At 38.7% G+C, this 72089-nt stretch overlaps 1 protein-coding gene across 1 annotated transcript; it reads right to left on the minus strand.

The window, feature by feature from the left end:
• Positions 1–18450: 18450 nt before the first annotated feature.
• LOC149144577 (F-box protein At1g60400-like) lies at positions 18451–49214 on the minus strand. Its single transcript, XM_089448971.1, has 2 exons — positions 47811–49214; positions 18451–19116 (listed from the first exon to the last, which is right to left on the minus strand). Exons 1-2 carry the CDS (start codon positions 48864–48866, stop codon positions 18811–18813), a joined length of 1362 nt encoding a protein of 453 aa, XP_089305097.1. The 5' UTR covers positions 48867–49214; the 3' UTR covers positions 18451–18810.
• Between the last annotated feature and the right edge of the window lie 22875 nt (positions 49215–72089).

The following is a 72089-nucleotide window of genomic DNA, read 5'->3' on the forward strand; positions in this document are numbered from 1 at the left end:
CTTGGTCTCGGGAGCAGACTTTAAAAAAGCAGCTCTTAGCAATATAAAGCTCAGGATACAGGATAATCTCAGAAATATGGGAGACACGATGTTCAAGCATGTTCTAAGAGATAACAACACCGAAGCGGACTTTTACGCCTCTAAGGCCACCAGCAGACAGAGTGGACAAATCAGAGAAAATGAGCACATCTACGTCAAAGCAATCCCATAGCAGACTAAGCTGTCCGCCAAATTCTTTGAACAGCAGCATCAGTACGCTTCTGAAACCAAGTCATTTCAGTCATCATTCTTATCTTGAATTTCTCTGCCTCAATCTTGACAAGCTGACCTCAATCCGCCCCCTCGAGAATTGCGTTCCACCTTTCTCCCCGTCTGCATTCTGGCTCGCCCTAGGGACCCGATCACACCAAGTTTCACGTGATTCTCCCTCTCGGAAATCAGGTATGTGTCCCTTCACAATCCTTATAGACTGCATCACTGATTCTATGTTTGATTTAGAGCCAGCCCAAATCCATGAGCATATCCCGTACCACCTGCTTGCTCAGCCTCCCTTGATGTCTTATATATCCCTCTCCCCCCTCGCTCATCCCAGATCTCCTCCCCCCTTCCAGAAGCAAAGCAGAGGAGCAGTGTTTGGCTTTCCGCTCCCGGAAGTCCGCAGCAATAGTGGTAGTCAGCAGCCCTGTTCCCCTAAGTTTCAAATCTTTTCCCTCCTTGCTCATCTCAGATCTTCTCCTCCTCTTCAGCAGCAAAGGAAAGGAACAGTCCTTGGCATCCAGCCTCAGGAGTTTGGCAGCATCAGTGGTCGATTCCAGCACATTTCTCCAGCGAGATCGTCATTTGCAATCTTCAGAGGTATATTCAGCATTTCGCAGTTTTGGTTGTTTTATCATAACCAGTCCTCCTTTAATTTGGTTCTCTTCAGAGATTGGCCGATCTCTCCTAGCGCTGACACCCGCCTTCAACCCCTCTGCTCTCCCATTTCTCGTTCTCCTCTCTCTCTCAGAGCTTCTTCTCTTCGTTCTTTCTCTCTTAACATCACCTCTGAGATGGCCTCAAATCCGGAAAATGATGAACATGCCGAGAATCCTTTGGACAGAGTAATCACGAACAACTCTTGTACGCTCTGTAAGGCTCATTGTTTTATGATAGCTCGGTTTGTGAAACATTTCAATGAGCTCAAAGAAGATTTTCAGGCAGACAGTAGATCTAAGAGAAAGAAGTTGGAAAAACAGAAAGTGGAAATTGAAGAATTAAAGGAAAAATGTAAACACATGGAGGAAGCAATCGCCCACATCAAAACGCTCACTCAAAGTATGCAAGCAGAGAACTCTACCAGAGCCAGCGCAAAGCATGAACTGCAGTATGATGATTCGGTCAACCAGCATGAGTAATTTATCTAATGTCTTGTAAATTTTGTCTCTTAGCAGGCTTATATGTAAGGCAATATAGCCGTTTTCTTTTCAATCTGTATTTCAATTCAAGCAACAAGGAGCCAGGGTCTGCGAACCCATTTTGGAATTCTCCTTCTCCTCTTTCTCTTCTCTTCCCAGATGTAATAGGACTTAGTCCCAGCAATTTTTATAATATATGAGTACCTGATCTTGTTAAAAAAAAAAAACAACTATATCACCTCAGTTAACTCATTCAAGTTGTCTGTTGATGTGGAATTTCAATTTTTTTTCTAATTTAATCGAGGAAAAAATAAATTAGGAATTTATTGTTGTATTTTCAACACTCTCTCTCAGCAAGAAAGAGATTATCAACCACCCCAATCCTATACCTGTGGAATGTACTCCATGCAACACTTCTCACTGTTGTTGTTGCTACTGCAACATCTGCAACTGAGAAGCATCCAAAAGAAACAAATTGAATCAACTGTGTCTACAATTGTCTACCGAGAAAATTGTGTTGTTGACTCTGCTACTGAGCCTCTTATTATGTTATCAACACTCCTCTACACTCGTCAATATCTTACCAACACTGGTCCACCTGCTACTGAATAATGTGGGCCCCTATAGCAATGTAATGATCCATGAGGAGAACACCCCAATGGACCCTGCCCAAATTTCTGCAACTCTTAGTCCAAGGATCTACATCGCCCCACCTCACTCCTGGAGGTATGTTTGCGTGCATGGCGAAATCTGATCTACTCATGTTGTTGTTGCTACCGCTCTATTGCTATTTTCGCACTACTATTGCAACTACTGCAATAATAAGTATGACCTCCCCAAATCCTGAAGTACTAGCTTCCATAGGGTTGCTCCCTCTGAAACTAGACTCCCTCTGAGTCTTGATCTCCCTGTGGGAAATCTCTCTGCCCCTCAATCTGCCAATATTAATGATCACAACTCCTTTTTGTGTCACTAAACATTGGCTCATTGATCTGACCACTAACAACCTTCTTGCTCCATTAAGAAGTATGCACATAGGGTCTTCTGGATCTGCCCTGAACTAGGGCTCCATCAACTCTACCTCCTAACAGCTCATTAGTTCTTCAATCACCACTGTACATGAGGACTTCAATGACTGGTTCTAATGTGAATCATGCTCTAATACCATGTAGAATTTTAATGTAGATTCAAAACTACTCATGTAATTTACTAAAACATAAGACTCAAATCTACTCTACTCATCTGCAAAAGCAAATTCACGATAGAGAACACATATCAAAAACATGCATCATGATTCAACACGCATACACAAAAATTTATCTAGGGGAAAGCAACTGCTCAAAACCCCTTCCTATTTGTATTGCATCAATCAAAGAATCTGGATGAATACAATATGTTTGCTCAAGCTTGAGCACAACCTGCACCTGTATCTTCTATCCTATGTCTAACTGACTGAACCTGACCAATACTTTAGCCAAATTCAAGCCTTTCCAATCTCTTAATTTTTTGCATTGTTCCTCAAGGAATTAGTCCCTATTATTTAGGAAATTCCTCAATCTAGATTGCGCAATTCTTTTAGGGCAATCTCTGACTACATGCACCACATGTAAAATTTGGAATAATTTACAATTGATAGTACATTGTCCTTGAGCTCCAACCTCAACTCAATAACTTGAATTCTTTGCATGCATGAGTTAATGTAAGCTTATTGATTAGGTAATTGGTTGATCATTGATGTTACACCACCTTCCACTAGTTCCTCCAACATTTGGAACGAGTTTAACTGACCATAGCTCAATTTAACTGAATTAAATTGTTACAACTGAAATTAACTCAACCTAGGCTCCTAAATTTTTGGAATCATTGTACACAACTTAAGTTCATGCCCCCAGCTCGAATTAACTAAGCTAACTGAGCATTAACAACTATATCACCTTAGTTAACTCATTCAAATTGTTTGTTGATGTGGAATTTCAAATTTCTCTTAATTCAAATTAGAAATTACTTGCTCCATTTTCAACATTTCCCATCTTAATCAGATTCCCCGCTACTTTTCCCTGTAATTATATCTAATTATATCTTATATGAAATTTAATTTGCTTAATCTTTTATGATGAATTGTGTACATGCTACTTGCTTAATCATTTATGAATTGTGTACATTCTACTGGATTATTTCTAGATTTGAATTATTTTCAATTCTACTTTCCATTTATTTGTATACATATAATTTGTCACTAATTAGCATAATTTGTATTTTAAGAAAACATAACTCTATTAACACATCATACATTGTAGTTATAAAAGTTATTACTTTTAACTTGTATCATTCAAACTTCATTACATTATTAACACATCATACATTGTAGTTATAAAATTTATTACTTTTAACTTGTATCATTCAAACTTCATTACATTATTAACACATCATACATTGTAGTTATAAAAGTTATTACTTTTAACTTGTATCATTCAAACTTCATTACATTTTCAATCTATAGTAACACAAATTAAGGAATTAATCAAAGATATAATAATTATTTAGTTTTATATATTTTAAGTTTAAAATAGCATTTACTTTTGATTTACATATACTCATTTTGTTTTTTAATTTTTATTTCCTTCATAGTTAACATCTTCGTCCGCTAATCAGGCCACTGAACAATCATATGTCTGGATGCATTTTGTCTACAAGGATCCCATCTTTGTACTCACTAGCGACGGCTGCCCTGCGTTCCAGAAGCAGGGCTCCCTTCGAGAGCAGGTCTGCCTCCATGTTCAACTCTCCTAGAACATGATGGAAAGAGAGGTGCTCAAAATGTCTCATCTCGAAAGCAATGTCTTGCAACATATGTTGAAGATAAGGAACTTGAATAGAATAAGACCCTTGGCATTTGATATTCAGGGAATGGGCAAAGAAGAGAAGGGCACAAAGAGAGGGAACGGGCAAAGAAGCGAAGGGCACAGGGAATGGGCAAAGAAGAGAAGGGCACATTTGAGTTTCGACGGCATGGGGCCGCTTTTATACTCCTGCGCCCAAGTCAAAATCATAGCCACGGATATCTCTATAGGAATAAGCTTTTCTTGGAAGATGGTCGCATTCCTTGCCCCCATATACCATAGTAAATGAAAAGACAAGGAATGGTTGCATATGGAAGGACTATTTGATCTGACCACCAAGCTTTCAAAGGACTTGTTTAAATTTCCTTTTGGGATATAAGATATCGAGGCCCCATTATACAGGAATACTCTTAATAATTGACTTCAAAAGGACTAGTCGGCCTCCCCTCGACATAAACTGATTTACCCATAAATCTACTCTCTAAAAGCCAATCCTTAAAGTCGTAATCATTTGGCTTGAACGAAAAACCCAGCTACTTCATGCCTTCTTCTATTGGCTGGCTTATGCAAGAAGATCATCGGAAAAATAATTATAGTAAATAACTGACCTTTTCTACATTTATTTGCATACTTGTGGTAGTGTTATAGAGGTACAAAATGTCCTTGTAGCCTTGAAAATTTTGCAATGTTCCTTCTCCGAGCAAGAGGACATCATCAACAAACATGGGACGAGAGATAGCCTCCTTTATCAGATACTTTTACTCCTTTAATCTTGCCCTCTTGGATAGCTTTGGCTACCAACCAACGCAGGGCCTCTGCAACCAACACGGAAAGAAAAGGTTAAAGAAAAGGTGACAGGGCAGCCTTGTCTTAGACCTCAGGGGAAGAAGGGAGACGGGGAACCATTTATAAGGACTAAAAAAGAAAAAGAGGTTGACTCGATGCAGCCCATTATCCAATTTACTGAATCTATTGAGTGAATGCCACGCAATATGAATTGGGAAAAGTCTGAGGAAAGTCCAATTTACTCTGTCATAGGCTTTGGATAGATAGGTCCAATTTCATAGGCTTTGGATAGGTCCAATTTCAGGGAAAAGGTTTTGGCCCTTGCCCTAACCATAGAGTGCAAGGCTTCTTGAGCTAGGGAGACCGCGTCATGGATTTGACGGTTAAACAGAAACCCAAGGTGTTCTTCTGAAATTATGGATTTGACGATGGGATTGAGTCTGTGGGCTAGAACCTTGGAGATCAACTTGTATATCACATTACAACAGGAAATGGGCCTGAAATCTTCAAAAACCTCAGGCTTCTGCTTCTTGGGAATAAGAGCCAGAAAGGTTGCATTTAAGGAACCCAAGACTTTACCTAGCCTTTTTGCCTCTGCTACCACCTTTAACAGGTCCTCCTTTAGTATGTCGTAGAAGCCCACGAAGAATTCTGCCGAAAAACCATCCAGGCCTACGCTTTTATCTTTTTGAAAGGAAAACAGAATCGGCCTTATTTCCTCCTCCATCAGTTCTGCCAAAAGGGAGTCATGCATTTCCTCTGTTACCAACCTCGAGAAAAGCCTCAGAACCTCCAACATCTCCGAGATTGGGGACCCTATCGGAGCCGCAAACAAAGAGCAGAAAAAGGAAGTGGTTGCCTGAGCTTTCTCTTTGAATGATTTGACAAAAACTCCCTCCTAGTTCTTAATCTGAGGATTGTAGTTTACGTTTTTGCGGTGAGAGGCAAAATGATGAAAAAAATTGTTGTTGTTGTCCCCTTCCTTCACCCAAATGGCCCTGCTTTTCATCCTCCAGATTTGTTCCTCATTTTCCATAATGTCCTAACGCTTTTTTTTCCAGGATTTCCCTGGTCTCTGCACTGAAAGTACCTTGAGAGTTTTCCTCGTACAACTTTTTTATGTCCTCTTCTACCTCCCTTAGAGAGATCCTTTCCTTAAATTGTCGGGCTTTCGACCAGCGCTTAGATACTTCCTTGATTTTGGCCAGCTTTGAGGCGAATTTTTGCATGCAGGAAACTAAAGAGGGATCCCTTAAGGGGCACCAAGTGGAGGTTATTAAGGCCCTGTACACCTCAGATTTTAGCCACGCGGGGTTGAACCTAAAGGGAGCAGTTGGCTTTTCTTCCTTATCCATCACTTCGAGCACTACAGAAACATGATCTGATCAGCCCCCTTTTTCCACCCAGGATCTGATTGTTCTTTGCCCTCTGACTAAAGCCTTAGTTGCCAGAAAATGGTGCAACCTTTTTGCCACTTCATCATCTCCCCCTTCTTATTACGCCATGTTGGCGTTAATTTCCTCGGCTGAACATCCACCAATCTATGGCGCTCAAACTTTAACGAGAATAACTCTGTGAGTTGATCTACCACAGCCTGTGATCCCCACACTTCTCTGACCGAAAGAGAAAGATTTAAGCCTCCACCTAGGATTATATTATCTGCTTCCATCCAACCAGAGTCAAAAAGGTTTTTCCAAAAGGTCTTTCTATTCTAAAAGGGACCGTAAACATTTATCACTATGTAGACGGCTCCATCCTTCTTGGACTCCAGGACCTTCTTGAACGCTAAAGGCCTGAACTCTGTGGCTAATGCTATGTAGAGAGGACTCCATGCTAATATTTCATAAGTTTTGATAGCTAAAGCCCTGAACTATGTGGCTAATATTTCCTAATCTAAACTTAGGGAATATGGTTAAATAATCATAATTATATAATCAGAATTAATTAATTCAATGTCAGAATTCTCTATAAATTCACATGGATCGATACAGAGATTATATGAGTCATCGATTAAGATTTAATCTTGCTTGTTGGAATGCCAACAGAAAGACATAAGAAGGAATCGATGTGGTGATGGAGAATGCGACAGAGACACTTGAGTAGTTTGATTTCCTTTGCAAATCGATTTCCAGAGTAGCAATAGTCAGTGGTTGGAGAGAGCCAGAGATCGAAGCGATGAGTGAGGGGCAGAGACAGTGAGGTTGGAGGAAGTTTTCTAGATCCAATGAGTGCATTTGAAAAGAGGCAGAAGCATCACAGAGAAGTTAACGCAAGCACTGTGCAGTGGCTTCTAGAGGCAGTGTGATTTGCAAATTCAGGAAGTCATTTCAGTGTTCCGATGGTAGAAGAATTTTGTAGAGGTCGGGGAAGTGTTTCCAGAGTCAGAGGCAAGCATAACGCACAGATCGATTTGAGATCCAAGTTGTACGTATTAGATCCTGTGTAGTGCCCACATAAAGGGTGATGCAATGCAATTCTTAGAGGGTTTTAGAGGAAAGTCTTCAGAGCTGGATTTGCTTGTGCAGTGAGGATAATTCCTCACTAGGTTTTTGCTAGTATTTTTCTCTGTAGGATTGCCAAATTTCGGCATCTAGTTGTACTGAGAATTTCTCACTGCTGCATAATAATAAAAACCCTCAGCATAAACAATTAGAAGAAATAATATCAATTTTTGCCATAGGATTCTACTGTAGGAATTTTCACATGGTATCATAGCGCAATTGATCAGCGGGAGATCTTAGAAACGAAGTAAAGGAATTCCACTACTTAGCAAGGGCAATAGGCTGAAATTCCCAGGAGCAGCCCAGTCTATTGCCAGGCAAGCCGAGTTGCTTGAGGAAGTTCGATTTTTCTTAGCAGAGCAACAAAAAAAATCGAGTGGTTCCAGATGCAGAGGGAATCGCTCAAGCTTTTCGTTGCGTAGATTTCTCGCTGGACCCAAAGGGTTTCTCAGCAAATTGCTAGAGTGAAGCCAACGTCGGGTGGAAGAGAGAAAAGAAAACGTAGAGGGAAAATTTCTCTCAAGGGATCTATAGTTTTAGAGATCTAACTTTTCTAGTTGTAGATTGGCAGTAGTTGTGAGCAGATCTTCTCACTCCATAAGGGAGTGTGAGTAGTAGATCCAACAACCAAGCAGCGGGAAAAAGGGTGATTTTTGTAGAAATTTTGAATAATATGACACTTATTCACAGAGATTATCTCGATTATACACTATTGCGAAATACACGCATAATACATAACTTCCTCTACGTTGATCATCAATTTAGCAGCATCAAAAATAATGAAACATCAATCGCATGCACACATTAACACAGTATGTAACCCGGGGAAAGCTTACAGTTGAAAACCCCACACTGTCTGTATATTAATGATTGAGAACATGTAACAATACATAGTACAATACTCCTCACAAGTACTCAGTACTATCTCGACTTGTTACACACAAATTAGCTCAGATCTGATGCCTCAAATCTCCTCCACTGTTTGCCTGCCTCCACTGCACAACCCTGCAAGAGAATGAATGATGAATGGCTGATCCAAACTCCTATTTACCTTGTGAAAATCACTCACACTGGAAATCGCGTGAGCACAGGCTATTCTACCGGGCATATGTTGTGCAATCCTCATGGGCATACTCAATACATTTCTTGTGCAAGATCTCATGCACAGCTATAGTCACAACTAATAGCAATCTCAACCTCTAACACCTGTCTCCACTGAACTGTACATGCACTGAGTTAACTGATGTATTCTTCAGTTTCATTATGAGTTAATAATTAGTGAATTAATTTAATCAATTAATTCACATCACTCATCACTAGTCTATTTGCAGTTAGAATAATTACAACTAGTTTAACAAAGTCAAACTGAACACAACTCCATCAACTCCACATCCAACTCCACAGAACTCAACCACATGAGTTCTAACTGATGTCCTGCATGCAATAGCTCAACTGACTCACAAGAAAAGCGTATTTCCTTCTGACAGCTGCGTATGCCACATCTGTAGCTCAAACTGAAGTGCTCCAAGAGAATAAGATAAAGTTTATAGTCTAAATATTATTATGAGCTAATAATATTTGACTTTTCTATTTTTTACTAGCAATCTAAAAATAGACTCTGATCACTCCTGCTGTGATCCAAAAATAGAAGTCCATCTATTTTTTCCAACATGACCAATCATCCATAAACAACACCCTGCAACTCATAGACCATGATCCATATGTCTAAAAATAGACATAGTCTAAAAATAGACTTTGCGTCATAATTTGCCTGCGGGCCCACTTAATGAAGGCGACTCCTTTCCAATAAGCTCCATCATCTTGTTGCATTTTCAACACTCCCTCTCAACAAGATATGAATTATCTGCAACTCGATCCTGTAACTCTGGAATGTTCTGCATGCAACACATTTGCCCGGTCCACTTTGCTCCAACAACACTTGGAACAAAAACACTCCCAACTGACCACTTTGTTGGGCTAGGAACATACTCTGATGTTGAAGCTCTACCTGCTGCTGACAAGTGCTCCCTCTCTGACATCTGCGCTACTGCAACATCTTCATGCATCTCACACCATTGCACACCTCTCTGTGCCACCTAGCACTGTGCAAAACACTTGTGCCTCTCGCATTGCTGCAGCCTGCATGCTATGCGCTGTCCTGGGATTCCCTACACTGTCGCTCTCTCTGCCGCTCCATCCGCATCTGTCTCTACCCAATCAGTCAGTCCCTGCTACTACACATTGGCGCTCCCGTAGCAAGGTCTCATCCAAGAGGTTGGGTACCTCAAGGATCCTGCCCTTCCTCCTTGGAACGATCACTCTATATCACCCCACCTCCTACCTGGAGGTATGGCTGCATGTGATCCCTCTGCCCACCTGGCTCGAAGTTTCCCCCTACTGGAGGTCTCTTCATGAGTAGATGTCTCTACTCGATCTCCACTCAGCTTCACTTGTTGTGGCTACTCCACAACCTCCTGAAGCTGATGCATCAATTGTGGCTCCTCCACAATCGTCTGAGACTTCTTCTGGCTCTGCATGTTGAGAGGTAATATACCCTCCCTCCCAACCACCAAGTCTCCATCAGTTGCCTCGCTGCTCAAGGCTTTGCATGCATCTTGAACCTCAAGAGCATACAGGTTCTTGACCCGTGAACCAATCTGCTTCACCTGTCTAGTGATGATGTCTCTAAGGAAAACCTTTCCCTTACTGAAGACTACATCATAGCCTCTGTCTTCCGGCATCGCGATCGACACCAAGTTTCTCTTTAGTCCTGGTAAATACTTGACATCGGTCAAGGTAAGGCGAGCTCCATGCTCCCTCTGAAAAATAACTGTGCCTACACTTGAGACACTATACTTCTCATCATTACCCATCGTTGTGAGTATCTGGAGATCTTTCTCCTCCAAAGCACTGAACAAACTTTTGTCACCGGTCATGGGGAAAGAAGCTCCACTGTCAAGAAACCAACCACTTCCCACCATGGATGAAACCATGCATGCGAAGAGTGTGAAGTCCAACTCAAACTGTGAAGCAAGTGAGGTTGCCTCACCTTCAGATCCTTCCCCGGATCCCTTCTTGGACTTCTTCTTTGGGCAATTAGTAGCATAATGGCCCAACTCATGACAACGAAAGCATTTCACCTTCGACTTTTCAACCCTCTTCCCATCATTGGAAGAACTAGATTCGGAAAGAGAACCCTTCACCTTCCCCTTCTTCACCTTACTCGCTAAGGCACGGTTCTCCTCATCATGCATGGATGAAGAACTGTCTCTGGTGCGCCATCTAATCTCCTCTTGCACAAGATCCGACCAAAGTCTCTCCCATTCTGGCAATTTCTCCCTTCCATTCACCGAGTCCTGGTAGCTATGCCAACTCTTAGGAAGACCAAGGAGAGCCAAGCTCACCAAGTCCTCATCATCAATAATTACCCCCACACTTCCCAGCTCATCCCAGCACTGGGTGAACTTCGTGAGATACCTAGGCATACTGTCTCCATTCTCACACTTAATGTTTCTGAGTTTATCTTTGAGGGCCAGCTTCCTCTGATCGCTCTTGCTTTGGAATAGATCTGTCAACGCTTTCCACATCAAATATGGAGAAGTCTTTCCATGCAGGCTGGACACAATGTGATCCTTCACGCCCTCCAATAGAATCCTTCGACACTTTCATGTCTTCTTTTGCCAAACCACAGCTTCAGCAGCATCAATAGGTTTTGGGACTTCAGCATCTATGAAATCCTTCAACCCATTGTCATCTAACACCACCTCCATCCTGTCCTTCCATGCAATATAGTTCAAGCTGCCCTCAAAAGAATACTCCAATCGCAATCTGTTGAAAGACATTTCTACGTTGACACCAAGAAAACACTGCTACAAATTCGAATTCCACCAGCTCAACAACTCAACCGCCTCTGATCTAGAATTCGTGAGAACAAAGTATTTCTTGTATAGAGATCGACTGTATGGGATTTTACCAGATATCTCACCTTCCAAGGGAAGGATGAATCCAGAAGCTACCTGGCCCAATTACAGACTTTCCCTGAAGAAATAAAATGTAAACACTTTTTGAATAATAGATCTGATGATCAACAACTCTGATACCATGTAGAAATTTTGAATAATATGACACTTATTCACAGAGATTATGCCGATTATACACTATTGCGGAATACATGCATAATACATAACTTCCTCTACATTGATCATCAATTTAGTAGCATCAAAAATAATGAAACATCAATCGCATGCACACATTAACACAGTATGTAACCCGGGGAAAGCCTAGAGCTGAAAACCCCACACTATATGTATATTAATGCTTGAGAACATGTAACAATACATAGTACAATACTCCTCACAAGTATTCAGTGCTATCTCCACCTGTTACACACAAACTAGCTCAGATCTGATGCCTCAAATCTCCTCCATTGTTTGCCTGCCTCCACTACACAACCTTGCAAGAGAATGAATGATGAATGGCTGATCCAAACTCCTATTTACCTTGTGAAAATCACTCACACTGGAAATCACGTGAGCACAGGCTATCCTATTGGGCATATGTTGTGCAATCCTCATGGGCATACTCAATACATTGCTTGTGCAAGATCTCATGCATAACTATAGTCACAACTGATAGCAATCTCAACCTCTAACACTTGTCTCCACTGAACTGCACATGCACTGAGTTAACTGATGTATTCTTCAGTTGCATTATGAGTTAATAATTAGTGAATTAATTTAATCAATTAATTCACATCACTCATCACTAGTCTATTTGCAGTTAGACTAATTACAACTAGTTTAACAAAGTCAAACTGAACACAACTCCATCAACTCCACATCCAACTCCACAGAACTCAACCACATGAGTTCTAACTGTTGTCCTGCATGCAATAGCTCAACTGACTCACAAGAAAAGCGTATTTCCTTCTGACAGCTGCGTATGCCACATCTGTAGCTCAAACTGAAGTGCTCCAAGAGAATAAGATAAAGTTTATAGTCTAAATATTATTATGAGCTAATAATATTTGGCTTTTCTATTTTTGACTAGCAGTCTAAAAATAGACTCTGATCACTCCTGCTGTGATCCAAAAATAGAAGTCCATCTATTTTTCCCAACATGACCAATCATCCATAAATAGCATCCTGCAACTCATAGACCATGATCCATATGTCTAAAAATAGACATAGTCTAAAAATAGACTTTGCGCCATAATTTGCCTATGGGCCCACTTAGTGAAGGCGACTCCTTTCCACTAAGCTCCATCATCTTGTTGCATTTTCAACAATTTTCGGGTTTATTTTTCTCCAGTTTTGAATTTCATAGATTTTGCAGCTTTACAGGGATGATCAGACGAGATTGCCAGAGGAGACTGTGTGAGTTAGTCATAATGCAGAGCTGGGTAGAAAATCGACTTCCAGTTGTCGGAGACATGTGTCGAAGGAAGTATGAGTTGTCTAGTGCGAGTTGTAAAGTGAAGAAAGGTCCTAGTAAGGGACAAGGATCGAAAGGAGGTAGTGGGGCACCAAATCCAGGCAGAGGAGGAGTATGAGGCTCCAAGTGTGCTAGATGAGTAGGGTCCTTGAGGAGTCCACCTCATGGATCAGTACTTGTCTACAGAGGCCCACAATATTCAATAACAAGATGGATCAGTGGCAGTAGATGCATTTAGATGCCATAGTGAGTTGCAAAGGCTAGTAACAGTCATATGCTAGAGAGCGCAATGCAGAATTAGTGACAACGCAGATTCTTTAGTGATAGTGCAGAGGCTAGTAGCAGTCAAAGACTTGGGAGACAGATGCATCATACTATTCACATATGATTCGGTATTTTGGATGTTTTTCAGTTGTAAATGTTGCAATTGCACCATCAATAGAGCTGTAGTGTTGGTAGCAGTACAACAGGGTCAGCTGCAACACAAATGCATTGTATATCAGAGTTGCATAGAAGTTGGTGGGAAACAACAACCAGACATCAATAGTGTGACAGGAGATAATGCAGAGACAGGGTGTTGTCGCAGGGTTTGCAGCACTAGAACACATTCCTCACTAAGAGGGAGTGTTAATTTTTGTAGCACCAGATGTGTTCTAGCCACAAAATTTGGTGGAGAGACTAGAATACATGGGATTTCCAAAACCCAAAAATGGTTTTTGGAAATTTCACCTAGAAATGACTTAATTAGATTATTAACCAATTTTTTTAATATTTCCTAAGTCTAAACTTAGGGAATATGGTTAATTAATCATAATTAATTAAATCAATGTGAGAATTCTCTAGAAACTCACACGGATCAATCGAGAGATGATCTGGGTCATTGATTAATATTTAATCTTGGTCGTTGGAGTCCCAACAGAAAGAAATAAGAAGGGATCGATGTGGTGATGGAGAATGCACCAGAGACACTTACGCAGTTCAATTTCCTTGGCAGATTGGTTTCCAGAGTAGCAATTGTTAGTGGTCGAAGAGAGCCAAAGATCGAAGCAGTGAGTGAGAGGCAGGGACAATGAGGCTGGAGGAAGTTTTCCAGATCCAGCGAGTGCATTTGTAGAGAGGCAGAGGAACCACAGAGAAGCTAACACATGTACTGCATAGTAGCTTCTAGAGGTAGTTCGATTTGCAGAAGAATTTTGCAAAGGCCAGGAGAAGCATTTCTAGAGTTAGAAGCAAGCAAAAGAGGCAGATCAATTTGAGATCCAGGTCGTACATATTAGACCTTGCGTAGTGCCCACATAGAGGGTGATGCAAGGCAATTTGTAGAAGGTTACAGAGGTCAGTCTTCAAAGCCAGATTCCCCTTTTGGGTGAGGAAATCTCCTCACTAGATTTTTGCCAGTGTTTTTCCTTGTACGATTGCCAGATTTCAGCATACAATTGTACTCATAATTTCTCACTGGTGCATAATAACAAAAACCCTCAACTACTGCACCAGTGTTCCTAAGTTGGGTTTTTTCGAGGACTTTTGTCCAAAAATAATTGTGTTACTTTTATGTGTGTGTGCTAACATTTCTCAGCTTCCAACATTTTATTTTTCCTCAAAATTTTATTTGTGAATGTTACATTGTGTTTATTTTGATATTTGTCGTAACAGATAAATTGATAATTAATTTATAATTAAAATAAATAATACCAATTGTTGCAATAGGATTCCGGTGTAAGAATTTTCACAACATCCACCCCAGAGGCTACAAAACCTTCGTAGTTGGTCGACTTCTTCAACGTGCTAATTGCATGTTGTTCTTCACCTCCTTTCGCCTCTGCATTACCTTCTTCCAAGTGTGAAGGTCCCTCTACAGGAGTCGCGCAAGTTTCCTTAGTTGCTTTCTCACCTAGACCTTCTTCGTCCTCCTTTTCTATGCGACTTCTTGATTGGCCAGTGAGCACTCCTGAGCTAGATGACCCACTTCTCTGCATGTGAAACAATGCAAGGGAAACTTCCAATAATTTAGCTTTTCGAACCATTTACTCTCATTCATCTCTATCATGACTTCTTCAAACAATCCTTCTCTTAAATATAACTCCACCAACATTTTTGCACATCATCTGTCCACTTTCTTATCCCAATTTTCCTCCAAGCCAATGAATCGGCCTAGCTTGTTTCCTTAGGCTTCGAAGAAAGAGTGGTTCCATAAAAATATTGGAAGGCTTGGTAAAAGAACCTGCACTCGATGCAGATTGAGCGACTCTCTCCTAGCATCAAAATCAATTCACCAACGCTTCAGGACTAAACCCGTTTTCCCCAGCGCCAATTAGAAGCCAACGGTTTGTCTCTATCCACATCCTGCCTCACTTCGAGGAACAACCAACCCCTCGATAAGATGTGAAAGCTAGGAATGTAGCCTAACACTCGTTCCTAGTTCTCCATGATCGACTTAAGCAACTCCGCTTCACTCACACGTCTATCGCTAAACCTTCCTATCAGACTAGTTTGGAGGAGCTTTGGTAACTCAAATAATTGAATATCTATCCCGACGACTAACTCTACTTTGTCCTTGCTGCGAATATCCTTCCTCGCCGAATCCTTAGAATTTCGAACCTCTTCCCTTGGGGGAGGGGGGTGTTCCTGTAATGATGGACAACCCTTTGCTTCTGCAGAATGGATGGCAGAGAGTTCTGCGTTGTTTGACTGGGCATCATTACTTGGAGGGGGAGGAAGATTGTGATCATTCCCCAAAAAAATCTACGTCATGCGAAAATGCTCTCCTTTTGTACTCCATCGAGTAATTTACAACATCGTCCTCCATTCTAGCCACGTCCAGAGAACAACATATATTTTGTTATGATTTCTTAAACAAATCATAACTTTTGTCCTTAATTATTTACAAAACAATGCCACGCCCAATAGTTGTGCGCACAAGTCAAAACAGTCCAACCGAGCCTAACCTTAATGTTGGCACACCACAAAGAAACCCCATGACAACCTCGCCCAAATAAAAGCCAAGTCTTGGCCCCTTGTTGCAAAAGTTCTGCCCTCGACCCTTCTCTCCAAGCGAACTCTCTCTCTCTCTCTCTCTCTCTCTCTCTCTCTCTCTCTATATATATATATATATATATATATATAATTTTCCAAATAAATTGTATATATTATATTTACTTTTTATTATGCCAAATATATACTTGTGTGAGAACTTAAATTTATATAAAAATATATGTTTTTCTTATCTAATCACCATAAAAATTTAAATCATAAATAAATAATATTTATCAATGATAGTTTCAACAGGTAAGATACTAGTTTTATTTCAAATTTGTTATACATTTATATGGTGAAATTGTTTTCCTCTCAACATTCCATAATCAAGTATTGATTAACTATATCTATATATATAAAAGAAATCAAAAGACATTAATCATTAATGGATGTTGGATATAATTAACAAGAAAATAAAATAAAAATAAATAAATAAATAAATAAGAACACATCAACCATTGATGATTTAGCAATGAATTAAAAGACATCAATCATTGATTATTTCAACGGCATATCGTGATAAGGTTTTTTTTACTAAAAAAAATTATATATATACCATCCATCCACACACACACACATATATATAACTTATTAAATTTTAAAAATAAATATACATACATATATATATATATATATATATATATATATATATATCTATATATATATATATATATATTATCTAAAGAACTATTAAACAACATTTAAATCATAAATAAATAATCTGGTGATAATTTAAATTGCAAGACAATACTCTCATCACTGATTTGTGAAACAAGAAATCAAAATATATACAAATATATAAAAGAAATCAAAACACATAAATCATTGATGGTTTAGTAATGAATTAAAAGATATTAGTCATTGACCATTCCACCACATGCTTTGCTAAGGTTTAAATACAAGTTAATCTTGTATGCAATAAACCTTTTTAGTGACAAATTTTTAATAAGAATGCAATAGAATTTTTGGTTATGCTAATATTTTGCCCAAATTTTAAACCAACCCATATTGAATTGTCAACTAAAGTTTTAGTCATTGATCATTCAATTACATGCTATGTTAATGTTTAAATACAAGTTAATCTCATAGGCAATAAATCCTTTTCTAGTGACAATTTTGTAATAAAAATGCAATAGAACTTTTAGTTATGTTAATATTTTGCCCAAATTCTAAACCAACATATTAGAGTTTTGGATCAATGGGAACTTCGACTTCTTATTTCACTGGATTAGGTCAATGGAAGATATGATTGCTACAAAATTAAATGTAAGTTACCCAAACTATAACCAAGTAGGTTGGAACCACGAACCATGAATGGTTTCATCTTGTCCAGTGAATGTTAGGTAAGGTGGATGGTGGTTTAGTTAAATCTTATTATGTAATGATTTGGTTTAGTTGAAGAACTGTACCCTCAAAAAAAAAAATGACAACCACTTATCCAAAGCATTGAGTGGTCAAGATTTGTTAAACACTATTTATTTATTTTGTAATAGCTTTGATCCAAAGAGTGAATTAAAAGAATTTTGTTCTCAAGAAGAAAGATAAAGTATAATTATCCACTTTTTTAGTTGTAACTTTTATTAATATAAATTATTTGATAAAATGTTTATTTCTTTATTTTTTTTTAGTTCAATTTAACTATATTTAAACTAAGCCTCAAAATTAATTACTACAAGATCAGAGGAAGGTTTCATTGCTTGTTCAGAGACTCTCAGACCCTCGCAGACTTTTTCAGGTATCCCGATCAGAGATGTTTGGCCCTATATATGCAGGAGGCTCTTAGGTTCCGAGCACATATTCTTCAACCTTCCATCAGACTAGACCCCACACAAAGGATCACGACATTTTTCAGAGTACTACCTTCAGACAAGGGCACAAAGAGAACAATTGATACCGTTTCATATCCACACTGTAGACCAATGAGGATTCGTGGGACCTCACCCCGCCACACGAGACCCCATCAGCTAAATCGTCTCAAACTCCCCCAGACAACGAGTTAGTGGACAGTCCGTACCTCCCATTGACCATTCATCAGGCCAGCAAACTTTGTGGAAATTTTTTCAGTGCTCTTGAGTCAGTCTCGGATGTTAGGAGAGATGGGTATGACCCTCTTCATCAGGGCATTCCATACATTGTATCTCTTATGTTCATGGATTGTACCTTCTATATTCATGCATTGTGTTTTTTATAAGAGACCATTTAGTTCTCCCGCATTTTATAGACATCATCATATTCAACATTGCCTTTGACCTACTTTGTAGTCATCAATTAGACATAAATACAATTATCTTATCTTATTTTATATAACACTTATGTAATAACAACATTTCCTTTGTAATCATACTATTCCACTAAATAATAAATTAAAACAATATAAAAAAATAATGTTTACAAAACATGAAATGCTTTGAAAAAAAAATTTACTAACAAAATTCTTTATGAAATGAACAGCTTTAATTGAAAAGACAAGCTTTAATGGCCATAATGTATTCCCGAAGAGGTTACATTGCTTTTTTAAATCGGCTTTTCGTCCAGGAGAAACCAACAACCCATGAAAACAATATTGTCAGCCAAAGAATTAGGTGAAATGCAACCCATATAGTTGATAACACCATGCTATCTGATTTGTAATGGACAAAATTTTTCCGAAAGTCCAGACATTCATACTGTAATGCATCCAATGTAAGAAATATTTTATCGTCAGACATAACTAAATAGAGATGTAGATTACCTAAAAATGTTTTACCGCTCCTTAGCCATGGCAACAAGGAGGTCAACACTTAAAACATAGAGCCTTTTGGAGTTTCTGTATGCTGCATATTTTCATTCAAAATTCTGAAAGCTCACACATATTCTTGCTCGAGTTGAAGCACTTCCATTCAGATACAATAGCTTTTTCAGAAAGGTATTTGCTTTCTTCTTTACAGAAGAAGTTGTCCCAACAGCCGATTGCCTTTTGGATAAGCATGGTAATTCCACTTCCATTATTTCAAGAGCAGAAGCGCTCTTAAGCAACTTATCCAATATGGTTATTTCCCCTTTATCAAATTGGTATATACGTACCTTCACTTTCCGAAGGTTACCCAGTAGAGAGATCTCACAGGGCAGTATTGGATCTCTTACTAACACCTGCATTTACATACCATGTACAAGTTAAATTTGGTCTTCCCGTTAATAACTATCACATTATCAATATACAGGATTATGGTCAGGATATTATATATATTATACAACAGCAACACATTAATCCATCACAATACAATAACTCATGGATACATATATTATACGATGGCAACATCGCAATACAATAATTTATGGACATAGGTTATAGGATGGAAATTCAGTCATCCAATCCAACACAATAATTTACTTTTGTTTATTCCTGTTTTTCTTTTGTTTAGATTTGAGTTCTAGCTATTTTTGTGAAAGAATTTGTTAAATCTAGTGAAATTGGTAAAAAAAAAAAAGAAAATTTGGCAGAATTATGAGTAAATTTTGATGAGGGATCTCAAGAAAGATGAGGCCTATGCTGGAATGTTGTGTGGATTTGGTTTCTCGTTGTACTCACAAGAATCAAGATCATTTTGTGCTCTGTTACAATGGTAAAGATTATTTTGTGCTCTGTTACAATGGTAAATAGTAATTAGGCAAGTTGTTTTTGATACTTTTCAGATTCTTTGTTGTGATGAGATAAACGCTGCTCCTGGGATAAATGCTATACTCTTTTTTCCAATTTATCCTCCTGATTTGAAAGGCAATGCCCAACTCTTGAATCTGCTTACCCTAATTTTACAATTAGACAAGGCTCTTACCCTAATGAGTAATTAGAGAATAATATTTGTTCCTACCGAATGGGGAATAATGGTTGAAATAGGAGGGCCGAATCTGAGTCCAGCCTTACTAATTTGTCTGGCCACTCAAATAGCTAAATTGAAGTAGTTGAAATAAGAGGGCCCAATCTGAGGCCAGCCTTACTAATCTGTCTGGCCATTCAAATAGCTAGATACGAAGTAGTGATAACATAGATCGGGAAGAACTTTACCTTGAGCTATGTTAAATGCCCTCTTCTCCTTTCTCTGTTCTGGTAAGGAATAGAGTGATGTCCTAATCGAAATTTTCTTCTTTACTGTTTCATTTTCCCACTCAGTTTTGGTTCTTCCTCACCCTCATTTTTTGGGAAGCAATCTTTCCAGGATAAAAATTTTCTGATATCAATGGAAATTTCTGTTAAGTTCCAGAATAATGATGGAAGGTAGTTATCAATAGATATTAGTTTCTAGATTAAACAATTTTCAAATTTGTCAAAATGATGATCAATATGGAACATGAAAGTTTAGTTTAAAAGAATTTATATTTCAAAAAATTTTAACAGGGATGAAAAAAGATTTTGAATCTAATTGTTGCATCAGTTCTATGTAACTGTGACTTTGTGTCAAGACTGTTTCTCGTATAAATTAAACAAGCTATTTTATATTTTGAAGGTTTTGTCTAGTGTTTTATTTTGTACTAAAGTTTAAAGGGTTTGGTGACTGTTATTTTGTACACACCACAAGGGTTCCAGTCCTGTATAAATAGGGTTGGCTTCATGTAATTGGGGCCAATTACAAGTCATCCGGTATATTTGGCCTGAACATCATGCAACATGCAGAATTTTGCCTAGAATCATAAATTGGAATGTATTTGGCCAGAACATTATGCAACATGCAGAATTTTGCCTAGAATTATAAATTGGAGTGTTTTAAACTGGAATGTTTCGGCCATGATTGTGTGAACCGGCCTGAACATTATGCAACATGCAGAATCTTGCCTAGAATCATAAATTGGAATGTTTCACGATCCAGAATTCCATTTATGTTTAAACCATGCAAGAGAACTCACGAGAATATTTGAGAGAACAGTACGTGAAAATGGCGAGAAGGATCAGTTCAAATTAGGTTTCTGTGCTCTACATTTATTAGTTACTATTGCTGTTTTCGTAATCAGTCCATGCAATCTTTTTCGGAGAGTTCTTGTAAATTAACTATATTTGGACAGTGAAAGGATCGTAAATTTAACGATAGCCTAACTAATACACAATAGCCTTTTTCCCTGGTCAATTTATATATACAGAGCTACCCGGAGCCTGCCTTTCCTCCTTGAAATTTCTACCTCAACACCTTGGCTAACCAAAAAGATATCGACAATATTCAGCCGGCATTATTTTTAATTATTATTTTTTAATTTGATGATAACGTGCCAGCATCTCTCATGCTTAGCTACTGGGCGTCTCACTGAGTTCATGAGCTTTATGCCAAACACTGAGCCTTCCATGTTATGTATGGATTTAGGAGAGGCCTGTTATAGCCATAACCATAGTTTACATACATAAATGCATGACTTGTTTGAGAGAGAGAGACAGACCATGATAATGGTGTACAACACAGAATTAAGCTATACTATGTAAATTGAATGTGCTTATGCCATGATCAGATCATGAACTCTTATGGAATTATGTATATGCTATGTCAATTGAATGTGCTTATGCCATGATCAGATCATGGACTCTTATGGAATTATTACATATAGCTCTTGCTCCCAGACAAATAAAAGATATTCATGTCTATTCCTCTCAACAGCTGAAATCAAGTACACAGAATAAAGCAAATTATTAAGGAATGGTAAGCAGCATAATCCTTTGAAACTGTTAATCAATGTTGCTTGAATAATTCCAAGATATCAAAGCTAGAGCCAAATTAAATAGCTCCTGTATACATTCAATCAATGGCATTATGGCATTAGAGATGATAAACCGTTTGTACATAAATACGTATAGATATTCTCCTTAAGCTGTAGCTGAAGGGACGAAATGCAGTATTTCTATCACAAGTAAATCAGGGTATTATTTACAAACAAAAAAAAGAGAGGAAGCTACTAACAGTAACGATTTCATGTGCTTGGAGACCTAATGCTACCACAAAATGCATTTCCAGGCAACTTGGCTTGCAGATTTCTCTACAAGTCCTCTTTGTTGTTAATACCCACTAGCTATTAGGCCTGAGAAACTTTAACATTCCAAACCAGGCCTAATGTATTAGCCCTAAAGACAGACCTTAAATTAAATTATAATGCAAATATATATATATTATAATTATAACCTGCTCACAGAACTTTAGCCCTTTGAATCGCCAAAAACTGAGAAAATTGGACCATGAGCTACTTTGAGATTAGACCTTGCTTCCATCCCATTGTTATATGCCATATTATCACAGGCAGCTTTGGCAAGACCTGGAGATTGCTACTGCTGTTGCTGCTGGGATAAGTAGTGTAAGTTAATCCTTGCAAACTACTCTGGAGGCATTAGCATGTTTTCCATAAGTCAAGGATTTTGGAGCAGTGGATCCTTCAGAATTTTCACCGAAGATGACTGCACTATAATCAGATCGATTGGCCCCCATTAGACCATTGATGGCTAGAGCATTGGAGATATTGGTGTAAATCCCTGGAGTGGAGCTGCTAGCATTATTACTATTATTATTGACAGCAGATCCCAAGCTGATGAGGTTGTGTAGCTCATGAGTACTACCTCTGCAGATTAACATTGTGCAATTGCATTTGGAGATCCTGATTGTATGAAGGCATTTTTTGCAGCTGATGATGTACCTGCGATGGGTTTCATTTCTGCTGGAGCTATATAAGAGGCAGCCACTCAGTTCTAGCTGCATTGCCAATATAATTAGTTGTCTCTGTCTGTGAACTCAATGTACACTCCTCATCAGCACTGAGACCATTATTCACTGGTCCATCCACAGCTGACTCAGCTTCAGATTTGAGACGCTTTGCAGCTCCTATGGGCAATGTGCAGCTTTCAATAGTTTTCAAATCATATTTACTCATGTCAAAGTTTGTCACAGCCAGAAGATTTTGATCTTGGGCCTCGCCCAGAGTACTCCAATGTGTCACTGATTCACCAGGGCTCAGATTACTCCAATGTAGTGTTGCGAACATCGCGATTTAATCGCGATGTTTTCATAAAATCACGATTTTTTTGGCTTGCCAATAAAATCGGGCAATTTTTAAGGCTTTTCTTTTTCCCCGAAAAAATCGTGAAAACATCACGATTTTTTCCAAAAAATCTAGATTCGATGGGAAAAATCACCTTGGTCGGAAACAGTGTGTTTTAAATGTGATTTCTTGGTTTTTATTTCTCATTTTTTGCAGACAGCGGCCTTGTTTGAGAGTTGAGGAGGAGAGAAAGGTGACTACTAGGGTAGAGGAGGAGAAAAACGGAAGATTTTGGCATTCCAAATAAGACAAAATCGTGTTTGGACCAAATTTCTTCGGCAAACTATGGTTTCCAGGTATGGGCACCAAATTTGGCCATTTTTTTTTTGTTTTTTTTGGGTTTCTATAACCCATTGATTATCAATGATTTTTAGTGGATTTGATTGTGTTTGCTTTTTCATTTTTGTTGCATAGAGTGGAGAGGGTTCATTTGATAAAAAATGCAAAAACTTGATTGTTAGATTTATTAGTTTAATTTCTTCTTGTGCTTTATTTTTTTGCATCATTTTTGTTTGGGTTTGAATGTGCATTTTTTTTATTATTGTTGGATTGAGTTGAAGTTTTTTTTTTCAAAAATTCAATGTGTTGTGTGATGTATGTAATTTTTTTTTTTTAACTTGCAATTCTTCTTGTGCCATAGGTTCAAGTTTCAACTTCAAACTTCATCTTACATTAAAAACTCAAGAGTTCAACCAAGTTACAAACATGCCAAGGAAATTGGACACTCTGTGGGAATTTGGTGAACATGATGGAGGGTTTGATAGATCAAACTTGTCTTGCAAGTTGTGTGGGCATCATATGATAGGGGGGTTTATAGATTGAAGTATCACTTTGCAAAAATCCCTGGACATGAGGTAGGGCCTTGCAAAAATACAACTCTAGAAATCATCCAAAGAGCTCTCAGATTTAAGAAAGCAACTAGCAGGGAGAGTGTTAAGAGGTGAATATGAAAGTGGCACTGGTTCTACTTCAGCAACAATATCTACAACCAAACCTATAGCTACCTCATCATATTTTGTTCCTAGAACCACCGTTGGTTCACAACCATCTATTTCTTCAATGCTTAAAAAAAAGGAAAAAAAGAAGTTGACAAGTTGTTGGGCAAGTTTCTCCTTTGGAGTGATATTCCTTTCAGCATTGCAAGAAATAATCCATTTTTCCAGCCTGTTGTTGATGCTATTGCAATTGTTGGTCCAGGGTACAAAGTCCCTTCTTATGATGACTTTAGAGGCCGCATTCTTCAAGATGAAAAGGTTTACTGCACCAAAATATTGGAGGAGTTTAGGGCATCATGGGCACACACAGGATGCACTGTGACGTCAGATGGTTGGACCGATCAAAAAGGGAGAAGCCTTATAAATTTCTTGGTTAATTGTCCCAAGGGGACAATGTTTATGAAATCCGTTGATGCGTCTGCACATATCAAAGATGCAAAATTATTATGTGATTTGTTGGATGTGTTTATTTTGAAGGTGGGTGCAGAACATGTTGTCCAAGTCATAATGGACAATGCTGCAAATTATATTGTTGCTAGAAAGATGCTTATGGAGAGGCATTCTACTTTATTTTGGACACCTTGTGCTACACATTGCATTGATTTGATATTGGAGGACATAGGAAAGATTTCTTTTGTCAAAGATATTGTTGATTCATCTAAAAGCATTACAAAATTTATATATAATCATGTATATGTACTTTATTTGATGAAAAAATTCACCAACAACAAGGAGTTGTTGCGCCCCGCCATTACACGGTTTGCCACCAATTTCATATCTCTTCAATCCCTCTTGAATTCTATGTGGGATGTGAAGAGAATGTTTCTTTCAGATGAGTGGACTGCTTTGACATTTAGCTACAAACCAGAGGGAGAGGCCATATGCAGATTAGTTTCATACCAGGAAAACTTCTAGGCGGGAGTGCAGGAGGTATGCAACATCACTGAACCTTTGGTAAAGGTTCTTCAATTAGTTGCCGCAAACCAGAGGGAGAGGCCATATGCAAAGTAGTTTCATACCAGGAAAAGTTTTGGGCGGGAGTGCAGGAGGTGTGAAACTTTAAAGAACCTTTGGTAAAGGTTCTTCGATTAGTTGATGGTGACAAGCCCACAATGGGCTACTTGTATGAGGCCATGGACAGGGCCAAAGAATCCATTCGTGCCTACTATGATGATAAGGGTTATGAGGGGTTTTAGAAACAACTCCTCCTATGGGAAGTGATTGATGAATGATGGAACAACACACTCCATCATCCCATTCATGCTGCAGGGATCTACCTGCACCCCACATTTTCTTACCCCTGTGGGTTTTTATTTGATGTTGAGATCATGGATGGATTCTTCACCTGTGTTCAGAGGATGGTGCCATCTCCAACAGAACGTGCAGAAATCTCCAAAGAAACGGAGATATACAAGATGGCAGGTGACACATTTAGATTTGAGATCATTGTGGTTGATAGGAATACTAAAATGCCTGGTATTTTTTAGTTTGTTTCAGATTTCATTGTTTCTTCAAGTTCATAACTTCATACTTTGCTTCAACTTTCAAATTTCATTTTTTTTCTTATGTTTATCTTATTTGTAATTTTGTTGTAGATGCATAGTGGAGAAGCTATGGTGCCAAAGTACCTCATCTGCAAAACCTTGCCATTCAAATCCTCAGCCAAACATGTAACTCCTCAGGATGCGAGCGCAACTAGAGTGTATTTGAAAAAATACACAACAAGAAGCGCAACAGGTTAAACTTAAAAGTAAAATATTCCAAATTTCCAATTAATTTTTTGAATTCATTAAATAATATTTTTTTTTTTTATAATTATTATTTTATGATCTTTGTACAAGTTGGAGTCCCAACGACTTAATGACATGGTCTACGTCTACTACAATCTTCGATTGTGGGTGAGGCAACTTGAGAGGACACCTGATATGGAGGCCATCTCATTGGATGGGATTGACACCACTGCTACATGGAGGGTTGAGGCTGAGAGGCCTCTCATGGAGTCTGCCGATGATTGGTTAGGGCAAGAGGTAGTGGAAGGCGTAGAGGGGGCGAAGGAGGAGGAGGAGGTGACACCACCTACGCAAGCTACCCTTGACACCAGTAGAGGACGTGGTCTACCTCTTGTAGCTCCTAGTTCTTCAGCTTCTAAAGCACAGTAGAGTCCACTGCCAACTCCACTGACATCTACATGTAGAGGGAAAGGGAAAGCTATTGCATTTTCTCACAAGAGGGGCAGAGGAAATCAGTAATATTAGTTATTTGGTTCATTTCATTGTATATGACATCATGACTCATGATATGAGATACATTATTATATTTTTTGTTGATATTTTGAGGCTGAGTTGGGACTCAAGAGACAGGGCTTACTATTCAAGACATTATTCACTATTACGTGTGATGTAGCACTAGAAATGATATTACACATCTTATATATTAGTTCTTTTATCATATTTATGTGTCAATGTATTTATTTTATGTTGTAGATGCTTTAGATATTAAAAAAAATATTTTTTTTTTGTATTTTCCGATTTTTTCCCGATTTTTACGATTTTTTTCCAATTTTTCCCCTCGCCGATTTAATCCCGATCGCGATGTTCACAACACTGCTCCAGTGTCACTGATTCACCACGACTAAAAAAAAATAAAATATTGGTGCATTCCACTGACTTGGTCAGGATAGTGGGTTTCCAATTGCAATTGATCTATTAGAATTTTCTTGTGCCTTTCCAGCAGCTCACAGACATCCTTCCTCAAAGCTTGTGGAATCAGACTGGTCTGTTGGCTGCTTGTTAAGCTTTTTCATTCATGTCACCAAGCTTCTGCTCAATCCCATATTAATCCCATATAAATCCTGAATTTTGTGGCGGTAGATGTGGGGTAAATCTTGGTGTATAAATAAAGAGTGCAGGAAACAGCTGATGGAATGTTGGGGCCATGTTTTCATTCTCCTATTCTGCTTCTAGTCCAAGTTGGCACAGTCAATGATACAGGTTGGCATAGTCAGTGATACAGGTGGTCTAGTTAATGCTCAATATCCTCATATTTGGGCCAACCCTTGTGCCACCTTGATTATTGCACTTGTGTTTCATTTAAAAGGTGGTACTCTTTCAAGGGGGACAAGATAATATTTCATATTGCCAAGGTGATGCTAAGGTTATCAAAGCTAGTCAAACCAAAGGAAATTCCTTCTTATTTGATATGGGTTTTATCCTCATATGATTTGATTTAGATTCTCTCCTAAGATCTACAAAATTCCCTCCCAGCTCTGTTCTTTGTTCATCTCTGAATTTTTAAATACTCTCAGATCTCTATCTTCTAGCTTGAGTGCCTGATTTGCCACCCAATCTGTTAGTCATATGGTAGTGCTTCTATTAGTTGTTTTAAAAGCTTCCAACTTTGGGGATAGCCTTGCCTTTCTGGTGTTTATGATTATCTTAGAGTCCCCTTCTACTCCAATATCTTGGAAACCAAGCTTTTGCAAACTCTTACCTCTACAATCAAGGAATTAACTTTGGCTTGCTTGTTTGTATAACCCCTAATCCTTTCATTGAGATTGTTTTGCGCTGACCCTCGTGATCCAGTAAGAGATCTCTTCCACAGCATGCTTTCTGGGGTTCTCTTTTGCTATCCGATTCAAATTGATCTTTATCTTCCCCTCCCTTGGAGGTTTCCAAGACTCCTTGGGAGTAGGCAGCTCTCCTTCATCAAGAATGTACAAGCATAACATGCCTTTTTTGAGCATCCAGGTTTGAAGTTTGAACCTTGTCATTGGCTAAGGCAAAGTGTATTTGTTAGTAAGTTGTTTTTTTCTTTTTCTTTTTTAATTTTGGGTGGGTTCCCTCTTCCTTTCACTCTAATTCATCAACAGGGAAGTGCATTTGTATTGCACCTCTGCATTGCATGAAACTGATTGGGTTCTGTTTGTAGTTGCTTGCCATTGTTAAGCAAAGCTCCTCAAAAGGTATGGCAGATGCAAAGGGCAAGTCTCATGTGGATAGGGGAGATGTGAAGATGAAGGGAAAGTCTATTGTAGGGGAACTTCCTGCAAGTTCCTGCAGGAGACAAAATGGACAGTTCTCATCAGAACTGCCTTGTGACACTAGACATCTTTGCTGGATGTGGAGGTTTGTCACATGGATTGGAACAATCAGGTACCTATGGTTTACCCGTTATTTATGCAGGCTTTGAGCATGCATAATATGCAACAATAAATTCAAATCAGTCTACATAACGACAATAAAGACTGTAGATGATTGTTGTTGCCAATGGTTTAAGATGCTTAGGCATGTTTGGCTGTAAAAATCACTGTTGATAATATCGGCGATATTCGGAAATATCGCGATATTTTCGGCAAAACGATATATCGCCGAGAAAATATCGTGATATTTTCAAAATATCGGCAAATATCGGCAAAATATCGCGATATTTTGAAAATATCGGCAAAATATCGGCTATATTTAAAAATTTGAAAAAAATATTTTTTATGCTTGCCGATATTTGCCAGATTTTTTGCCGATATTTTCGCCGATATTGCCGATAAGATATTTTCTGGACCCTCGCCGATATTTTTCCGATACCGATATTTTCAACACTGGTAAAAATTATACAAGTGAAAAGGACATGGTGATATAAGTTATCCTTTGATGTCAAAAAGCATAGTCATGTGTGGCAGTATGTTATGAACTATTTGAATAATTTTACTATATTTCATGATCTGTCTTTTCATCACTATTTTACAATTCTCAAAAACTGTTCTGGACTTAATAAAATGTATATTGTAGATGGGGTCAGTAGATATCATCCTTTGAAAAAGTCATTCATAAACAGTTCTAGACGTAGTATTGACTTGCTTTTGCTTCAATACTACACAACTGAATTTTTTTATGGGATTCTGTATGGGTGAGCTTCACTAAGTGGACCATTGAGTATGAAGAGCCTACTGCGGAGGCTTTCAAGCTAAACCATCCAGAAGCAGAGGTTTTCTGTGATAATTTCAATGTTATCACAATGTTATACTGAGGTAAATTATTATTGGAAGTGTTAGTCTCATGCATAACAGTTGACTTTAGACTTGCAAACTATAGTTCCATATAAATATAGTTTATAACTTGATTATTCAAACTAAAGAGCATGTTCATGATTCTTTTTTCCTACATTCATCTAACAAGAACTTAAACATGGTCATCGTGTCTCTTTCATATTAAATTCTTTACCTTGTTTGTTCTCATGTCCCAAGCTCTTTTAGTGTTTAATAGTTTGTGGATGATGCATTGGTAGGTCCATCATGGAAAAGAGAGGGAATGAAGAGGATTGCATTTCTACAATAGAGGCCGCTAAACTAGCTGCAAAGCTAACTAATGAGCAAAGGAGAAACCTGCCTATGCCAGCAGCCAAAGAAAATGGATTTTATCAATGGTGGACGATTTTATCAATTGTGGACCGCCTTATCAGGTAATCAGTTTGCCACTTCACTTTTGATTGAATTTTAGTGTGAATTTGAGTGCAGTAATGTTGATGTTTAAATTTCCCATAAGCTTCTTCAATGTCAGAATGGTCCCTCAAATACAATGTTGCACCAGAGCAGTGACCTGCTCTATAGCCTAGTATGGAGGAGAAGTTGTCACAAGTAAACGAATGAATGAACATAATGTTATATTAAAAAATTAAATCAAGTTGGTCCCCCTAATGACAGTGTATGCACTGGATGAAAGAGGCTTTGGATACTGATGACTGGTAAAACAATCTCTTAGCAAAGAAAACCTGATCTTATCACCAATTTTGGACTGGTAAGGGACATGATGTGCATCATTTGGTTGTTTATGTCTGGTAAAGATGTGTTTGATGTTGATTTGGGGTAGCATCGGATGTGCTCTAAGCCTCAAATTTTGCAAGGAGGCTTGGGCACATGTATTCCAAAGAACCCAGAAAGCATTTTTGGAAATTCCACCCATAAGTGATTTTATTAAAATAACTAATATTTTTAATAGGGTTCCTAAGTCTAAACTTAAGAAAATTAAAATATTAATGGGTATTAATCTAATCATGGGTGAAACTTCTAGAAAAAAAGACACGGATCAAGCCAAAACGATTTGAGCCTTTGATTAAAATTTAATCTAGGTTGTTGGTTGTCCAACAGAAAGATATAAGAAGGGGCTTGAGATCATTTGGAAAACACACTGAGAGATCAAGGAAATCGATTTTCTAAAGTGAGAAGTTCTCAAGAGGAAAAGTCGATTGAGGAGATTTCTTGCAGCAGAGGGGCAGTGAGAATCTAGAAAAAGGAATTTTCAGAGAGTACGAGGCGTAAGGAGGACATAAAGACGTCCAGAAGAAGGCTGACGTTGGGCCACGCAGTGTTGATGCAGAGGCAACATAGTCCTTGAGGGGAAGTCGAGTATCAGTTGTCGGGAGTCGGGGTGTGAGTTTGGGAGGCAGAAGATCGATTTTCTCAACCAACAGAGGATCCAGAAGAGAGGCAGCATAATACCCAGCATGGGTGAAATGGAAGTTGTCGAGAGTGACACAATTCTGAGCATAGGGCACGCAGAAGGTGACCCAAAGCCTCCAGTTCAGCAGGATCAGTCACTGATTCTCCCGGTGACTGGGTGAGATCATTTCACCATTCTTTTTGTCCAGTATTCTCTCTGTATCAGATTGCTAGTTGAGCATCCTAGAATTGTACTCGGATTTTCTCCTGCATAATAATAAAACCCTCAAAGTTGATGCACTGGTTTTCCTGCATTGGGCATTTTCGGGGACTATTGTCCAATAATAAAAGTGTCCTATGTGTTTCTATTTTCCTTGCTCAGTTTCTATGTTTTAGAATCATATTTAATTTGGTGTAGGTTGCTTCAATAATTTACTTCAAAGTTTCAAGAAGAAATCTGAAATAAGTTTGTAATGTAATTTACGATCTAGGTGAAGTAGATTTAGCTGGTTGCAATAGGATTCCAGAGATTGTTAGATCTAGGAATTTTCACATTTGACACTATGGTGTTGTTAATTTGAGTCATTATTGTAGATGGAAAATTTTTGAGTATTACTACTCCAGATACATCTTGTTTAGGCATTAACAGGTCGGATTGGAATTGGCCTGATTCTAATCAACCGTGACACTTAAATATTAATATTAATGAATTGATGCACAACAAATATATAATACACGGCATAGTCCAACCATTTGATAACTACAATGAGCCTTGTTTGGCTAATGGACCGTAGATCTCAGGATCCTAGTGCCATAAAAGTCAACAACACTAACCTAACTTGTAGTCATGCTCCAAAATTATGACTTAAGATTTAGTTGAGAGTTCAACATGTAACTATCAAGGTAATGCACTCTGGTTTGGTTCCAAGTTGAGTTGGATCTAGACTATCTAGATCCAAAGATGGATTCGAAAGAGTGTTAGCATGGAGCTGCTTATGTTCTGTTGTTTAATTCAGGTTGCAGAGATTCTCGCACATCTTAGCTTCGGGATTGCCGAAGTGTGGATGTTATTACTACTTTCTCAAATGGAAATGGAGGAACAATTGATCTTTTATATATGCAGGTGAAATGAATTGTAAGCTGAGAGTTTTTTAGCCATATAAAATTTGTCAAGTGTTCATGACTATCTAATTTGAATGCTACTATTAATTGCAGATGTATGCACCAACTAAACTACTTTAGCTTCTGCTCGAGATTTTTGGATGGGACAACCCCATGGATCCATATTGGTAAGAGACAAGTCCATATACATCTCAGTTCTTTACCAGAATAGAAAAATGGTTGGTAGACGTGTTCTTAGCATAGTGCACTTACTCTACTTATGGAATCATTAAAGGATGATAACATAGGTTTGAATTTCTAGGCACTTCAACTTTCATGAAATTAACAATGAAGATTGACTCCAAATATTAAGAGGCCCTCCGTGATGTTTAGAATTACCCTGGGCTATAATCTCCCATTCAAAATGACCACAAATGAACAAGCCTTGCATGATGCTTAGAAGCACCTAGAATCTCCCTTTAAAATGTATTATATTGGGCATCCCAGTTCTTTTCTAGAATAGAAATTTGACTGGTAGACATGTTCTTAGCGTAGTGCATTTACTCTACTTATGGAATCATTGAATGATGATAACATAGGTTTGAATTTGTAGGCACGTCAACTTTCATGAAATAAACAATGGAGATTGACTGCAAACATTAAGAGGCCCTCCGTGCAATGTTGCATTAATCGTTATCGGGTTAATATCGACGCAAGGAAAAAATCGGAAAAAATCATAATTATCAGGGAAAAATCATTTGGTACAAAAATATTCAATTTTTTTCATGATTTTTCAATTTTTTTAATATCTAAACCATCTACAACATAAAATAAAAACATTGACACATAAATATGATAAAAGAACTAATATATAAGATGTTTAATATCATTTCTAGTGCTAAAATCACACATAACATTGAATCATGCCCTGAATAGTAAGTCCCGACTCTTGAGTCCCAACTCAGCCTCAAAATATCAACAAAAAATATAATAATGTATCTCATCATGTCATAATGTCATATACAATAAAATGAAGAAAATAACTAAAGTCTAATCCTATTGATTTCCTCTTTCCCTCTTGCGAGAAAATGCCACAGCTTTCCCTTTCCCTCTAGATGTAGATGCTAGTGCTGGTGGAGTTGGCAGTGGAGTCTGCTATGCTCTAGAAGCTGAAGAACTAGAAGTAGGAGCTATAGGAGGTAGACCACATCCTCTACTGGTGGCAGGGGTAGCCCGGGTAGGTGGTGCCACCTGGAAACATCACAATCTCCCAATCCTGAAATCCTGAAAAACTGATAAGTCTGCTGGATTTTAAATGAAATCTAAAATTCTACTTTCTCCATATGAAATCCAATGAGGCCGGAACCACTCTCAAACATCCTGAGTCATTTCATGGTAATGTTAAAAATTTAAGTAAAAGGATGATGAAAATGAAGATTAAGGAGAATGTTACTTTTACTTTAAGAATTTAACATTACCATGAATAGCATATCAATACTAGGGCCTAGACTTGATCATTAAGTTGCCCCACTCAAAAATTATTTGTTTCTTTCAAAAAAAATTGCATTTCAAACATTTAGCATCCCTTAAAAAACCAAAAAAAACATTATAAAACCTCACTGCCGGAGACCCCCACGATAATTTCGATTGTTATCTTTCATAAAAATCGGCTAAAAAAGATTTCCGGCGATAATTTCCTATAATAATCGCGATAAAATCGACATATCGAAAAAATCACGATTTTCACAACACTGCCTCTGTGATGTTTAGAAGTACCCTGGGCTTGAATCTCCCATTCAAAATGACCACAAATGAGCAAGCCTTGCATGATGCTTAGAAACACCTTGAATCTCCCTTTCAAAATGTATTATATTGGGCAGTTACAAAATAGATATGTGCAGCCCATGTTTCCTTTTCCATACAAAGCCAAATCCTAGGAACGCTTTCCCTAAAAAAAATTGAAGAGTCAATGACTGCTACAAGTTTGGAATGTTTTTCTAAATGAAAAATTGTAGCCTATGTCATTTCTCCAATCAAATTATGAATAGTTTCTTCATTTTTTTTCTTTTTGGGAAAAGAAATGTACAATAACTTACAGCTATTCCTTTGGCTCAAGGTACAATGTTATGATGGGGAGTTTCTTGTAACCTTTTTTGCAAAAAAATGTTTACTTTTACAATAGTCTACTGCTTCCTGTGCCTCAATCTTAAACCATTGATGGATTTGCTAAGAGGATTAATGAAAGCTCTCCCCCGTTTCCTTTAGCTGGCCTCTGGCCTTTTATTAAGAGACCTGAAGCGTATTCTGTTTCTTGAAAGAGCTTTACGATGGAGCTCTAACTTACGGAGTTGTCTCCATCACTTATAACCTTCAAACTCTTCTTTACTGATGAGTTTTTTATTCTTCTGACATAAACAACCTGTGACCTCCAGGAAACGTTTCAACTTTCTCTTGTTGGAAAAGTAACTACAAAGAAGGGTATTCCATTTCTTGAAGAAACCCCCGCAAAGTCTGTGAGCTTGAAAATTTTCATGTTAGTGAACATATTGGCTTTAAACCTAGCTGTTCTTTTGGCTTGATAAGTCATGTACATGATTTATCCAATTAATGCATGGAATAGTGTCAAATGTTCTTTGTATTTCCACAATCATTGTTGTTGAAAGCTTAATGGTTCATCTGCGTGTGTGATATGAATTGTGTGCTCTACTACATCATGGGAATGATGACTATGTTGTAAAATGTTAAAACTTCCAAAAATAGAGAAAGGATAACAAGAGAGACACATTGGGAGAAATAGTAATAAGATTATTATAGAACAATGCCAAATCAATAAAAGAAGATATGATAAAATGACAAGTATAGGACGCACTTGCATTCCTAAATCATGAAGACATCCCCTGAAGATCCCTTTTGTTGGAGAAACCAAATAATAAAAGCCCAAATCACAAGTATACTGAATAAATTAGCCTCACATGTCGTCCCTCGAAACCTTCCGACAATTAGAGAAAGCCCTACTATCTATAAGGCATAGCAATAGTAAGCCCTAGAGGATACCCCTGCCTACCAACTTGCCCCTTATAATAGGTAAATAATAAGGGAAGTGAGAATCAAAAGTGCCAGGCCCTTGCTTTTTGAATGTCACCTCTTCCCTTCCCATCCCATTGGTCCCATTCAAGGCATGCCTAGAGCAGGGAGGTCACACCTAGGAATAGAATTCGTCCTGCCAAGCAAGCAGGAACACTCCAAACAAAGTAATGCTAGCATTAATTTGTTAACATTAAATATTTACTATTTACCAGTTTATCCAGTTCATGTATATTACATTTGTTAAAATTGGCAACTAGGGCTAAACTCCATGTGGGTCATCTTATTTATGGCAGCTGATATTTTTCTTGGATTCCTCTCATCGAGAGGCGTAGGATTGATCTAAAGATCATCCGATTCCAACATGTATTCATGGAGATATGAATTTATTTGTGTTATGTGACAATTCGTCAAGGTCGGCCAGCAACCAAATTACCCCAACTTATCCTCAACGTTTTATTATAAATAGAGGTGACTTGCAAGTCATTTTACACACACATCTCTTGTGGTCCCTCTCTCTCCACTTGTTTGGGTTTTGGTGGAAGGAGAAGTCTCTAAGAGAGTACACTGTCCTAGAGGAGATCTATCCCTAGTAGCAGTCTGGCCGCAGTCAAGAGAGGATCATCTAAACGCAGTTGAAGGGGATCTGCCATGCCCTAATCCGCAGTCATAATCTACCCTAATCCACAATTCTGAAAGAGACTAGGACGCAGTCAAAGGAGGACTTATATGCTGCCTACAGAAGCCCTAAATGCTTCATAAAGAAGCCCTACTTACAGTTAAGAAAGCACAATATTCGCAGCATTTCAAGGTGTCCTAGCCACAGTTTAAGGAGGGTTTTATATGTAGCAAGAAGAGGTTCAATTCACTGTCTTAATGTGCCCTAACCACAGTCAGTGGAAGCCATAGCCGGAGTCATAGGGTTGGCTCCCATACGTAGTCTAGAAGAGAATCAATTCCACAGAGAAAGGAGGTTTCAAATGCAGCTATTACATAGTCCTTGAAGGCCCTTAATACGTTGTTCAATGGGAGCCATAATATGCTATTAAGAGAAGCTCCCATACACTGTAAAGTATGGCCCTTGTCCGCAGCAAAAGCAAGGTCACCTAGCTGCAGACAAGAGGATTTTAGACGTTGTCCAAAAGTGGTCTATCCACAACAAAGGAGGGTCTGATCCGTAGCTTGAAGGAGGCATGAATTGCTGTAGGTGACAAAGGTTATGATTAGGCATGAGTTAAGGATTCATTTAGAATCTGAAGCTACAGCTAGCTGCTTTGCTAGGCTGCAAGCCATAACAAGCAGCTAAGGTTGTCCCAAGGCAGCATTGCAGTATACATTGATCACAAGAAGTAGCGCGGATTAGGAGAGAATCTCCTAGGTGGACTGTAGCCCTTGAAGGGCTTAGTTGACAGACAACTTGAAAAGTTAAAGGGGTTTCTTCTTTTGCCCTAACCAGACTTGCAAAAGCAACAAGAAAACAATGGTGGATAGCAGCACTTTGTGAAGGAGTGTTGGGTCAATGTGTTGACCAGATTGAATAATAATGCAGCAGTCTGTTGCTACCATCTTCCAAACAGAAAGGAAAATACATTAAGCTTTTTGTTGAAGGTCTTATCTACTGCTGTCATTAATTTTCAGTCTTGTATATTTGTACTATCTCTCTCTTTGCTGAACTATTGAAAAATATAAGAAGAATTAATCAAGGGTTTCCCCACATTAGGGTTTGTCCCTCGCTGGTGCCACATCTTGTGTCCTCTTGTCTTGGCTTGTCTTTTGTTGTTTATGTTTATGTTCTATATGCACTTTACTATCATGCTGATGTGATTGTTAATTTGAATATTGTTATTGAGCTAATATGAAAAATTGAAGTAAATTTCTCTAAGCATGGAACATACCAAAAATTAACATGGTATCAGAGCTGAGGTGAAGACAAAGCCCAAGAAAGAGTGAAAGAGCAATCACCGAAGACAGTTGGACAAGGTCAAAGGCTCAATGGGTTCCTCATCCCACTTCTCGGCTGAAGATAAGCTCTGTGAAAAGTTTTACTATCACGGATGGAAGATGTCTTTGGATCTGACATTGGAAGAGCAAGAAGTGTTGGATTATGTGAAGGGTAAAATACCTAAGCCTCCATCAAATGCACCAGCTGCTACAAAGAACAAGTACACTAAGGGTGAGGTCAAAGCTAAGAAGATTATCAGAGATTGCATTGACAAGCATCTGGTGGCCTACATCTTTGATCTAAACACCTCCAAGGAGATCTACGACAGATTGGTAAGCATGTTCAAAGTTAGTGATGCAAATCAAATTTTATTTCTCAAAAATAAGCTGAAAGGATATTAAGAAGGGCAAGGCCGAGGATATTCAATCCTACTTTTTAAGGATCACTGAGATCAAGAATGATCTCCTATCGATTGGAGAAATCATATCTAATAAGGAACTTACTATCACTATTCTTGGAGAACTCCCAACCCAAGTGGTATATATTTAGAACCACTATTCTCAATAATGATCGAATTCCAGGGTTTGAAGAATTGATGTCAAGATGCATTCAAGAAGAAACCAGGATGGTGGAGCGAGAAATGCCTTCTAATAGAGGCAACCCTACTGCTTTCTCCACTCACGCCAAAAGGAGAAATAATGCAGGGCCTAAAGGTCATTTCAATGGAAAGCCTGAATCTAAGGGTGGAAGGAAAGGCAGATGCTTTGCTTGCAATAAGTTTGGCCACAATGCGAGGGAGTGTCCAAATAGAAAGGACACGTCACATGATGATGATCACAATCATTCCAGGGGCAACATCAATGATCGAAGGAATGACAGATACAATGGCAAAGGAAAAAGGAATGCGGGACATCAAGGAAATGGTCGACCCTCCAAGAAAGCAAGGAACTCCAGGTATGAAGAATCAAATGTTGTTTCTGATAAGCAAAAGGAGTATTATCTTATATCGACTCTCTCCACTACCTCTCCTCTAGACACTTTAGGAAATTGGCTTATTGATAGTGGTGCTTCAAGGCACTTCACCGGATACAAGGAAGCTCTCTCTAATTTGATAGAGAAGGAGAAAAACTTGGAGATTATTCTTGGAGACGATGCCACCTATCCCGTAAAAGGTGTAGGGAATGTTACTCTTCAATTAGATCAAGGTAACTCGATTCATTTTCAAGAAGTTCTATATGTACCTAATATCAAGAAGAACCTGGTGTCCATTTCGGCAATGGAAGTCAAAGGTTACAAGGTGGCATTCATTGATGGAAAGGTAAGTGTTTGGAAAAAGAATTTTAAAGATGATTTTACTCTTGGGTTCAAGATTGGCAATTTGTATCAAGTTGCAGGAAGTCCATTGGGGACCATGTCGTGTGACACATCTCTTCTATGGCACCGAAGGTTTGCCCATCCTCAATATAAGGCCCTACCCAATGTAAGACAAATGGTGATCGGGATGCCTAAATTCAAAGAAGAGCATGAAGGTACATGTCCGAGATGTACCGAAGGAAACTTACAAGGGGACCATTCCCCTCATGTAATAGCAAGACCACGGAGGTGGAACAACCCTAGGGGTTTGAGATTCATGATCAGCAATCTCATGTATGCAGGTGGAAGAAAGCCCTCTATGGCTTGAAGCAAGCACCTTGGGCTTGGTATGAGAGGATTGATAGCTATCTAATGAAGCTGAGATTCACTAGAAGTGAAGCTGATCCATTTGAAGGTTGTGGATGATAGACCTCTCATATACTTTATATGGATGACCTCTTTCTGACAGGTATAGGCCCTCTCATTTGCAAAAGTAAGAGGGAGTTGGATTCCAAATTTGGAATGGTGGACTGCAAGCCCGTGACTACCCCGATGGAGCTTAACTTTAAGAAGTTATGCGGTAGTGTTGTCGGACCTGATTTGGGAAATGCCTCTGAGTTTCATAAACTCATAATAGCATTGATGTTCTTGGTGAACTCCCGTTCGGATATATGCTTTGCAATTAGCATGTTGAGCCAACATATGGTTGAGCCTCATCACTCGCATTGGATTGGTGCCAAGAATCTTTTGAGATATCTTTGGGGCACAATCACTCCTGGATTGAGATACATTGTCGGAGCTGTGAGGCTGCAATGTTATTCTGATATTGATTGGGTAGGCAGAGTGATGGATCACAAGAGCACTTCTGAGTGCTACTTCTCTTTGGGTTCTGCTTCAATGAGCAGGAAGCAAAATTCGGTTGCTTTGAGCACCGCTGAGGTCGGATTCATAGCTGCCAGTATGGTCTCTTGCGAAGTTGTCTAGTTGAGGAAGCTCTTCAGTGAGTTGTTTGGACATGTTATCCTCTGTGACAACCAGAGTGGGATTCAATTGTCGGAGAATCCTGTATTTTATGATCACTCCAAGCACATAGACATCAGGTGCCACTTTATCTGGGATATGGTACATCGAGGAGCAATAAGACTCCTTCGCATTGGGACTGATGTGCAGGTCACCGATATTCAAATGAAATCCCTGGGAGAGATCAAATTCTTGACTTTTTGAGAACGACTAGGAGTCGTGGAGAGACCCTCTCCTGAGGGTCAAGTATGATATATCAAACTCTAGTAGCTCCAGGGGGCATGGGTACTTCTTGGAGCGATGAGCACCCATAGGGTGAGTGGTTCAGCCTTCCCCTAGTGGTTTGCTATGTAGGCAGGATGAGTGGTTCATCCTTCTCCTGCTGAGACACAATCATAGGGTGAGTTGTTTAGCCTTCCCCTAGTGATTTGTTGTGTACATGGTGATTGGTTCAGCCTTCCCTTGGGATACCCCATGGTGACATGTAGGCAAGATGAGTGGTCCATCCTTCTCCTGCTGAGACATCCTACCCATGTAGTTTGGGATTCATGGGAAGTACCTTACATCTGGCCAATGAGCAGGGAAATGAGGATAGGAACCATAGCACTACCAATGGACGCATCGTGTACTATGATAATCCCTATGGTAGGATGATATTGATCTGGGATCAATTGGAATTGATTTCAGATCAATAAGAGTGGTATGAGATACTCTCTTTATTTGGAATTGATTTCAGATTAGTAAGAGTGGTATGATACACTCTCTTTATATGGGATTGACTTCGGGTCAGTAGAGAATGGTATGATACATTCTCGATCACTTCTTCTTCTTCATAGTTCAGTAGAGTAGAGCAAAGCAGGGCAGTGCAGGTCACTGCATTGATGATAGAGATAGTACAAACTGGCAAATGGATTAGCAAATGGAGTTCTCCCTAGTTGAGAAGGAGTGTTAAAATTGGCACCTAGGGCCAAACTCCATGTGGGTCATCTTATTTATGGCAGCTGATATTTTTCTTGGATTCCTCTCATCGAGAGGTGTAGGATTGATCTAAAGATCATCTGATTCCGACATGTATTCATAGAGATATGAATTTATTTGTGTTATGTGACAATTAGTCAAGGTCGGCCAGCAACCAAATTACCCCAAATTATCCTCAACGTTTTATTATAAATAAAGGTGGCTCGCAAGTCATTTTACACACACATCTCTTGTAGTCTCTCTCTCTCCACTTGTTTGGGTTTTGGTGGAAGGAGAAGTCTCTAAGAGAGTACGCTGTCCTAGAGGAGATCTATCCCTAGCCGCAGATCTAAAAGGTAGAAGCCCTAGCAGCAGTCTGGCTGCAGTCAAGGGAGGATCATCTAGACGCAGTTGAAGGGGATCTGCCATGCCCTAATCCGCAGTCACAATCTGCCCTAATCTGTAATTCTGAAAGAGACTAGGATGCAGTCAAAGGAGGACTTATATGCTGCCTACAGAAGCCCTAAACGTTGTCATAAAGAAGCCCTACTTACAGTTAAGAAAGCACCATATCCGCAGCATTTAAGGGTGTCCTAGCCGCAGTTTAAGGAGGGTTTTATATGCAGCAAGAAGAGGTTCAATTCGCTGTCTTAATGTGCCCTAACCGCAGCCAGTGGAAGCCCTAGCTGCAGTCATAGGGTTGGCTCCCATGCGCAGTCTAGAAGAGACCCAATTCCGCAGAGAAAGGAGGTTTCAAACGCAGCTATTACACAGTCCTTGAAGACCCTTAATACGCTGTTCAAAGGGAGCCATAATATGTTGTTAAGAGAAGCTCCCATACACTGTAAAGTATAGCCCTTATCCGCAGCAAAAGCAAGGTCACCTAGCTGCAGACAAGAGGATTTTAGACGCTGTCCAAAAGTGGTCTATCCGCAGCCAAGGAGGGTCTGATCCGTAGCTTGAAGGAGACATGAATTGATGTAGGTGACAAAGGTTATGACTAAGCATGAGTTAAGGATTCATTTAGAATCTGAAGCTACAGCTAGCTGCTTTGCTAGGCTGCAAGCCATAGCAAGCAGCTAAGGCTGTCCCAAGGCAACATTGCAGTATACATTGATCACAGGAAGCAGCGTGGATTAGGAGAGACTCTCCTAGGTGGACTGCAGCCCTTGAAGAGCTTAGTTGACAGACAGCGTGAAAAGTTAAAGGGGTTTCTTCTTCTGCCCTAACCAGACTTGCAGAAGCAGCAAGCAAACAATGGTGGACAGCAGCACTTTGTGAAGGAGTGTTGGGTCAATGTGTTGACTAGATTGAATCATGATTGCAGCAGTCTGTTGCTGCCATCTTGCAAACAGCAAGGAAAATACATTGAGCTTTCTGTTGAAGGTCTTATCTGCTGCTGGCATTAATTATCAGTCTTGTATATTTGTACTATCTCTCTCTTTGCTGAATTATTGAAGAATATAAGAAGAATTGATCAAGGGTTTCCCCACATTGGGGTTTGTCCCTGGCTGGTGCCACATCTTGTGTTCTCTTGTCTTGGCTTGTCTTCTGCTGTTTATGTTTATGTTCTATCTGCACTTTACTATCATGCTGATGTGATTGCTAATCTGAATATTGTTATTGAGCTAATATGAAAAATTGAAGTTAATTGCTCTAAGCATAGAACATACCAAAAATTAACAACATTGCATAGCATACTTGCTCCTACTTGCTCTAGAACCTACACTATTCTTTTGCACACCTCACCCTGTCAGAGGTTAGTTTGTCATAGGTTACTTTCTCTCTAGGCAAAATAATGTGCAGCCTGCAGGTTAGTTACTCTCCAGGCAAAATACTGTGCAGGACTATATAGAGTTTAATGCATGTGGAGATCATATCAAGGCTAGAGCTAATCCTAGTTTAGATGATAAAACAGGGATAATATAATGATATACAACAACTTTCAGCAAAGGGTAAGCATATATGTAGTGATTCTCGAGCTTTGTGTTTTCCATGCACACTGGCTGGTTACAGATTAAAATGAAAAGAATGAGAGATATTCCTAGGAGGATGCCACTAGAAACAGGGTAAATAAACTAAAATCGGGACAAGTCATGGACTCCAATGAGAATATGGTGCAAGAACAAGTCAAATCGACAAAGTATGTCACATTTAGACTAATTGATGGCAGGACTACAGTTTCATGCTTTCCTTCACCAGCATACCATTGAAATCAAAATCTCATCTATTAAGAATGAGAATTTGGAACAGATTCAACCTGCACCTTATGAAAGATCTTCATCTCCCAACGTGCCAATCAACCCATCCTTTATGGATTGGGGGCCTCAGTCTTACTTTTCCCCTTCAGTTTCATTCTTGACAGTGATGAATAACTGCATGATACTGTTTTTCATGTCTTCAAGCCATTTAGTGCAAATTCACAATTTTAAGCCTACAGTTTTGAAGAGATGGTAGTAGCCCTCACAAGATGGTTTCAATTACTTTTGTTTCCTTACCAAGGATGTCGGATTTGGCTACAGGGCATCTCGTTTTGCAAACCAGCATGTGTGGATTTTTGTTTAAAGTCCAAGGTGAAGGTGTAGAGTCTCCTTACAGAGTTCATCCTTTTACAGGTACAAATGCCTTCTCTGGGACTAGACTACGTAAAAATATGACATTGTAAAATCCTTTTGATGGATTACTCTTTGTTGAGGAAATATCTCTGTGGATAGCAAATTCAGAAGATACTTCAACATAATCAATAGGTGATGTCTGTAAGACAGGTTGCATAGCTGAACTCTGGAATATTTCACTATTTGAGTACATTAAGGCTAAATATCTCAAGTATTTTAATATTTGATATGTTTTCATGTAATCTCCAAACACACTTTGTATAACTATGTAAGCTGGAGGAGATTCATCTTATACCTGGGTTTTGCCAGTGCCCATTATGCAGAATGTACTGTTTAGATTCAACATACAATTCTGTAAACAGACATGTAAACACTAAAAATTGACGAACCATTCTAGTGCCTACCCTTTCTAAGGTGCAATTGATCTTTCTTTTTTGTGATCATTAGCTGAGATAACATGAAAAATGCTGCAGCATTGATAGTGATGATGATATCAGGAGTGTCCCTGAAATGGGAGGAATGCAAGCAGGTCCATCTACTTGTGTGTCTATGATGTCAGACAATCCCCAACCCACCACAGGCGTTGTTGCCCAAAGGCATAGAGGGAGAGCCCCTGCACACAAGGAACACAGGTGTCTCGAAAGTTACTACCTCAAGACCTCGGTCTGGTTTATTGACTAAGGATCTATATCTAGGTAAAAGAGGTCTCAAGTTCCATAACCCCTAGGGTGTTCTTATGCCACTGAATAAGGTATCAAAGTCACAGAATTAGTAATAGTGGATTCTTTGTTGGATATCCCAGTTTGGTCTTTGGTTAACATGCCTTTAGCCTTGTATACACTAGTAAGACCACATGTTAATCATGGCTCTTCTTCTAGTCATCCACGTCTCTCTTCTTCTTCTGTTCAGCCTACTCAGCCTTCAGGTACATAAACTTTACTACCATCATTCCACCTTACTTGCACAGAAACGCTTTCTCTCATTTTCATTTTAGGTAGAGACTACAGGATCCTTCTGTTCATGAAGGACAGGAATCTGAATATATGTTAGTTGCAGAGCCTTTTACAATATCTGTTTCAAAGTGGGTAGTGAGCCCAGAGTTCCTTCTCGTGTGGAACCATAGATTGTATTTCTTATTTGCATAAACCACATATGCTGGCCCGGCACAAGATTGGATATGGACTAAATTCCCAAGTCTAACAAATTCAGGTGGAATGCAGGAAATTCTTCCACTGTTATGCCTGATCATTTTCTCTTTGTGTGTAGACTGTTTATCAATAGCTTGCCATCTTTCTCGATTCAATTTCGTACATCAGTGCCAATTCTTCAAGTCTAAGAATTGAAGACCATCACAAATTATCTCTTCATCTAAACAACTTGATGGGCTATCCTTACACACCCTAAATGTAATTCTACATGGGGATTTTCAACAGTTTCAGCTAAAATCTTCTTAACAAAACAAAAAAAAACATCACTAGTGTCATTTTCCATCTCTAAAAAGCTTATCCCACCACTTTTTGGCATTGTAAGTAGAAACTCAAGAGTGTGGGACCCAAAATTCTTATTGGTATGACAGACCACTAATGTACTGTCAATATATCCCATTGAATGCCAGTTAGAGAGTTGTGAGAGAGTGAATAGACTACTAAATCTACCATCCATTCCCTCATCAAAGGATGCCATCAGGCCTCATCAAAGGATGTCATCAGATGGCTACTAGCTTCTCTACTTGCATCTTGGATGCAAAACTCTCTCTCCCGCAGGGTAGTAATCAGTGAAATGTTACTATTAGTTGTTACTATTAGTTTTTGCACAGCACTCTTTCTGTGAATTTGAAAAAGACTCATATAGGACACCAACATTCATATGTGGCTTTGACTGCATTTGTGATGTGCCAGAGCAGGAAAAAGAATTGCTTTGAGATGCATTACTTGATCAATGCCCCAATGGTAACATTTGGCTAGATAAAGAAGATAGATTTTTGACATAATGAGCCTAAATCAAAGTTGTGTTCTGCCCACTTGCACTTGGCAGTTCTGTGTTTGCACAATAGAATAGGGATTTCCATTATATAGGTTCACCAAGTCCTCCATTGCGAACTATGTAAACAGGAAGTTTTTTTTGGAAGGAAACAATTTCTAAGGACTTCAAAGAGCTCTTCCTGAGTATAAAGCCCGCACATTAGTCCACGATCATTAATATACATCCATCCTCTTGAAAGTGTTGGTTGTTCATATTTCTAGAAGTGTTCTTTTGGTTTTGATTATTAGTAGTTGCGCAAATTTTTGAAACCATGCTAGCAGCCCTAGAATGGATATTCTATGTATCCCGCAAAAGGTTTGAACTTATCTGAGCCATCATAAATTTCGGGAATAATACTTGCTGAGTACCTCTTGCGAAACTTTTTATCATCATAATTTGTTGCAGGTACATACATCCTTCCTTTTGAAGCCATTGACTGGTTATATTTTCTAGAACCGTTTTCTTGGTATTCATTATATCTGGTTCCATGAATTTCTGACACCATACTACCAGCATTAGCATTTTTTTGTTTGTATCCTGATAAAAACCTTAATTTTCTGTGTTAGGCATCATATATTCACACAAGTAACTACTAATAGTTGCTGACTACTGCTTGGGAATCTTGCTTTCAGTATAATTTGTTGCACATATAACAGCACCTCCCATGTTATATGTGTTAGTAAATGCTTCGATGGAAGACCGGGCCTAACCATTTGACATTTTATGCTTCTTTCTTGGCTTTCAAAAAACCCCACAATGTTTCATACCAAAAACTTTGTTGTTTCTTGAAGCATTTGGCTGAACACTACCACGAGGACAAGTTGATTCAATTATTTTTGGTATGCATCTGCTCATATGTTCTTTTGGTTTTATTTTTTGGTAGTTGCCCAAATTTTTGAAACCAGGCTAGCAGCCGTAGAATGGATATTCTCTGTATCCTGCAAAAGGTTTGAACTTTCTATCTTAGCCATCATAAATTTAGGGAATAATACTTGTTGAGTACTTCTTGTGAAACTTGTCCTCATCATAATTTGTTGCAGGTACATACATTCTTCCTTTTGAAGCCATTGACTGGTTATATTTTCTAGAACCCTTTTCTTGGTATTCATTATTTCTGGTTCCAAGAATTTCTGACACCATACTACCAGCATTAGCATGTTCTTTTGTTTGAGTCCTGAAAAAAACCTCGATTTTCTACAGTAGGCATCATCTATTCACACAAGCAACTACTAGTAATTGCTGAGTACTGCTTGGGAATCTTGCTTTCATTATAATTTGTTCCACATACAACAGCATCTCCCATGTTAGATGTGTTAGTAAACGCTTGGATGGAAGACCGGGCCTAGCCATTTGACATTTTATGCTTCTTTCTTGTCCTTTAAAAAAACCCACAATGTTTCATACCAAAAACTTTGTTGTTTCCTGGAGCATTTGGCTAAATAGTAAATACTACTGCGAGGATAAGTTGATTCAATTCTTTTTGGTATGCATCTGCTCATATGTTCTTTTGGTTTTGATTTTTGGTAGTTGCGCAAATTTTTGAAGCCATGCTAGCAGCCCTAGAATGGTTATTTTCTGTATCCTGCAAAAAGTTTGAACTTTCTATCTTACCATCATAAATTTAGAGAATAAACTTGTTGAGCACTTCTTGTGAAACTTGTTCTCATCATAATTTGTTGTAGGTACATACATCCTTCCTTTTAAAGCCATTGACTGGTTATATTTTCTAGAACCATTTTCTTGGTATTCATTATTTGCGGTTCCATGGATTTCTGACACCATACTACCAGCATTAGCATGTTATTTATTGTATCCTGAAAAAAGCCTTGATTTTCTACAGTAGGCATCATATATTCACACAAGTAACTACTAGTAGTTGCTGAGTACTGCCGGGGAATCTTGCTTTCATCATAATTTGTTGCACATACAACAACACCTCCCATGTTAGATGTGTTAGTAAATGCTTGGATGGTAGACCAGGCCTAACCATTTGACATTTTATGCTTTTTTCTCGGCTTTAAAAAAATCCCACAATGTTTCATACCAAAAACTTTGTTGTTTTGTTTGGAGCATTTGGCTGAATACTACCACGAGGACAAGTTGATTCAATTCTTTTTGGTATGCGTCTGCTCATAGTGTGATAGGTGCGGCTCATAGTCTAATAGATGCGCACGAGGACAAGTTGATTCAATTCTTTAGTCTGATAATAGGTGCGGCTCATAGTCTAAAAGATGCGCACTCTCTATAGGCTACTTGTTTAGCCCCTTGATATGGTTAACCATAATTTTTTAAAGGGTTACTTTAATAAAAAAGCATCTATCTTATACCTGCTTTATAAGCAATAAATTGGTGATTTAATTCTATTGTATCCTAAGATGAATTAATCAATGATATTGTTTTAAAGAGTGTTAGCTCAATGGAAAAGCACTTGTCTAATATTTGTTTGCTTTATAAGCAAGAGGTTGGTGATTTGATTCCACTGTGTCCTAAGATGAATTAATCAATGATATTGTTTATTTTTTTATGGAATACTTTTTATATTTATTTATTTCAATAGTGATATTTATTTGTCTCCGGAAACAAAATGATATTGTACTGTCTTTAGCTACAATTTTTTATTGTCTAGAGAAAATAGTTCTCTATAAATATATTTGATTATTGCCTAGAGAGAATAGTTAGGATTAAAACATTCTTTATGAATATGTCTTTAATCCCAATTATTGTGTCTAAGAATGTCTTTAATCCCAACTATTGTCTCTAAAAATATGTCGTTAATCTCAACTATTTTGTGAGAAACAAACGACAATAATATTTGTGTTACATATTCTTTATTAAGTTATATATTATCTTTAAAAAACAATAATTAAAACAATTTTTAAAAATAATAATTAAAGACAATACACCATTCATTTTTATCTTTTTCCCTATTGCCTGAAACATTTATTAAATATTACCACATATAATAGCAGATTACCATGTTTGAAATCCTATTACCTGATACAATTAGAAATTACCCTGCAAACTATCACCGAGAAAATTAATATTAATCCAAAAATCATATCGCAAGCTATATAAATACACCCAAATAAAGCAATTCTCAGATTTTCCCACAATTATATTTGTCCGTAAACACAGCACAAGCCACGACGTTGCGGTTAGGCCACTCAAATAGTAGCAGAAGCGAAAAAGCATAACCATTGAAACATCCATCGCAAATAGTCAGGAGCGTAAAACTGCAAGTGCAATAACATTTGTTTTGGCCTTACCAGATAAAACATGCTGCTCACTCGTAGTTCCTCAAGTCCGGGAAGCCTTTCGAGCATATTATCAACGAGAACAACCATCTGGTTTTGGCGTCCCCACCTGTCATTGATGTCGACCTTCTTCAATGTTTTGAAATCGCCCATTATCTCAAGAACTCTCTCTACTGAAACTTGAAGTGTGGCCCCATGACCAAAATCCAACCACAATTCAGCAACATTGCTCCCACACTGCATTTTAATTTTAGAGACTATATACGAAACTTCGTGAAACAACACTCCATTTAATCTCAGACAACGTATGCCACCTAACTTCATCTCCAGCGTTCTAAGTTTCGGACAGTTCACTGTTAAAACCTCCAACACGCTATCTATAGATAAATGTGTAAGGTTGGGAGCAGAGATAACAGGCTTCCTTAGGCCATCGTCTTCGAATATGCTAAGATGCTCAAGGAACGGGGTATGAGAGATAAAGTGGGCTAGAGACTCATCTGTGAACTTCATGCCTTCGAAGGAGCAAGTAATGAGACGGTTGAATCCAGAGAAATGGGACGGAAGTCGCTCAAGATAGTAGTTGAAGAGCCTGAGTGTAATGAGACGAGTGCATGAAAAAAGGGCAGGCGGGATTGAATCATAGGAAACGTAAGGGTCACCACAGAGAGACAAGTGTTGGACATTCCTAGAGGCTGCGTATCTCACCCATTGCCATACGCTTTCACGAGAAAACTGCAGATAGTAACGAGGGGTAATGTCGTTGAACAAATGAAAAGCCTCAATATCTAGCGAATGCAACAGCAGAAGGTTGGAGATTATTTTCTCCATCCTTGCAGCAGAGAGGGGGTCTGGATCTGGAAATGGATCTGGAAATAGATCTGAATTTGGGTTAATATTGGGCAGAAGATGAATGGGAGAGAGAGTGAGTTGGGGAATTTGGGTGTAGAGGAATCTCCATCTCTTCGACAGAACGGAGCATCTGACGGCTTCCCTGATTGGGATTTTAGAAAGTATGAGGCCAAGCAATGGGTCTGGAAGAGTAGAAAGTATATCTGCAGCAGGCGACATGATTGCAATTGACAAGCCCTAAGAGGAAGTAGAAATGAAGGGGATTTGAACAGGTTAGAGAAAGTAGAAATGAAGTTGCAGTTGCAGCAGGACAGAAGGAAACATCAGAGTCGTTTACTGATAATACATGCATTCGATTTTCTCAAAAAGGAAGATGGATTACCAAATCAATTTCCAAATACTCACACAGGACGAAGATATCAACTCCCACATGTTGCAAGCCAGCGCTATCAAGCTGGATGTTCATTTCAACTCAACTTCTGAATTTTTCGGTAAAACCCTCTAGTTCATGTTTTGTTTTGGAGAAGCTCGTAGTGTTTATGGTGAAGTTTCAAAAAAAAAAGCGGAATACATCAAGCAAATGAAGAAGCAATCTGTCCGATAGGTTATTTTTAGCCTCGTAACCAATATGTCCCATAAGCTATTGTAAACAATCTATCTCAGTCTATTTTTAGCCTGGTGGACATTAAAATAATTTCTTTCTTTCTTTCCGGTGGACATAGGGGATAACATTTGAATTTTGGTAAAATCGCCTAATTCATGTTTTGGTTTCACAACCTAAATTACATTTCCGGTGGACTTAGGGGATGTAATTTGAGCTTTTGTTGTGTCTATGTTTTAGAGGTTATTTATGGAGACGAGCCCTGGGTTAGGGCCTATTGCGGAAGATAGAGACATAATTTGTCTCATAGAAACACATGAGCATGAAGGGTGCAAAACACCTTTGTTTGAAGGCTACTTGAAGATGACAATGTGGAGTAAGGCAGCAACGAATGGCAAAGGACACACGGTATCATAGTATTAGTGAAGGAAAAAGAAGGTCGTTTCATTCAAGTGGAAAAAGAAGACTCAGATAAACAATTCATTTGGTTTAAAATATCAGAAACTAGAAATCACGTTAAAATTGCAACGTGTTATTTTGTGCCACAAGTTTCAAAAATCTACAAAACTATAGGGTTTGACACAAAGATCCATTTGCAGCGTTAAACGCAGATATTGCAACATATTCTCAACTAGGTGAAGTCCTTATAGTGGGTGATCTCAATGCTAGGAGCATTCTTTGTTGTAAAGAAGATTGTGACCCTATCTGGCTTATAGGAGAGAGTAATCATCAATGGGAAAGAATTTCAGAGGACAAGGGTTGCAATCTCTTTGGTGAACAATCGCTTACTCTATGTGGGACTTTCGATTTAGTCATTTGTAATGGTTTGACTAGATAGGAAAAGTCTATTAATTTCACTTGCAATACTTACAATGAAGTAAGTGTAGTAGATTATGTAATTTTTTTGCATGGTTTGTGTGAGAAAATGGAGAAAGTTTAGATCGGAGATCAACTTTGGGACTTAAAATGATATCACAAGCCAGTTTATTTAAGTTTCTCTTGGACTAGAAAGAAGCAGTTAGGGTCAAAAATTCAGTGTTCAAGAAAATCTCCCAAAGGGCAAAATTCTTTTAACTCCAGAAAATTGTACTACCTTCAAAATAACACTAGAGAGGCTCTTCGAGAAGGAGAAAATCCCAGTCCATGCCCTTCATAGTTGCGAATTAACACATTTAATTCAAAGTGCACTTGCAAAGTGCAAAAAAGCAAAAAATAAGAAGTCTAAAACAAATTGCTTTATGGGCAATGCTTGGTTTGACGAGGAATGCAAAAATGCAAGGAGAATGTGGAAAGAGTCAAGAAAAGATGACATAAAGCTCAAAGTTTACAAGAATATATTAAGAAAGAAAAAGGTTGATTTCATTGTTTCAAGGAGGGAAGAACTAATCTTCCTTGGTAAAAATAACCCCAAATTGTTTTGGAAGGAGCTCCAACTGATAAAGATGCAAACTAAAAATAGTATCACAGCTTCTAAGCGGTTTGACTATGCAATACAACTTTATGAGCATGATCCCAAGGTTGACCCTCCCCCCTTGGTCAACACTGATATTGAACTCTTTATAGTGCAGGAGGTAGAGATGGGTATCAAGAAGTTGGGTGTTGAAAAAGCAAAAGACTTAGTTAAATTCCAAGTAGAGTATCTAAAGTGGGGCTTAAAAATTATTGCACCTCACATTACAAAAAATTCAACAACATCATACAAGAGGGGTTCCCCACATATTGGACAAATTTTCTGGCAATACCTTTTTTCAAGAGTGGTGTCGTCAATAATCCCTCCAATTATAGGACCATAATGATAAACCCCTTGTTTGCAAAGTTATTTGGAAGCATGCTAGAAAATAAAATCAACAAGTGGGCAAAAGAAAGAGATAAACGTGCTAAAGGGAAAGCAGTTTTTAGACCTAAGCATTCCACAATTGATTATGGTATAACTTTAAGGCACGTCATTGAAAAAGTTTCGGAGAAAAATGAAGAATTATTTTGTTACTTTGTTGATTGTAGAAAAGCCTTTGACACGGTTCCTAGGCATAAGCTTTGGCACATAATGGAGTAACTTGGGGTTCGTAGGCATCTGAGAGCAGTGGTGCATAAGCTGTATGAAGAGGTGAAAGTCAAAATTAGAACTTTAACACGCATTTCTGAAAGTTTTAGAAGCAATATCGGGGTCAAGCAAGGTTGCCCATTGTCTCCTACCCATTTTGGTTTATATATCGACAAGTTTGAAGAGTGGTTGAATTTGCAAGGGGGTGATGGTATCCATTTGGGGAAGTTTGTTATAAGGTTTCTTTTGTATGCAGATGACCTTATTCTGGTTGCTAAATTTTCTGTTGGTTTGCAAGAGAACTTACTTTCCCTTGAGCATTTTTGTAGAAGGGTGGGGATGCAATTCAATATTAGCAAAACGAAAGTAGTGGTTTTTTCTAACAAAAGAAAACATAACCAACATAAGTCCTACTTTGAAGGAAAAATTCTAGAAGAAGTTGCGGATTACAAATACCTTAGAATTGAATTCAACAGATATCTAAGTTGGGATGGTTGTAGAAAGAAAAGAACTTTGGGGGGTTGGAAAACATTTTATGCTTTTCAAAATAGGTGTAGAGAGACAGAGTTATGGGACTGGAAAACCATTCTAACTCTTTTTAGTCTTTTAGTGATTCCAGTGATTCTCTACAGTTGTGAACTGTGTGCCAACATTACATCTGACATGCAGTGGAAACAAATTGAAAAAATTTATAAACATTTGATTACAAACAAATTCAAAATTAAAAGTGCAGTTCCTTATGCTATCTTGTTAAGTGAAACATGAGTTGCTCATATTGAAGTGATTGTTATGGTGCGAGTCATAAGGTATTTAAAAAGAATTGAGCAAATGGAAGAGGGCAAATGGCCTAAGGTTGTCTTTAATGACATATTTTGCAAAAGAAAGAAGACTTGGATGCGGCAAAATAACAAATGGCTTAGTGATTGGGGCATTTGCTTGAACATGTGTCCCATAAACAGTAAATAGATAAAAGATTTTGTTATAGATAAGTTCCACAAGCGTATTTGAGATAAGGAGCTAGGAAGTAAGAAAAGGTATTATATTGAAGAGTTTAATCTCACTCATAATCATTAGCAAAAAGCATACATAGGGGCCAATATTTCTTGGAGAGCCAAAATTCTTATTGTTCAATTAAGGACTAATTCTTATCAACTCCGTTGTGAAACATGACGCTAGAAAAGGCCAAAAGAAGTGTGGGAGGAAAGACTATGTATTTTTCGCTCTTCCATAAAAGTGGAAACAGAAAAGCATTTCATTCTAGATTGTGAGGCCTTCGAAGACAATAGGGAAAGTTATGCAGGTATTCTAGCAACTAGCTCTTGGGATAATCTATTCAGCGAGGGGTTTGTCGAGAAGTTAGGAGCGTTTATTGTGAGGCTTCAAAGGAAAAGGGCCGCATACAAGAAACAAATGGGGAAGCAATTTGCCCCATAATCTATCTTTAGCCTCGTATACATTAAAATAATCTATTTCTTTCTTTCTTTCTTTCCTTAATTCAAGGATATATATGCTTTTTAGGTAGATTTGTCTTTTCATGCTTAATTCAAGGAAGAGGTACATATTATATCATATTTTAGGATAACCATATACAGTCATGTTAATGAGACTTGAACCTAGGTGGAGAGTGTTGAAAATGTAATTAAGTTCAGTTTTCATAATTATCTTTGTACTTGTATCAATATGTATTTCATGTAAAAACAAAAGAAGAAAAAAAATTATTGTTATTATTATTATTATTAGTCGAAGAAGGTTCTTCATGCATTTAGGGTTATTTGAGTCAAACAAAAAAGTTGTCATGAGTCAAGCAAATGTATGTGAGTCAAAGTCTCATTTGGACTACTTGTATGAAAAATAAAAATATGTATTTTTGAGTTAAAAATGTCACCACAAAGGCTAATTCAACCCTCCTTGGGAAACGAATCAGCTTGGGCTCCAAGAGCCACCTATTCAACCTTTTTGATTTGTATATATAGAGGGAAACTAGACCACTTTTGAGACAATTCATTCACTCACTCATTTACATCGATTTATGTGCCGAGAGAAGAGGGAAAACTAGCGAAGTCAAAGGAGAAAGAAGAGGGTCAAAGGACAAAGAAGATGAAGAATTTTTATAAAGTATTGTAGGCCTAAAATTTCAAGAGGCCGAAAAAGCAAGAGCCGAAATTTCATGAGTTGACCAAATTTCAGATGTTTGACTAGCATTGACTTTGTTGACTTTGACTTGATGAAGAAGACTTGGAGGAGGGCTGACTTGGGTTCTTTGTGGTAGTCTTGGTCTTGGTCTTGGGTCTTGGATATCTCGCTTTGATCTGATTCTATAAGAAGAAGATTGTTTGGGTTTTCCCCTTGTGGGGTTTTTCCCTGGTTTGGAGCCTACATTTTTGTGTTCTTTCTCTCTTGTGATCTTCATGTTTTTTACTTTTGGTAACTGCTTGATGAAGAAGAAGAGCATAAAAATTTAATAAAGCCAACAAAAATTCACAAGTAATTATCATGACAGAGAAATTAATCCTAATCTACCAACATTTTCATTTCTCAACATGGTATTAGAGCTAAGGCGAAAGAAAGGTAGTTTGGATATCACGATTGTTGGCAACTTAAATGTACTATGCAAAGTTTATGTCACATACTTTCTTTGTGAGGCAAATGTACAAATCAGTATGTGGCATAAATACAAGCAACAACCATTACTCTCTTGAAAAACGTCATTGGAGGCTCTTGAAATCATCTCATTCAAGTCACTTCATCCAAGCTGCTTTAGGAAGATCTGAAGCCTACAACATCTAATCTTTGTGGTCTGAATTCTTATCATCTATTCTCTGTGTGAAATTTGAGCTCAAGAAAAAGAGTGCAACATGCCTTTTATAACTTTGTGGTAGACCAGAAATGATGGGCTCTGCTAGGGTTCCTTAAACTTGCCATAACACGAACGCCATCCTGATCACCCTGCCATTGATATGACAGAGCCTGAATCCAACGGGGGCGATGAGAGCCCCGAGCGGGGGGAGAGATCCCCTCCTACAATAGTGTAGCTGTTGGAGAGTCAAGCGGTAAACCACACCATCAGCCTAGTTCCCCTGAGAACGTTGGCCCTGTTCTTGGAGCCTAATGGAAGCCATGAATCTAAGGGAAATGCCTTCCCACACAACTGAGAAGTCTTGATTTGTGATACCAACGAATAAAATAGAGAAGTATCGTAGCTATATGAAATACCATGCAATGATATGCAAGTTTATTGGAATTTGGCCAATGGAAAAAGACCTGATCAAATGGATCCAACAACAAATGGCAGCCAAAAGGCCATATAGAACTCAAGCAAGGAGCGAGAGGTTTTTTTACTGTAATTTTCTCGAATCTACAAGATAAGGAAAGGGTTTTAGAAAATGGTCCTTATTTCTACCATAACGCAGGTCTCTTCATGAGATACTGGGAGGAATGCTACAACTTGTACAAAGAGCAATTCCTTGCGGCTCCTGTCTGGGTTCACCTCTTTGACTACCAATCAATTTCTGGGGTTTGGAAATTTTGGAAGGTATAGGTAACTCAATCCGTAGATTTGTGAAAATAACAAATTCTACTCGAAGGGGAAGATATACCTCATATGTTTGCATCTGTGTTTATATGAATATCTTGAAACCCCTCCCAGAGTTAGTGAAGTTGGAATATTAGGAAGAGGTTTGGCAACAACCCCTGGACTACGAGAACATACCGTTTTGTTGCCGCTGTTGCCATGAGTATGATCATCCATACAAAGCATGCTCACTGAACCAACCTAGCATGGAAGAGTTAAAGTTGTCGCAGGAACAAATCACACCACAAGATAAGAATGAGGGGTTTAAGGAGCTTCCATACAAAAAGAAGAACGTAAAGGGGCAGTGGAATCAAGGATCCAACCATCAAAAGAAAAGGTTAATCCAGAACAGGTTTGAAGTGTTGCAAGAGGAAGGGGAAACCTGAAGAGAGGTAGAACTATGAGAGCACCAGGATCATGGCTGAGAGCCCACCAAATCAACAACCGCACCAAAGAGGAAATCCCAAACGGAATTGACAGACAAAGAGGAACCACAACAATCAATTGATCTCACCGCAATGGAGGTCAATACATCCAAGGAGGAGTTGAGTATGGAGGAAGCATTTCTGAAAAGGCTTCTAAATAAGTGGTAGCACCTAGATGATAGATTTATTCCAGAAGACCAAAAGAAACTGTATAGAGAAATGTTCCAGCAATACATGGCTAATCAAGGCCAAAGACAAGCAGATCCAGTGGAGCAACCTAGGACGCAATTGGGAAGTTTGCAGGAGCAACAAAGCCAAAGAAAAGGAGGGAAGAAAAGGGGAAGGAAAAACCTTCAAGAATCAATCCAAATGGTGGGCGAGATGTTAGTTAAATCTGGAAGGGTAATACCACTATCATCTGTATTCCACCAACTACACAAAGTTTCTTAATGATAGTAATCTCCTGGAATGTGAGAGCCCTCAATAGCAAAGGTAAGAAGAGATGCTTACAAGATCGTTTGAAAAAGGAGAAGTCTCAGATAGTGCTCATCCAGGAAACAAAGGTATCAGGAGAAAAAATAGAAGAAATACTTAGACGATTCCGACCTAGGTATGAAGTAATAGCAATAGATGTAAAAGGGAGTACGGGAGGTATTGCCATAATCTGGAACCCTACAAAGGTAATGGTGGATTCTTAGATGGGCATGCCACATATCTTGTCAGGGCAATTTCAGCACACTGGAACTAGGGAATGGGTTTTAATCTCGGCAATCTATGGGCCTCACACTCCAGGAGAGAAGGAAGTTTTCCTCCAGAGTATAGGGAAGCTAAGTCAACTACATAATGAAAAACTCTGGCTGATAGGGGGAGACTTCAACCTGATAACCTTGCTAGCTGAGAAAAAAGGGGGAATAAGAAGACATGAACCAGAAATGGAACTGTTCAGGACTATGCAAGCGGACCTGCATTTGGTAGACATTCCAACTATTAATGGAATACACACTTTGAATAATAGGAGGGGAGGGGTTCACTAGGTGGCCTCTCAACTGGATCGGTTCTTGGCATCTGAATATCTGATCAGTAGAGACATTTACTATGAAGCTTCGATTCTACCATGTATGGGCTCTGACCTCTAGCCCATTCGCCTAGAAGTAGACTTGAAGTAGGGGCATCACAACCGTCCTTTCAGTTTTGGATCCTTTTGGTTGTGTGACCCATCCTTCCTTGATAAAGTAAAGGATTGGTGGAACTCGAGTTCGGAACAGGGAAGAAATGTCATGCACGAATTCCAGCTTCGCTTGAAAGAGATAAAGCAGAAGACTAAGAGATGGAACAAACAGGAATTTGGCCATATCCAGCAAGACTAGGAACGGCTCCAAACCCACATGCAACAAGTACAACAACAAATGATAACAAATGGATGCTTGGCCTCCTTAGTTATGGAAGAAGGTATGCTCCTAACCAAGCTTGAGGAAAGGAGGAAGCAGGAAGATATTTTGTGGAAGAAAAAATCGCGAGTACAATGGCTCCATGAAGGAGAAAGGAACACACACTTCTTTCATAATGCTATGATACAACATAGACATCATAATTGAATATTCTCGTTGTTAGACCGAGGAGGGAACAGATTGGTACAACACGAAGAAATGGAAAACTTGTTGGTCAACCATTTCCAAAACCTCCTGTCAGAGTCGATCCCTGACAAATTAGAAGTTATTGATAGGATAACCAAGCATATACCCCAGTTGGTCATCAGAGATCAGAACTTAGCACTCATGCGAGTTGTTACGTTGGAAGAAGTGGAGGAGGTGGTAAAAGGTCTGGCTAAAAACAACACGTCGGGGCTTGATGGATTCACAATAGAATTTTTCCAGGTAACCTAGCCAGTCCTGGGTAAAGACATCCTGGAGGTGGTAGAAGAATCTAGGTGGTCAAGGAAGGTACATCTTGCTCTCAACTCTACTTTTATAGCTCTAATCCATAAATCTCAGCATTCTGAATAGCTTCAGGGCTTCATGCCTATATCCTTGTGTAATGTCATCTATAAAATACTCTCTACTATCATGGTAAATCGGCTTAACCATATTCTTCCGGCTTTACTATCCCCAGAGAAAACCGACTTTGTCTAGGGTCGCCAAATACTAGACGTATAGTCACGGCTCAAGAAGCTATTCATTCCCTTAAAAGTCTCTGATCAAAGGGCATGATGATCAAGCTGGACCTATCTAAATCCTATGACCGTTTAAGTTGGACTTAGTGTATATCCTACCTAGATGGATTTAGTGTATGTCCTACCTAATATCCTCCCCAGTGTTCTCAATCCTCCTTAATGGTTCCCCCACCCAATCCTTCAATGCATCCCAGGGGTTGAGATAGAGAGACCTGATCTCCCCTTTCCTGTTTATCCTCGCAACAGAAGGTCTGGGGAGATATATAAAAGCGAAGGTACAAGAAGCCCAATTCAAAGGGTTGCGCATGTGGGGGAATGACATCCCTTTAACACATCAATATTTTGTTGATGACATAATGTTGTTCTGCCAAGCCACCCTCAAGGAGGAAAGAGCCCTCTTGCTTATCCTTCAAGACTTCATGCAAGCCTCCGAAACACAAATTAACAAAGAAAAGTCAAATATTTTTTTCTTTAACACCATGGTTTAGTCTCAATCCTTTCTAGCTAGAATATTGGGTTTTCGTATTGTCTCCCTTCCCTCAAAGTACTTGGGTATTCCTCTTAGCTTCAACTTCCTTAGAGTTTCAAGATGGAATGCCCTTCTTGACTATCTGCAAAGTTGCCTTCCAAATTGGTCCTTTCGAGCCCTCAACATGGTTAGTGGTGTAATTCTATTGAAGGCGGTCCTGCAATCGATCCCCGTCTATCAACTCTCAAGCCTTGTTGCACCCAAAACAACTTGTACTAAAATGACAAACATTTTCAAGAAATTCCTTTGGTAAGGGGCACAAAAAGCCAAGAAATGGGCCCTCCTATCTTGGAATTGTTTAACCAAGCCTAGACTGGCAGGGGGTTTGGGTCTCAGAATCCCCACACTCTTAATCAGATCATTGGAGCAAAGCTCTGGTGGAGATGGATTAAGGGATGAAACAACCTATGGAAGCAGACGTGGGAAAGGAAATACAGAATGCCATCATCCACGGAAGGGAGACTGAGAATTCAGGGGACACAAAGAGGATCTACAATTTGGAACCTAGCAGCAGAAAATAGGATCTGATAAGAAATCACAACTTATGGGAGATTGGGGGAGAGACAAAGCACTATTTTGGCAGGACGCGTGGCAACAGAGGGAAAATTTATTTAGTCGATAAGACCTTGCCGATATATTCCTATTCACAAACCAGTCTGCAAACTTGATAGTGAATAAATTTTGGGATTAAGATGCGAGATCTACCTAGCATGAGTGGAGAAGGAAATAAAATTGTTCCAATGCTCCAAATTCTCCCCAATGGAGAACATATGATAAAGAGGTCAACTCCAGAAGAATAACGATTTCGGAAGGAACGGATATCCTTTGACGGGGATATAAAAATAAGGGAATGTTTACAATACAGGAAGGATATCAACTGAAAGTAGAACACCAACACCAGCATTCTCCACCCATATGGGGTACAATATGATTGGGGAAATTATGGCCAAAGGTAGCATTCTTCCTCTAGCTAGTTAGTCATGGACGAGCCCTCACTTGGGGCCAACTACAAAAACGAGGTGTTCAGGGCCCTTTTGCATGTAGCATGTGTGGGTCATGGGTGGAAACAATGGAGAACCTCTTAAATTCATGTCCCTTCATCAATCAGATCTAGCTTAATCATGAAAACCTCTTCTACCATTCAGACCATGACTGCGAAGCATTAAGGCTTCAATCGAAAAATGGAGGAAAAGAGCATACAAAAGCCATATTCTCAATACAGCCTAGGGCATCTCTATTGGATTTATCCTTTGGGCGGTGCCGAAAGATAGGAATCAGAGAGTATTCAAAGACCAAAAACAAGCAAAGAGGGATGTTTGGCAGGTAATCATCAAAAACATCTGAGAAACCATACTAGCAGAGAAATGGTACCCAAACGATTGGAAAGTACCTCCTCAGGAAGGCCGTATCCTAGCAATGCTTAACTTGTCCTTACATATGCTAATGCCTTTTTCATGGAAACTTAAAACTCCCCCCATCCAATCTCCCTCCAGATATATATGTCCCCTAGAGGAGTTCATAAAAATGAACTTCGATGGCGCCTCTAAAGGCAACCCTGGTGAGGCGGGATTTGGAGGCATTTTTAGAGACCACCACGGGTAGGTAGTTTGATTGTTTGCATCAGAATGTGGCATCGCAAGTAAAAATGAGGTAGAATTCAATGTTGTTAAACATGGATTGTTAATCACAAGGAGGGAATGAATACAAAAAATGGTTGTTGAAGGAGACTCCACCTTGGTGATAGAAACCATAAAAAAGCTACATCAAGCCACACATTGGGAAAAGATAAGTAAGAGTTGGAGAATAGCAAGGTTAGTCCATGAAATAGGAGACCTTATCCCAGAAATTGCATACCTTATTCCGGTTCATGTATGTCGTTCAGGTAATGTTGCTACAAATTTCCTGGCTAATTGGGGGTGCAATAACCCTGGAAAGGACTTGGACGTCTTCAGGGACAGGGCGACTCAAGATGAAGGGGTGGCGGCCCTAGGGGAGATTTTGAAAAGAGATATGAGTGATAACTTGGGCCCTTGATTGGGATGTGACGAGACGTGAGACCCCCACATGGATCATCGTAATGCTTAAGAAAGTGTGGAGAAGGGCAAGTGGGCAGCCCACCCAATGCGACCACATGCTCCAGGCAATTAGGGGTCTGACGACTAGTAAACCAGGATTTACAAGTGGTAAGTATGGTGGTTAACTTGGTATTTTGCATGCAAATGTTGTGGTTTCACCCTAGGGATTGTGGTAAGGTGGTGAAGGTAGCTCAAGGGACTGGAGACCTGCACCATTGGCAGAGAACCTACGACGATAGCATAGGTGCGACGACACGACTGGGTAACTTGTATGTCTCTCTGGCCTTCCTAGTTCATGAAATGGTGATATTGCAGCAAGGATCGAAGCCAGAATGGCAGGGTCTGGTAGGCATTGTGCATGGATTAATTGGGATTGGGTTAAGTCTGTCTCTATTAGCGTCTGGAATGTCGATTTCAGTTTTTTATGGAAATCTTCTGGCCCAGATGGGAATGTATGGGGAGTCAGGGTCTGCATCTAGGAAATTGTTTGTAAATTTTGTCAAGGAATCCTATAGTTCTAGGCATCTAAGGCCCAGATGGGCTTGGGGTTGGTTAGGGAGCCGAACATCTTATGAAAGTCTCTCGGACTGAAGGGGCATGTATGGGGAATTGCAGTCATTATTGAGCGTTTGGTCTGTAAGTTTTGAGAAAGCCTCGTTTAATTCATGGATTCAATTAGGGTCATCATCGAGTGTCTGGTCTTTAAGTTTCGAGAAGGAGTCATTTAATTCATGGAGTCAGAGGCATGGTTAGGCCTGGAGTCAGTTAGAAAGTTTGAGAGGAGAAGGCATCCATGTTATTTGAAAGAAATGGAGATGGTCAGGTCTTTTGTCTGCCCAAAGGCAAAGGTCAAGGGAGTCGGGGTTCTTTGTGTTTTCTTTCTCTAGAATGGGAAATTGGGAACCATAATGGTCTCCCACAGGAAAGGGACGAAAGACAAAACATGTATATGGCATTTGGAAGGCAAAGATTTTAATGAACCCTTTGTGTACACTACCATTTCAAGTTTGCCTAAATTTCATATTCCTCCGGCTCTAGCACAGCTAGTTCTCGCTTTGATGAGGAATCAGGTGGTACCACAGTCGCTGGGCGACCCAGTCTACGACAGAATGGTGAAGGCAGAGGATAACATGGCGAAGTGAGGTCGTCATCACGGCAGTAGCCAAAACAGGGGGAAAGGGAAAACACTAATGGCTTCATCCAGCAAGCCCCAACATAAAAAAGGAATGAAAACAGAGGAGGAAAACATGCAAAATCTCATGCATTCTTACAGTGTTGGATCCTCGGCCAAGTGAAGTATGTCATCTCGGCATGGAAGGCAGAATTGAACCCCAAGGCGGCTACAGAACCAATTCCAGCAAAGGACTGGGAACCTTTGGTAATGGACCCTGGACATACCCGCGGAAGGCTGCCTCTGTTCAAACAGTCATTCCATTTTTATTGGGTAATGAAGAGTCTACTAACAAGAGCTATGTCGGAAAACCAAAACACAAATGACCCCCAACAAACCCAACAATCTGAACTGAGCCTCAAGGACATTCAACAGGAAATACAGGTTGTACAAGTGCAATAGTATCATCAGAATGTTCACCTTGGCCGCATGGAAAAAAAGCTACAAAGTCTGCAGCAAAACGAAATGCCAAGGTCAAGTGCAAAGGACCCAACCCCAGTAGAATCGTTTGATGATTGACCGAGAAGTCATGAAATTTCTAAAAGTTTATGATATTTTTGTTGTTTTTAATGATCTGGTCGGATAGCATTTACATTGTCAATAATACATATAGACGGGTGATAGATATGGAAGCCTATAAAGCTTGGATATACATGCTCAAACTGTTTATGTTTTGGACGGCTTATGATGTTGATCAGTGGCCAACAAACCTGGTTTCCTTTGGGCAGGTTGAGGCCACCAGACATATTTTTTATAACCTGCCTTAAATATGATTAATAGAAAGTTATTGCCAAGCTTACACACACAAACAAAAAAAAACTTTATGGTAGACCAGATCTCGGGAACAATTTTCTATGGTATGCAAGGTTCTGTGATTTGTAAAGTCTCTATAGCATTATATCAAGAGAAGACACTATAATAACCCTAGATAGAGGACACGATTTGAGACTTGAAAAAGTGAAAGTTCTTATGAAAAATTATGTACCTATGGAGATACTCCAAATGAGATGCAACATTGTGAAGCAATCCAAAGCAATTCAAAATGACAACATATCTATGTAACATATATTATTTCTCCAAGCCCTACAACTTTGTGGAAAATCTGAATTTAAGGTTACTACAAAAGGTTAGTACTTTCATCCAAAATTAATCTCAAAATGAAAGGTATCAAGGATATTTTATGGTTTGTAAGAATTTTTACTAGGCCAAGCTGAAAAAGAGTTTAGACCAAGACCTAGAAAATAAAAACCTATGGTAAACCAATCCTACTCATCTAAATCATTTATTACCGAAGTATAATCTAGAAGAAGTACATGAGAAGTCTAAATATCCTCAAAATAAGAAGCTCGTTATATTTATATCTCTAAAACAGTTCGAGGAAATCAATGATTCATTAATATACATCTCTGAAGCATGACAAAGACAATACAAAATTTTCATAAGTTTAGAGACCATTCAAGGAGGATTATTGTGATGCAAGCCACATAAGAGACATTATCTCTATTAATGCAAATTACAAGCTATAGGAACCAACATTCTAGATGATACCTAAACATCAAAACTTACTACACATGACATCTTAGCATACTATAGCACTATAGTTTACAATTATATACAAGGACCTAAGGGATAGTAAAGTTCATCACCATGTGATCCAAGCTTATGAGGTTTGATCCAAGGTTTAGATATTCAACTGTGTTAAAAGATTTCTTGTGGATTAAAGTGAGTTCGGCTAAAAAAACTTGAAAAATATCACTATATAATAAATGTGGAGGACAAATATATGGCCTTTTTTCTTTGGATTGGAAGATCACTTTGTATATGGTATAGTTGAAGGACAGAAACCATACGAAGATAATTTCAGTCATACTAGAATGAGAGATTGTTTTTTCTTTTTTTTCCACTAGAAAAATCCATAATTTTTCATTAATCATAGAAAAATTACATATTGTAGATGCGATTGCATATGCTGTATCATTCTAGTCGCCAAGGACTTGATTCAAAATATTAACAAAAAACTATGTACTGTTCAGATTCACCACACAGGGTGATCTACCATAATATCAGTGAAAGCAGTCTGTTATAAGCCTATACATATGCCACGCAGGGCATTTCAAATAACTAGCATATATGTCTTGTTTTTATAAAACTATGTACAATGTCAAAATTTATAATTTTCAGTAGTAGTCATAAAAAACAACTAGTGATCAAGGGCTCTCTACCCTGTGACAGTGATGATCTATATGGATGATGGAAGTAGCGGTATTCCTTTGTCCCCCGCTGCTCCTGAATCATCCACTCTCCTCTGGGTAGTGCCGAGGCCTCCTTGGATAGCTGGTCAGCACTGCTGTTATGCTCCCTGTAGATATGATTGCAAGTGATGTTATTAAATTGAGACTTGAATATGTTAACTCCATCCAATATATTACTGAGTGTGTGAATGTGACAAGCAGTAATATTATCGAACCAATTTATGATGATCTTTAAGTCTCCAAATATGTTTAAGTTTATGCAATGATGTCCTAAGGAGAAATGCAGGAGGTGTCGAAGGGTAATGAGTTCAGCGAAATTATTAGTTCTAGCTCCTAAACCCATCTTCACTTTATAGAAATGTTGTTCACTAATAAATAGGATAAAACCGCCACCACATCCCTGCTGATTAGAAACGCCATCAAAATACGCCCAAGGTGTGTTTTTATCAATGAGAGGAGGTCCATGAGGTCTGTGAGCTCTAGAAAGCTGTGGATCGGGCATCTTGTTATATGCAGATACAATACCTGCCACAATGTGTGGCCAACACACCGACCTATCTTCAAAGATGGAGCGATTTCGAGCCAACCAAACATACCAGCTGGTGATCAAGGGGAGACTCTGTAGTTTGGATCCCTTGTGTCGATTAGACCAGTCATCCCACGCACTGCCAAGATCGTCACCAACCCATTGCCTAGAAAAATGTATGGAAGAAGATAAGTTTTGCTAAAGAGTGTTCAGGGCAGAGCAATTCAAAAAGAGATGTGTAGTCGATTCAGATGTGCATTTGCATAAGATGCTCCAGTTTGACCCATGAAAGGATCTGTGAGTGAGGTGTTCTCCCGTAGGCACTTTATCTCTAAGAATACACCAGAAAAACAATCTGGTCTGGGGAGGTGCTACAAGTTTCCAAATATACTTCCACCAAGATGTAATCTGATCCAGTTTTTTGTGTAGGATCAAGGATAGATACCCTGACTTTGGAGAGTAGATACCATTCTCCGTATGACACCAGATAAGTTCATCAGGACCCTCCTTTATCCTGATGTGTGATTCGGATAGAGCAGAGATGTATTCCTGCCATTCCTGGTGCCAACATGGAGGTAATTCAAGCTGCCAAGCGGATTTCCATGCTTGAGAAAATATACAGGTGTTTTGATGATCTGCAATATTTGCAATCACTTTGATCTCATGAGAGTGTAAATGTTGAATGAGATATCTAGCAAGCTGATGTCTTCCTCCTCCTCCAATCCATGGATCAATACCTATGCGGGCCTTGGAACCATCATTGATTCGCCAAACAAGATTGTCCCTGATATGAGGAAGAGAGTGTAGAAGTGCCTTCCATACTGATGAGATGCTTGATTTTGGCCAACTTGGTAAGCGGACCCAGTCCATGATGTGTTGTGGCCAGATGTACTTATAACAAGAAATAGAGGTCCAAAGGTTCTGTCTAGTCAACAGAGTCCAGCCCATTTTTGTAGCAAGGGCTTGTGCAAAAAGAGGGAGATCTTTTAGACCCCAAATGCCCCATTTCTTAGGCAGTGCAATCTTCTTCCAGCTAATCCATGCAAATATTCTTTTGTCTTGATTCCCGTTCCAAAGATATATGTTGGAAATTTGTTGCATACGAGCTAAGATATTCCTGGGAATCCATGCAAGTGCCATCCAGAAGACTAGCGTAGCCTCCAGGATAGATTTGATAAGGACGAGCCTGCCAGCCCTGGATAAATATCTGTGACTCCAGATGGACAGCCTTTTTTCCAATTTAGTAACAAGCCAGACCCAATCTGCAATCTTCTGACTAGTAGGTTTTATCCAAAATCCCAAGTATTTGAGACCCCTATCCAATGGATGGATACGGTAAGGAAAGAACTGGTGAGCAAGGTGGGACTCATGTATGGAGGTTCGGGCAAAGGTGATGGTAGATTTTGATTGATTGGCTAACATCCCAGTAGCAGACGAGAAAAGAAGGAGGATTTTGGAGAAAGTACGGGAGTCCCGAATACTACCATCAAGGAAGATAAGAACATCATCTACAAAAAGGAGGTGAGTAAGGAAGAAATCATCAGAAATCTTAAGACCACAGAGATCTCCATCTCTCTTAGCCATTGCAATCAAGCGACTAAGTCCCTCCATGACAATCAGGAAAAGGAGGGGAGAGAGCGGGCAACCTTGTCTAAGTCCCCTTTCAGAATGGAAGAAATGAGAAGCAAGGCCATTAATGAGGACACTGAAGGTGGGGGAAGTAATGCAGCCCATAATCCAAGTGATGAAGTGTAGAGGGAAGCCCAAATGGATAAGGAGCATCTTAATGTAAAGCCATCTTACATGATCAAATGCTTTTGCCAGATCTATCTTGAGAATGATGCCCTTATGATGTCTGGTCCAGATAGAATGAATAACTTCTTGTGCCGATCCAATGGCTTCATGAATCTGTCTGTGTTCAAGAAAAGAAAATTGTTGTGGGGCTATATGACGGGAGAGAATAGGCCTGAGTCTATTGGCTATGATCTTAGATATAATTTTGTACAAGCAGTTGCACAAAGATATAGGCCTATAATCATCGAAAGAGGATGGAGTGTCAGACTTTGGAATGACGACAATGAAGGTCGAATTGATGGCATTGTACAAAGATCCGGTTAATATGCACTCTTCCACAACTTTCAATAGGTCCTATCCCAAAATCTCATAGAAAGCAAGATAGAATTCTATGGTCCAACTGTCCGGGCCCGGGCTCTTGTCCTTCTTGAACCATTTTAGTGTGATTTCAAGTTCACCAGTAGTTACCGGTGCATATAGCTCCTCTGCCTCTTCCTCATTAACAAATCTTGGGAAATGTCCAACCACATTGATGATGTCAGCAAGATTTGAACCAAGAAGGCTTTTATATAGATTCCGGAAATGTGAAGAGCCAAGGTGGGAGAGTTTATTGAAAGAGTCAGCATACCTCCCTCAGGTAGAGGAAGATTCCAAATGTATTAGATACCTTTCTTCCCTTAGCATAATTTTGAAAGAATCTAGTGTTGTCATCCCCAGCTTTCAACCATATGGCTCTACTTCTTAATCTCAGGGATTCCTCTCTCTCCTTCAAAATATGTGCCTTCTAGTTCTCCAACTCAATCAAGTGCGACTTGTCTTCAGTAGAAATAAACCTCAGACTTCTTTCATCAAGCAAAGTGCTCAGCTCAGATTCGATATGGACCAGTAGCGAGTTCTCCCTCATATATTTCTCTCTAGCCCAATTAATAGTAAGGTGCTTGAGCTTGGACAAATTATTAAAAAATCCTTTTGCCAAAGATTCAGCTCTATTAATCGGGTTGGCAGCCTAGAAATCCATAACCAAACTGATGTAGGCAGGATCCTGTAACCAAACATGGTTGAATTTAAAGGGGGCTTTTGGTTTTGGATGAGGGCCCAAAATCTCCAGATAGATTGGGGAATGATCCGATATGCCCCCTGTGCCAACCCATTGTTTGTAATGGTGCAGGTGATGTAGAAGGGGGCCTTTCATTAGAAATTTGTCTAGTCTTCTTGCCAATGCATCTTCACCCACCCTTCTATTTCTCCAACTGGGAAGGGGTTTATGCATGGGGACAATATGAGAGATTGTTATACTTCTAAGAAGGATGATAAAATTGACATGTCCATGAAGCTTGGAAGAAACCAGGATAAACGACATTACTAGTAGAAGTTAAAATTATGCAACTGCAGTCAAATTTCACTTTGGATGGCTCATATGATGAAGATAATAATTGCAATAGATTCCTCTTTTCGAGAGGATCAAAATCGACCAAAATATCACCTTATTTGGATAAGCAGAAGTTGGCTTTTGAATTTATTTATTTACTCGTGTATCTTGGTTTAGGTTGGACCTAAGCACATGTACAGTTGGAAAGCTCAGCCTAAACAGCAAGTATACCCTCTGAAAGCCTATAAATAGAAGAGATCTCAAGCTCATTTGAACATAACCTTCAAGCACTATCTTTTCTCTTCTATTGTTTGGTTTGCACAGTTTTGATGGAGGGAAGCTCGCACAAAGGGTCTAAAACTACAGGGTTGAAGCTCGTACCTGTCTAGGGTTTCTAAGCCACAAACACTCGCACATAACTAAGGTTTTTCGTCCCTGGACATTGGCACAATATGGTTCTGGGAGCTTCTGGGAAGTCTAGGACTCTCGCACATGGTGTCTAAGGGAGTGTTTGGGAGGCTAGGGTTTCTGCAGTACAGTTGGACCCCGGACGCCCAAACGCAGTTCTCCTCGGAGTGTCCAGATCAGTCCCAGATGCACTCATCCATTTCTCCAGAGAGCATCTAAATCAAACATAGCCACTTGCACACAATATCTTTGCATCTGTTCGGGACCAAAAGATGAGTTATCAGTATGCAACAGTGTTCATCAAAGTGACAACAATATCCAACAGTTAATTGTAGTCAGTGATAGTGCATTACAATCCTCATAATCAAGATCTTTGACTATAAGTATGTTTAAGGTCATGTTATGTATGTTCTAGATGTTTTGTTGCATTAATAAAGATATGGATCATTGTAATCTCTTTTGCTGAACCATTTGATAACGATCTAAGAAGAAGAAGAATTTCCAAGGGTTTTCCCCATAGTGGGTTTTTCCTTGGTCTCCGACCAATCTTGGTGTCTCTATGTGTGCATGCTTTTCTTTTATTGTTCCTTTATATTCCACTGCATATATGATGATGATATTGTTGTTTCTACATAGTTTCATATGTTGATGTACAATAATGTAAATTTGCATAACTTTATAATGTTATGGGTGAACTCAATGTGTTAATGAAGAAATGCAATTATAAGAGAAAAGAACAATGTATCCATATGAAAAATTAACATGGTATCAAATCTAGGTTGAAGAAAAGTGATGGAGATCACCCTGATGATGACACCTTTAATGGAATCAAGAAGAGGGTGGTGGAGACCAAAAATAATTCTAAGATTTGAAGAAAACCCTAGGCAACTTTATTATTAGGGTTTGATGGATTCTATGAGGTTAGGGTTGGAAAGAAAACCCTGGTTTATGGAAAAGACATGACATATAGCATGGTCAATGTGAGGAGGCTGAAGCACTTGTGAAATATTTGATTAATCCCTAGATGGGATAATCCCTAGTAGGCTTGGTTGGTAACAGTGTTATGTGGACTATGGATGGTGATGGTCGATTCTAGAGGGAGAGGATCACCTCTCATTGAATATGTATTTATTGACTTGTGATGCCTCTTACCTTTGTTTAGACTTATGGATATGATTATTATGTTTATTGTTTATACTTCATGCATATGTATTTGAGTGTATGGATGTTTCTAACCTCCTAGTTGAGATGTGATGAGTGGATCCTTCTTAAAGATAATTTGGAATGCAGGAAATATGGCTAGCATTGGAAAAGGTTAAGAGGCACTATATGAAAGGATGAAAAAGTGCTTCAAGCTGCCCATGCCTAATGAAAATGTGCACGGGTATTTGAATACCATAACATATGCATGGTAGTTGTATTTTAGATATAACATTGATGGCTAGGTAATCCTTATGGTATGATTAGAATGTCTCCTTCTTTAATGGCTCATACACGCATATGAAAGCACCTCGCATTGAACATTTTGATCTTCATGAATTCTATAAGGCTATCTAATGTTGATACATTGATGATGTTTGGCTAACATCTATCTGTTGGATATCTTGATCCTATAAAGAAGGTGTTACACATCAATTTGTCACCATGACACTTGATCACTTTATGGGTATTTTTACCATCCGTGAACATGTTTGATTAAACTCCCTTAGAAGTCAAACAACCAAAAATATCTTGAAGAAGATGGGAAATTTAGGAAAACTTGTTGTCACACCTTGTCAAGTATCACCCGTGCTGATTATCCTAGATATTCTTGCACATTCGCTGGAATTAACTCTGAGAACAATGCAAAACTGCGCTCTTTTTGCCACTATAGACCACGTAGGTGAATCAAAGAAAGTAAAAATAAAAAGTACATTCTAGAAACATAGTTGGTCGAATATTTCCGAACTGAAACTTCAAGGTGATGACTATTCGAGCTATAACCCTCAAATGATGCATCTTAATCACTTTCCTTAAGGAAACCTAATCCCTCAATTAGAGGATCTCACCCTCCTCTTTTGGATCTGAAACTTCTTCCTCTTGGCCTATAAAATGACTAGAGGGTAGAGGGATTGAGGAGATCAGAATTGAAAGAAGATAAAATTATGCTACTAGTTTGAGATTTGAAAGATTATCATCTAAGCAGGAGGTTGAAGGAATTTGGGAGGAACCTCACGGCATCAAGGCAAAGGTTGTAAGGCTCTTCTTTATATTTAATTAATACAAATGAACACTTTTCCCCATTGAATGGTCTTATTGGAATGATGAATGGTTTATAATCATTTAAAGTATTTATTAAGGCGAATTCAATTCCTAATATCCTTGATCATTAGGTTAAGTTTGTTTGAATTATTATATCACATATGCTTTTGATCCTTTTCTTGTTTATGATTGCAGACCTTATCAAGCATTGAGGAACTGCATCAAGTCACAACAAGGGATCTTCATGGAGCATTTCGAGAAATAGGTAAGAGGCTCATTCATTAGCTTTAATACTTATAATTCAAACAATTCCAACTTAGGGAAAGAGTTATTTCAATTATCCGTTGTAACAAATTGGTGACTCCACTAGGGAATGCTTCTGTTCTCTTCCTTTTCCTTAGTTTTGCTTTCTGATCTTTCTGGTTTGTCTTAACCTAAGTCTTTATGAACTAATGACCTTTTAGATCTATGTGGTTAATTTATTGATTTTTTAATTTTTTCTTGGGTTTGTGAGATCTGCGTTGTTTTCGTTCACCAACATAGCGCAAATTTGCGCTAGTTTCACCTTAGAGAAAGGCGCATGCACTCTGTCTTGTATTGCTGACCTACGCATGCCTTGGAATTTTTTTAAAATTTGGCTTTTATTTCAACCCAGACCTAGATTTAATTTTCTGGAAGTGTCATTATCTTTGTTTGGACTATCTTATGTCTCTTTTGAACTCATTTGAGTGCTTTGTTAAGGTTTTTTTAGAATAGGTCTTTTTGCAGAAATTGGTGGGGTTTTGTCTAGTTGGTTTGTCAATTGATCAAAATGAGATAGGTTATCCATGAGTTTGTGATAACCATGGCTTATTATGTCAAATATGCTAGTTTACCTTTTAATCTTGCTTATTTGTGATCAATTCCATATTGAATTGCAAATTAGGGTTTCTTGAGATTTAGTGTTTTTGTGAAGGAATTGTTGTCATTTGTTTGATAAAAGGGAATTATTGCTTTGCAATTTTGAAAATTTCTCACAATTATACTGATATCATTAAATTAAAGCATTCATAGAGAAAATGTATTTTTCTCCAAACTCTCTTGATTGATTTCTATGTGTTTTAAAGTTTTGAATGGTAAACAATAAAGAGTATTTTTGGTTTGTTTCATATTTAAGTAAATCTAGAACTTAGCTTACTTATGCATTTTCATTGCATTGAGATGGAATTGGTTGTTTTATGAAAAGTTGGAAAAGTTATGAGTTTTGTATTTCATTTCGGAAAAATCAAAGAAACTCTTTCTTTCCTCTAAATAGGATTTCATTGAATTTGAAAATTGCAAATTGCATATTTCAGTGCATTAAGATTTTTGAGTCATGTCATAATATCATGAGTTTCACCTCCATCACCCATTGAGTAAACAACAACTTAATAATACAATGTTAATTAAAATTCATCTAGAATTTTACATTTTTTAGGGCTCTTACCACCTACAGTAGCTTAAGTGCAGGGCTTTGGAATAGGAAAGTGAGTAAACCTTCCAAAGCTACAAATATATAATAGAATCTTGAGCCAGGGAGAGAAAATTCATTTATTTTAGTTTTTCTTTGGGAGGCTCTTCTTATACATGAGTTAAGCACAAGATCATGTCCAATTTGGTGAAGTGATCGTACCCACTATATTAGCTAAGATATAGTGATTTGCATGTATTACAATGGTACTGAAAGGTACTTGGGGTCACTTGAAAGTAAACCTCCAATTGATCACGTGGAGGAGCCTTCAAGGGGATTGAGCTTGTTACTCTACCCTTGCGTGTACATCTGATCTATGACTGTCCCCCCGGGTAAAATTGTTGTATTTGGTAAACATAGTGACCATAATCCTAGGGCTCTACCTAAGGTGACAATAGAGGGAAGGTCCTATTGTACCTGGAACAGACGTTGACTAGACTCACTTGGACTTTTTGGAGGGTAATCTTTGCTTGAGATGGTATAAGCAAAGTTAATTGCACCAGACTATTTCATTAAGCAAGTTGTCAAGGTAACTGTTTCCAAACATTCATTTCTATAAATATTTTTCACCTTGATCACTGCAACGTTGGATTTCATCACCAAATGGTAATTATTTATCTTTGTGAGAAGTCAGTTTGTATGGTTTGAACTCCTATATTTTTAGTGTGTATTACTTTTTGTGTTGTTTTTACCTTTTAGAGACTTTAGGTGTAATTTAGATATTGTGTGAATCATTAATTGAAAATTTTTCATTGTGGTTGAATTACCAAGACAATCACA

Source organism: Pinus tabuliformis, chromosome X (assembly GCF_031772625.1).
Source record: "Pinus tabuliformis cultivar Carrire ecotype Pingquan chromosome X, CPIR1, whole genome shotgun sequence".
Lineage (NCBI taxonomy): Eukaryota > Viridiplantae > Streptophyta > Pinopsida > Pinales > Pinaceae > Pinus > Pinus tabuliformis.

Excerpts from the sequence above, each read along its gene's own strand:
- LOC149144577 (XM_089448971.1), bottom strand. The coding sequence starts at position 48,866 with ATGTCGCCTGCTGCAGATATACTTTCTACTCTTCCAGACCCATTGCTT. Across the intron at positions 19,117-47,810 it reads TGAGCAGCATGTTTTATCTG|GTGTTAGTAAGAGATCCAAT; the intron begins GTAAGGCCAAAA and ends ATGTAAATGCAG.